This window comes from Fundulus heteroclitus, unplaced genomic scaffold, assembly GCF_011125445.2.
Source record: "Fundulus heteroclitus isolate FHET01 unplaced genomic scaffold, MU-UCD_Fhet_4.1 scaffold_204, whole genome shotgun sequence".
NCBI lineage: Eukaryota > Metazoa > Chordata > Actinopteri > Cyprinodontiformes > Fundulidae > Fundulus > Fundulus heteroclitus.
The window spans coordinates 95558-167275 of record NW_023396616.1 but is presented as its reverse complement, the minus strand read 5'-3'; the positions used below and the strand labels follow the sequence as shown (position 1 = coordinate 167275).

The 71718-nt window shown below is 39.2% G+C and overlaps 4 protein-coding genes across 4 annotated transcripts; all 4 read left to right on the top strand.

The window, feature by feature from the left end:
* Window positions 1–2408: 2408 nt before the first annotated feature.
* On the top strand, window positions 2409–5516 carry LOC118559021 (butyrophilin subfamily 1 member A1-like). Its single transcript, XM_036129695.1, has 3 exons — window positions 2409–2709; window positions 4995–5282; window positions 5359–5516. The coding sequence occupies exons 1-3, from the start codon at window positions 2409–2411 to the stop codon at window positions 5514–5516; spliced, it is 747 nt and encodes a 248-aa protein (XP_035985588.1).
* Window positions 5517–5669: 153 nt separating this feature from the next.
* LOC118559020 (butyrophilin subfamily 3 member A2-like) lies at window positions 5670–15037 on the top strand. Its single transcript, XM_036129694.1, has 6 exons — window positions 5670–6037; window positions 8934–9037; window positions 9210–9551; window positions 13525–13812; window positions 13892–14011; window positions 14517–15037. Exons 1-6 carry the CDS (start codon window positions 5670–5672, stop codon window positions 15035–15037), a joined length of 1743 nt encoding a protein of 580 aa, XP_035985587.1.
* A 19450-nt stretch (window positions 15038–34487) lies between these two features.
* Window positions 34488–42089, top strand: LOC118559023 (butyrophilin subfamily 3 member A2-like). Its single transcript, XM_036129697.1, has 6 exons — window positions 34488–34540; window positions 36936–37039; window positions 37189–37530; window positions 40299–40583; window positions 40690–40806; window positions 40953–42089. Exons 2-6 carry the CDS (start codon window positions 36937–36939, stop codon window positions 41453–41455), a joined length of 1350 nt encoding a protein of 449 aa, XP_035985590.1. The 5' UTR covers window positions 34488–34540; window position 36936; the 3' UTR covers window positions 41456–42089.
* Window positions 42090–57410: 15321 nt separating this feature from the next.
* Window positions 57411–61210, top strand: LOC118559019 (L-amino-acid oxidase-like). The gene is made up of 4 exons (XM_036129693.1): window positions 57411–57560; window positions 57736–57804; window positions 57965–58098; window positions 60339–61210. The coding sequence occupies exons 1-4, from the start codon at window positions 57411–57413 to the stop codon at window positions 61141–61143; spliced, it is 1158 nt and encodes a 385-aa protein (XP_035985586.1). The 3' UTR covers window positions 61144–61210.
* Window positions 61211–71718: the final 10508 nt, after the last annotated feature.

Below are 71718 nucleotides of genomic sequence, written 5' to 3'. Positions count from 1 at the left end.
CCACAACGTTGTCATTACCCATAAGTGTGTTTTATTTTTAAATGCTATAAAATGTAAGGAAGCTGTGATTGTAACTGAAAAATCAGGTTGACAAATGGAAGCTAAATCTGATTAATTTTTTGAGTAGACCTGTAAAGACAGCATTGCAGTAATTAATGCAACTAAAATAAACGCAGGGATGAGTAATTCTAGATTTTGTTCAGAGAAATGTTCTTCAGTTGATAGAATGCTGACTTTGTAACTGTCTTTATGTGTCCTTGAAGTTTCAGGTTCTTCTTTCGCAACATTTCTAAGTGTGTCATACAGTGCTTTTGCACCTCTGTCTTTAGGACTACAGTTGTAATCAACACATATCACAGATAGAGGTCAATAAAACCATTGAAAACATTTGTTTTGTCAACTAGGTTCAAGTGTGTATTCTGAGTGTTTCCAAGATTGGACACTATTTTGTGATCCATAGAATACTCTGAGATATAAGACACCAGGTCAAGGTCATAGATCATCACTTTTGTGATTTCTTGTTGCATAACTGTTTAATCCCATTACAACTACACTGCCTCATATCAAGGTTTGTGGCCCTGTGGCTGGCTTTTTCATACCCATCATTTGATTTTACATTAATTTCCAGTGGATGGATTTTCATGTTCATAACTGCTATTTTTTATAGAAGCTTGTTGTAGTCCTCTGTGGTGAAGGGAAGCATATTGTACTAATTAGCTGGCATCGGCTGGTCCTTCTCGATGTTCACTTCAGGGTGATGGACTATCATTTCTGTAACAGCTTTTTCTCAGACAAGTTTGGCTAAGTCCACTGTGGTGTAAAGAAACATCTTGTGCAGATTAGCTCATATTGGCTGGACATTCTCTCAGATGCAATTTGAAAAAAGTAAAGTAGCCCACACAGGGGAAAAATAAATAAAGATCCTTGAGAGTCACTGGATTAAAGTTTAGTCCAACTTTTTTGTATTTTTGACAAAAATTTTAAAAAGTTAAGAGCAAAAGAATGCAAGCAACAGGGAGCCCAGTAAAGACTGTCCTCTCATCAAATGCCGTTATTCTAGCAATAGAAACACAGTATTCAAAAATTACTAAATCAAAATAATCTCATACAGAATTGATTTTTATTCTTACTCTCAAATTCCTATCTCTTATAGGAAGGTTTTGAGTTTTTGGATAAAGGTAATGTGACAGCATACATTATATGTACTTTTGCATCAACAAAGAAGCAGATTTCTAATGTATTGACCTTCATAAAACTTTATTTTCTCAATAAAGATTGAGGCTTTTATTGTGGTGAAACAGTCATAAATACTCTCTGCAAATTCTCAGTTATCCGGGTCATAGCAACAACAAACAGGCTTAAATTGGAGGCAACCTTTTGCCTCACATTTAAGCCCGCAGTCGTAAATAATCATATCTGAATGGAATATGCAGAAACTTTTTGTGATTCCAACATGAGTGTCATCAGACCCTTACTGGCTGAATAAAATGGATCTATAATTTTTTTTTATTATTTGTGTTTTTTGTACAGATGGTTTATTGGACACAGAACATAAAATAGATAAAAACGAAGGGTTTTGTTATTCAAATTAGGCTACATCCATACAGAGCCAAAACTGTATGCACACAAAACATTTTGAGCATGAAGATGAAACTGCATTAGGCCGTAGACGCCATAATAGGCATTGTAAACGCTATGCCATGGTGGTGAGCAGTGAAGTGATGCTGCCATATATGTAAACGAGGAAGAAAGAGGAAGAAGAACAGGGACATCTTAAGGAGAAAGAAATGAGGCATTTTTGTGGACTGATGACAAGGCCGTTTTTACGAAAACAAAAAGTTTTAGTGTGAAATCGTCAATAAATTGAATAGTGTCTAAAACAAAACTGCAACTCCGAAGTCCACTAATATTGTGGTTTGTTAGCGTGTCTGTGTTAAGAAAGAGGCATAGTCTATGTTAGCGTGCATACTTAAACCTATGCAGATAGGGGAGTCAAGACACTGCTTCCACAGAGGACGGCCTCAAACTTATCCAGTCTGGGAGCAGGTTTTAAATGTAGTCAGTTTCACAGCCGCTTCATCTGGATGGGACTCCTGTCAGAACAAGATGTTTTTTGGATACAGCAGAAAATTGTCTCATCTGGAGGAGGGCCAGTCAATGCTGGGACTAAGTGCAACCTCTAGATGGTTGCAAAGTGCTTCCAAAAATGATCCTTGGTATGTGTGGAATGTATAATTTAGGATTAGTTGTAAAATCTAGGCCAGTCTTGTTTAATTACCCTTATAGGCCACAATGGTTTTATAGGAAACTATATAGGTAACAGAAATGGTAAACTATTCTTAATTGAACATCTTTTGTCATTTTCAGGTCAGTCAGAGGAAATGGATTCATTTCAATCGGTGACAGCAATGGTTGGTGAAGACGCTGTTCTGCCGTGTCATCTCAAACCTCCTAAGGATGCTTCTCGGATGACTGTGGAGTGGGGCAGACATGACCTGAAACCAAGATTTGTGTTTGTGAGTCTTGATGGCCATGAACATTCAGCTGACAAAAATGAAGCCTACAAAGGAAGATCATCAATGTCCCATGAAAGTCTGAGGAATGGAGACGTTTCTTTGAAACTCTCTGATGTGAGACATTCTGACAATGGAAGATACAGATGCTTCTTACCGAAAGAGAAGAAAGAACATTTTGTCGAGCTTGTTGTTGGTAAGTGAAGAATAAGGTACAACAGAATATTTGTTGTTCTTATTTCATACCATAGCATTTGCCAAGATGTTTTACCTAAAAACTACATTAGTTGTGTCAATCCGCTACACATAAAATATAGCAGACACCATTTTAAACAAAGACACACTTCTTCGGGCTGATGAGTAGACTAAGACCACTGATTTAAACTAGCAGATCACCCTGCCTGTTCAATGCTCACTGTCCTAATTGCAAGTGTGTTTTCACATATAGGTTATTATTGCAATTCATAAATACTGTGCATACTTCAAAGACATTTGGAGTGATGATTCTGAAGGAGGGAAAAAGCTTCCCCATAACCTTGGTTGACTGTTCCTATTTTTATCATTAGTGAATTAATTAATTACTTAGAAGTTTAAAATATTTTTAGCAAAATTAGAGCTCAGCTTTGACCGCAGATGCAAGGTTATCAGTGGCAGGTTTATTTAAATAAATATTAATGTTTTAATTCAATTCAATTAAATTTTATTTATACAGCACCAATTCATGAAACATGTCGTCTCGAGGCACTTTACAAAGTCAAAATCAGTCAGATTATACAGATTGGTCAAAAATTTCCTATATAAGGGAACCAGTTGATTGCATCAAAGTCCCGACAAGCAGCATTCACTCCTGAAGAAGAGTAGAGCTACAGGAAGAGTCGTCTGCATTGTACATGGCTTTGCAGCAATCCCTCATACTGAGCAAGCATGAAGCGACAGGGGAAAAAAAACCTCCCCATTAGTGGAAAGGAAAAACCTCCACCAGAACCGGGCTCAGTGTGAACGGTCATCTGCCTCGACCGACTGGGGTTACAGAAGACAGAGCAGAGACACAACAAGAGAGACAAAAAAGCACAGAAGCACACATTGATCTAGTAATCTGTTCTACATTAGATGGTAATAGTGGGTGATCTGTCTTCTCTGGATGATGTCACAGCTAACAGAACGCCAGACCAGGTGTACCTACTATGAAGAAAAAAGAGAGAGAGCAAAAAGTTAAAGCAGAATGACGACAGTCATTTCAATGTAATACAATGCAAAACTGGAGAACAGTAGAACTCAGCAGAATGAGAAACATAGGCCCTGATGTCCTCCAGCAGCCTAAGCCTATAGCAGCATAACTAGAGAGATAGCTCAGGGTAACATGAGCCACTCTAACTAGAAGCTTTGTCAAAAAAGAAAGTTTTAAGATTAGTCTTAAAAGTAGATAGGGTGTCTGCCTCACGGACCAATACTGGGAGTTGGTTCCACAGGAGAGGAGCCTGATAACTAAAGGATCTGCCTCCCATTCTACTTTTAGAGACTCTAGGAACCACCAGCAGACCTGCAGTCGGAGAGCGAAGTGCTCTGTTAGGAACATACGGGGTAATCAGAGCTCTGATATATGATGGAGCTTGATTATTAATGGCTTTATATGTTAGAAGAAGAATTTTAAATTCTATTCTTGATTTAACAGGAAGCCACTGAAGGGAAGCTAAAATTGGAGAAATATGATCCCTCTTGTTGATTTTCATCAGAACTCTTGCCGCAGCATTTTGAATCAGCTGAAGACTTCGAACTGCATTTTGTGGACTTCCTGATAGTAAAGAATTACAATAGTCCAGCCTTGAAGTAACAAATGCATGGACTAGTTTTTCAGCATCACTCCTGGACAAAATGTTTCTAATTTTGGCGATATTCCTGAGGTGAAAAAAGGAAACTCTGGAAACCTGTTTAATATGGGATTTAAATGACATGTCTTGGTCGAAAATAACACCAAGATTTTTAACTTTATTACCAGAGGCCAAGTTAATGCCATCCAGATTAAGTGATTGATTAAGAACTTTATTTTTTGAGGACTCTGGCCCAAAGATTACAACTTCTGTCTTGTCAGAATTTAAATGCAGGAAATTTAAAGTCATAGTCATAGTCAAGTTTAAGAAATATAAATAACAATCAAGTAAATAAATGAATCAGTATTTTGAAATAATAGGGCTAATTTAACTTTTTAAAGTATTGTTGCACAAAATAGAGTAAATTTAGTTTTAAAAATAACCTTCTGAAAACCACATTCTGACTGCTCACGACTAATCAATAGATTCTGTTTTAAAAATAGCAATACTTTCAACGTCTTAAATGCTGAGTTTAGTAGCACTGCTGTTCATCCATCTATCCATTTTCTAACCCGCTTAATTACTTCCAAAATCTAACAGGGAGCACCTAGCGCCAGATCGTAATATGACTCTTAGAGGACATTTCAGGTTTTCCCTCTCCTCTGATTGTCAGGGTCCGTCTCCTCGCCTGCTATCAGTTTAGCAGAACTTGATGCAAGCAACAGTGGAGTGATGCTGGACTGCAGCTCTGCAGGCTGGTATCCAGAACCTGAAATCTTCTGGCTGGACGGGGAGGGAAGCATCATGTCTGCTGGACCTTCAGAGACAAACAAAGGTCCTGATGGTCTCTACACTGTCAGCAGCAGAGTGACTGTGGAGAAGAGACACAACAACAACATTACCTGCAGAGTCCAGCAGAAGGACATCAACCAGACCAGAGAGACACACTTTTATGTCCAAGGTAGAACATTTAGCAGACTTTGATCCTCAGACAGTTGTGTTGTTTATTTACTTGGTTCTCTTCATGGATGTTTCAGATGGTTCCTTCGTTCCTCAGCCTGACTGCAGTGTTTCTGTCAGCTTTTCTGTGATTTTTGGCCTCATGGTTCTTCTCGGAGCTGCTGCTTTCTGCTGGAAATGGCAACAATCTAGAATCTGTGAGTTCATATATTTTTTATCATACAAGGAGGTTTGATTTTTGACACTATGTTAAAAATACTTTCAATTTTGTCCCACAATAAATGAAGTTTTCTAATGTACTATACATGGCCTTGTTAATCAGAAACTTACCAAATGCTAAACTTAATTAAACCTAATTAATCACATTTTATTTCCTGTTTCTGCAGTTATGAAGAAGCTGAAAGAAAAAGAGAACGAAGAGAACCAGGAGCCCAAGAAAGTAGAAAAGCAGAACTTGGCTGAGAAGAAGTCAAATCTTGAGGAGGAGTTAAAAAAGAGAAATGAGGATCAGAGAAGCATTGATCAGCAGATTGAAGCATTAATGAAGATGTCAGAGGAACTGAAAGAGCAGGAAAAACGTCTCACTGATCAAAGAGAAGAGGCAGAGAAAATGGCTGAAGAGATCGACAAGAAGCTTAAGGCAGTTGTTGGTGAAGTGGAAAACCAGAAGTTTACCAAGACAGAAAGGAAAGCACAAGGATACTTAAAACTGAAAGAAATCATGACAGAGAGCAATGACAGACTGGATAAGACAAAGCAAAGTCATCAACAGATGGAACTGATGACACAGAAAGTAATGAGTAGAACTTCTGATGAGGTCACCAAGCTGCAGGAGAGAAAACAGGAACTAGAGAAACATGTGGAGAAATTAATAAAACAGCTGAAAGAAATAGAGAAACAGACGTGATTTTACTGCTGAGATAGAAATAAATTTAGTTTGATTGTTTTCTGTAATAAATGAGATAATACATTCTTCAACTTGTCTCAACTCAGTAGATTTGATTATGTTTCATATAAGGGGCCTTTTTTTGTTTAAATACATAAAATCTTGACATTTACAAAACCTTAAGGCACAAAAGTAGAAAATTCACTTATACAGAAATGGGATTGATATGTTTTTCAAGAATTTATCTGTATCCTACACTTTTTTGGTTTTAGTTTGAAGGCACAGAGTAATATATGACCTCTTCACTTACACTATATCAGTAACACAGTTTAGTCTAGACAAAACAGCATCAATGATTAAAATAGGAAAATGGTGATTATTGATAGGAATTATTTTTTTTCCTGTTTTGTTTGATTTGTGATATTTGCCTTTCTATATTTTACTTTTTTTTATTAGCTGAGTCTTTGAAATTCTGTGCATCAGGAAGGTTACAGTTAATTAAACCAAACAAAAACAGAAAGAGAGGGAATGACTTCTGGTCTTCATACTAATTTGAATTGAAAACAAACTCCAACAGTAAATCCCCTTGTAAAAATGTAAGAACACAATAACTATCTCTTTTTTTAACTGTATTCTATCTTCTTTATATGCCTAACTTTAGTTGAAAGTAGCCATGATGAAAATCATATAACATTTAAACATTATGTTACAAGGAAAACCTGGAATTATAGAACATATGGAGAGAAAGTACAAAAATATATATATTTAAAATAATTTTTGGGTAAGTAAAAAAAGTAATTGGACATTTTATTTTTTCTTCAAAATGCAGTATGAACAAATTGAATAGCTAAAAAGATGACAACAATAATTACACAATGCATTAAAAAGAAACTTAGGTTTGAGACTTTCAAAAAGGAAGAAAGAAACGGATGTAAAAAGCATCATGTTAAATGTTTTTGTTCTTTGAAAACACAAAACTGCTTAAATATAACACAAAAATACTTAATTATAATTTGCTGTGTTATTTGAACAATTAAAATAATAGGGTAATTAAAATCAAATTCTTGAATTTAAAAATACTTTTTATATACAAACCCTACCTTCAGTGTTAGGCCAAAGATTATAAAATATAAAATAGAAATTTTGACTGATTAATTCTGATTTATGCCTTAAAGATCAATGTGGCAATAATTGACATTTTCATCATGTTCTGTATTGAAAACCTGTTTAATCGTGTGTGTCAAGTTTATTTCAGTGTGACAGATTCGACTTCATAACTTGTTGCATCTATTTTGCTCCAGCTCTTTGAGTATAATTACCAATACTGACTACAGATCCACAGACTTTGCTTCTCTGTCTAATTTGTTCTATAAGTAAGAGCCAAAATTAATTTGTGCTGTAAAACTGATGCAGAAGTTACACCCCATCTGGCTCCTCGATCCGTGATATTTTTTAACTGAAACTGACTTGTACTGTTGTCAAAATAAACAGACAAAAGGGCTGTTTGTTGAAACCTGTGGTTTTATTTTATGATTTTAAACTGAGAAGGTAAAAAATTACAACCCTCTGCCCTTCATAGACTTGTATCTGAAAACATTTTTGTACAATATTTAGGTTTTAGAATTAAATAATGTTACAATTATCCCAACTAACATTGCATGAATTGCTGAACACAAGTGCAGGATAATTTATTCATCTGGCATGGATTTTGTCAGTCTGCCAACGCTCTCTTCGTTTGGTACTGAAAGTATATTTCAGATATTAAATATAAAACATGACACCAACATAACACGACAGCAATATAAAGAACAACAAGCCAGTCTGAGTGGTTTATTAACAGCCGGCCAACTTTCTCCACCTCCAGATTTGCTGCACTTCTAGCTCCCTTCATCGGCCTTGGTGACATTCTGGATGGTCATGTTGCCGGTGCAGCACATCATGAGATAAAGAGACCAGTTCTGTAGAAATCTCTGATGTGATTCAGCTCAGTTTCCTCGTAGATTCAAGGTAGCATCACATCCGATCCTTCCAGCTCAGGTTAGAGTTTCCAGAATCACCAGAGCAGCTGAAAACACACTCACATGCTAGTTTGTCAACTTCCTGCACTGCTACTTACATTTCTTTGCTCATCATTAAAATATTTTTACTCATTATTCTGCACCTGTGGCTTACACTGAAATGTGGCAAACCTGTGGGGTAGGTGTGATTTCTTTCTTAGTCTCTTAGGAACAACTTTATTCTGGAGTTCTCTGACATTTCAAGAAGTTTAGTTCCTGGTTGGACGGGTAAAGTTGTACTGGACCACACCTCTAGCTTTACAGTCTTTATCTGAGACTTTGCCCCCTGCAGTCAATGTAGAAGAAAAGAGACATGATACGGCTGAGCAGGTACAATTTATCAATGCTATATATATATTTTTTTATTTCTTTATTAATAAATGTATTTTGCAATTTATGTTGATGAAATCCTGTAGTGAAGGTAAACATATTTGACGTCTGGAGAGCATAGAAAGTAAAAACTTAAACTAATCTGTTTGGTACATGTGGTGATCAGCAGTGCTAATGCTAAAAGTTCCTAATACCAAGTTTTATCAGAAAATATGTTTCTATGACCTGCATGCAAATTCAAGTTATTTGGTTATATAAAAACCTCTGTAAAGGCTTCGATCTGAATGCATGAAACTGTTTTATGATCAAGAAATGTTTATGGCACAAACCTCTAAAAGCATTTCCTCAGTGTTGTACGTTCTTTCATTTTTACCTTCAGGATGGTTCACATGCCAGGACGGTTGTCTTTAAACTCCGTGTTCAAAGAAGTTCTGTTTGGCAAAGTCATGTTTGGATTCCTTCTCCTCGTAAACACCTGCAAAGGTAATTTACTGGAAATAATGGTGAAAGTTCATTAGTTACTGTCAGCTGCCAAATGAATGAATTATTGTATTTATTGCAAGGAAACAAATGCTAGGTGGTTAAAATCTCTGCCTGAGACGACTTCCAAAGCGCTGTATTATTTTAGAGAAATTAATCAGATTTTCTTTTGCAGGTCAGTCCCTGGAGACAAACCAGCCTCAGCTGGTGACAGCAATGGTCGGTGAAGACGTTGTTTTACCGTGTCACCTGGGAGTTGCTGTGAACGTTGATGATTTGGTGCTGGAATGGGGGAGACTGGACCTCAACCCCAGATTGGTGTATGTGTGGTTTGAAGGAAGTGAATATACAGATGACCAAAACACGGCCTACAGGGGAAGAACGTCACTGTTCACAGACAGACTGAGAGATGGAGATGTTTCACTGAGACTCACGGGTGTAAGACACTCTGACAACGCAAGATTTAGGTGCTACGATCCAAAAGGGATGAAAGAATATTTTATTAACCTTCTAGTTGGTAAGTAAACACGGTACAAGGAGTGCAGGTAACTGGTGCTGATATTTGCATAGCGATGTACTGGGCTTCAAATGAGAAATAAAATTATATTTGGTATTTTTTAGCATCTGCTTTTCAGCAATAAACAAATAAATAGCAAGCTTTAAATAAATTGCCCTATCTTGCTGGAAGATGGTCCTTGGTTGAAAATCCCGGACTGGGCTCCTCCTGCACAGTGTTTGCATGTTCTCCCATCTGAAGTGTTCTCTGCAGGTTCTACATCTTCTTCCCACATCATAAAAACTGGACTGTTAAGTGTATTCGTTACCCCTCGTTAGTTAATCTGTATGATTGTCTGGGCTGTGTGGTGATTGTGGCCCTGTGATGGACTGGCAACCTGTCCAGTGTATTGGAGACAATTACTAGACGGCTAACTGACTGTCGAACTTACCCTTATTTTGGGTGTGGATTTAGCTAAATTCCATATTAATTCTGCTACCTAGTGGTCTAAATTGGTACCTGTTTTTTTTAATCAGGTGAAGATTTAAAAAGAAATAAAAAATTCAGCTCACATCAGTGAGGCATTTGTTAAACTGACTCACTGGGACTCATTCTAAATCAACCACAGATGAAGAGACAGGAACAGAGAATGTATGATGGAAGGCAAGTAAATTTTGGGTTTAGAAGCTATGTTCAAGCATGTTCCTCTGAGCTATCTATCCATTTGCTATTTCTGGTTAAACTTTGTAAAGATGGTGGTCACTATCTCCAACAGTGAATGGGTGAGAGGCACACAACAATGCTCCCAAACACTCAGAGTTGCTGATCCAGAAACCTGGAGCACCCTGAGATGACCCACAGTCTCACAGAACATCCAAACTTCATTTAGAAAGGATCTGAGCAGATCTAAAGCTCGGGATCTTCTTGCTGCAAGGCACCAAAGCATTTTCTCTTCAGAGACAGCGAAGCCCTATCTGATGTCAGCCACATCTCACTTTGTTGATAGTACTGAGAGTAGAAGTGTAATGATGTCAGCTGGTAAACCCGATATTCAGCTGGACACATAGATACATTAAAGTTTTAATGTGAAGATGAATAGTGATGTGTGAGGCAGCAGGAGACCAGAGCAGGCGGTGTAGTCCAGGGTACCACCAGAATGGGCAGAGCAAACGACCGGGACTCACGGAGAAACCGGCAGAACTGCAATGCGCAGACACAGGCAACTTAGCTGAAGAGTCATCTTACAGTACATCAAAGAGGGCGATCCATCATGAGAAGCGAAGAGAGGAGACGTTCTGGCAGGGATGAGTTGGCAGAGCCGGCTATATGTGGGATGGTGGATAGTTGACAAGAGTAGAGTCTAAGTACTGGCAGTAGGTGGAGTTTATGTGGGCTAATTGACCGTGGCAGAGCTGACAGGACAGTGACTGGGATTCCTGCTCGTGTAGGTATAGAAGAAAAAGAAGAAGTGGATAGAGTAGCTAAACAGGCCTTGATATTAGATGTTATTAACCTAAGTTTTCCTTTAAAGGAGAAGTCCGGTCAAAATCAGAATTCAAACTGCTGAAAGTACTTTAAATATAAAACTACTACATACTGTGCAAAAAATTATACGTTTTTTTAATTATGAATAATTTTCATTTAATCATGTTTATGTGGAGGAATCCATCTTGGTCAAGAATAGTACTGTCACCTCCCATTTTGTGACGTCACTCGGCGGACCCGCTGTTGAGCAAGTTTCAACGCTTTGTTTGTCACGGCGCACTATTTTCCAACATGGTGACGACTGGTGTTCTGTACGAAGCAGAGAGTGATGAAGTACTAAGTGACAGTGATGAGAGTTCCGTGGAGCTATCATCATCTGATAGCGATATGGATTTTTTTAGAAGAGTTTCTTGACAGAAACCGGACTTTTGACGGAATCCAGCCTACCTATTTCCAGTGCAAACTCAGTCGGGTCCTACAGTATATATGTATACACGCGTGTGTGTGTGTGTGTGTGTGTGTGTGTGTGTGTGTGTGTGTGTGTGTGTGTGTGTGTGTGTGTGTGTGTGTGTGTGTGCGCGGCTTTGCCGGCACTGCAGCGGAGCGCGCGCACACACACACAACGGAGGAGAGATCGCTGAAGTGACTTAAGTTATATATTTGCCCTCTAGTAAATAGGGCAGGTGGTCATTATTGTATAAATATTAAAATATAAGAGCGTTCCAGCACATGCTGGGGCGGAGGGATACCACATCACATGTGGTATCCCTCCGCCCCTCTGCTCGGTGACCATCCCCGCAAATTCTAAATAAAAAATTCTAAAATAAAAAATAACTTACCGAATATCCTCGCTCTCATGTCATGTTCAAAACATTCTTCTTCAAAATGGTTGCTGCATATGACGTGTTTTCTCTCTGGCTAGAAGTTAGATGGCAAATCCGTTCTGTTCAAGTTGGCAATCCAGCACCGAGCCCGGTGGCTCATGATTTGGGAAGTTGAAATAAGCAATGTTTTTTCCACTTTTACCAGTTGTGTTGGAACATCCGATGGCCATGCACGTGGGCATTGTTGCTTCAGCAAAAGCTCTTGGGAATGTCAGCGGTGAAGTCCTCTGTAAATCCGAAAAAATTATTGATGATCGCAGCTATGTAGAACTTTGCATGGAAAGCGGAGAGAAATGCTGTCGCCGCTTCCGCTTTTCCACGCCCCAGGATGTGATGTCAAACGCCCCTTACTGCCCAAATATGGGCAGTAATGTCAGCCCCCATACACAGTGATTCAGACGACAATTTATGTTTTTATTTTCTTATTGATTAAAGATAAGTTAATTAAATAACCACAAACGTATTAGTTTTAGTTATAGCTAATGATACCCTGATTTTTCCTTGTTGACCGGACTTCCCCTTTAAGCAAAGTTGAGGGTAAATCTATTATTCAAAATAAAATCAGTAATGTTTAGCAGGGACAATGGGATAGTGATGACACTGGTAGAGATTTATATAAAATTCAAAAGAATGTGGGGGGTATTAGTTTTATGAATGGAAGGCGGAAAGAAGAGGTAGTCATATCTCAGCTTAGAATTGGTCATACTGGACTTAATGGATCTCTTTTCAGAATAGGGAAACATGAAACAGGCACTTGTAATTACTGTAATCAGATGGAAACAGCGGAACATGTATTATTAGAATGTGATAAGTATTCAGAGGAACGTCAGTACTTAAAGTCGGTACTAAATAGAGAGAAAATACGATTTTCTATGATAAATGTTTTAGGAAATAAATCAAATTTTGTTAGAATTCAATTAATTCGATTTTTAAAAAACACTGGGTTATTTAATCGTATTTAGAGTATGTATGTATGTGTGTGTATGGATGTTACTACGCACATTCTAGCATACCATTGAGGTATGTATTATTTATTTCCCTCTGAGATCATTGAAGACCACACTCAAGTCTGGTAGGTGGCAGTAAATGTACCTTAAGTTAGTTGCCATTCGCCAATGAAAAAACAAAAGAAGAAGAAGAAGGGTAGTGGCTGGTGGCTAAGAGGTGAACGGCGGAAGAAAAGTCCAAAGGCAAAACAAACAAAACCCAAATATTGACAAAAAGTAGTGAAGCTAGAGAATATAACGACAGAACTGCCTGATATTTCCATATGCCACGAATCTCCTGGTTCTTTTTTTCATGAAGTTGGCCTCATCTAAATCTCTGCACTACAAGTGATAGGATTTATTATTCTTATAAAGGATAATACCTAAATTAACTTAAAAATGGACAAAACCCTACAGTGTATTTGCTTTTGGTCTCATTTTATTGTACAAAATATTTGCCTTTTACTTTTTCAGAGGTGATGGAAGTTTATTTTATGCTTGAGACCCTTAACAAGTTAATTCATGCATTGGGTATTTACAGAAATGGGAAAAAGTGTTTGCTGCCTTTGTGGTTTCTTTTTCAAATATTTTTTGACGGTATAAATATATTATCTGACATTGCTCTTCTCTGATTGTCAGGGTCTGTCTCCTCACCTACTATCAGTTTAGCAGGACGTGATGGAAGCATCTCTGGAGTGATGCTGGACTGCAGCTCTGCTGGCTGGTTTCCAGAACCTGAAATGTTCTGGCTGGACGGGGAGGGAAGCATCATGTCTGCTGGAGCTGCAGACAAAACCAGAAGTCCTGATGGTCTCTACACTGTCAGCAGCAGAGTGACTGTGGAGAAGAGACACAACAACAACATTACCTGCAGAGTCCAGCAGAAGGACATCAACCAGACCAGAGAGACACACTTTTATGTCCAAGGTAGAACATTTAGCAGACTTTGATCCTCAGACAGTTCTGTTATTGTTTTTTTACTTGGTTCTCTTCATGGATGTTTCAGATGGTTCCTTCGTTCCTCAGCCTGACTGCAGTGTTTCTGTCAGTTTTACTGTGATTCTGGCCTTCATGGTTCCTCTTGGAGCTGCTGCTTTCTGCTGGAAATGGAGACAAACTAAAACCTGTAAGTTTTAAGTACTACTCAAAAAAATAAATAAAGGGAACACTCAAACAACATAACGTGACTGGAAGTCAATCGCACTTCTGTGAAATCAAACTGTCCACTTAAGAAGCAACACTGATTGACAATCAGTTTCATTTTGACTCATTTTAAGGAGTCAAAGTTGGATCTGCCTGTAGTGTGTTTTTCCGCTTTAATTTTGAGTGTGGCTCCAAATCCAGACTGTCAAAGGGTTAAAAACGTTGATTTCCATTAACAATGTTTGTGTGATTTTATTGTCAGAACATTTTACAATGTAAAGAACAAAGTAATTAACAAGAATATCTCATTCATTCATTCAGATGCAGGACGTGTTATTTTAGTGTTCCCTTTATTTTTGAGCAGAATATACATCTTTGAAAACTGGTCCAAAATAAATCAAGTTCACTTCAGTTCTTGTTTCGACAATAAGAAACTAAACTGATTCAAAATCATTTTATTTTACTTATTTTATTTCCTGTTTCTGCAGTGATGAAGAAGCTAAAAGAAAAAGAGAACGGAGAGAATCAGCAGCTCTTGAAAGTAGAAATGCAGAATTTGGCTGAGAAAAAGTCAAACCTTGAAGAGGAGATAAAAAAGAGAGATGAGGATCAGAGAAGCATTGATCAGCAGATTGAAGCATTAATGATGATGTCAGTAGAACTGAAGAAGCAGGAAAAACGTCTCACTGATCAAAGAGAGGAGGCAGAGAAAATGGCTGAAGAGAACGACAGGAAGCTTAATAAAGTTGTTGATGAAGTAGAAAACCAGAAGGTGAACAGGACAGAAAAGAAAGCACAAGGATACTTAAAACTGAAAGAAATCATAACAGAGGGCAATGACAGACTGGATAAGACGAAGAACAGTCATCAAGAGATGGAACTGATGACACAGAAACTAATGAGTAGAATTTCTGATGAGGTCACCAAGCTGCAGGAGAGAAAACAGGAACTAGAGAAACATGTAGAGATATTATTAAAACAGCTGAAAGAAATGGAGACACAGATGTGATTTCACTGCTGAGATAGAAATAAATGAGCTTATATTGATTTCTATATTAGGCGAGAAAATAATGTCCCAACAAGTATCAACTTAGTTGATGCTTTTTCATATGTGAGCTTTTTCTGTTTAAAACATATAATACTTTGACATTTTCTGGGTAAAATAATACATGTTGGTGCAGAAACCTAAGGGACAGAACTAGAAAGTTCACTTTGTAAAAGAATGACATGGGATTGTCATGTTGTTCAAGAATTGCTCTGTATCTTCATGTGTTGACCTGTGATAACTGTTTGTACCTGTGAGACAACACCACATGAATCAATGTTTAAAATAGGAAATTACCATTTGATTCTTTACAAAATGATATTTTTTTTATTTCTTATATTTACTTTATGTGTTTTACATTTTTGTATTGTATTGAATGAATCTTTTAAATCATATCAGTGCATCGGAAAAGTGACAGTCTATCAAAGCAAAGGAGAACAGAGAAACTGACAAAAGGACTTTGTATCGTAAGACTTCTTCTCCTCATATTCATTTTAATTTAAAACAAACTCAAGCAATAAATTACAATGGAAAAAGCTAAGAAAGAACATAAGAAGGTTCTATTTAAACTCCAGTACCATGTGTTTGTCTTGTTTTAGTTGTGATTGTTCTAGGACCTAAAAAACAGAGAGACAAAGGCAGGGAGCCGTTATGGGTTAGTTTAATGAAAATCCAAAACTTACAAAACACTGGAGGACGCAGGAGGCAGACCACAAAACAAAACAAACAAAACATAGACCTGGGGTTCCAATGAGAAAGTGATCAGGCAAGGTGACATGAATTACCAGCAGGAACCAGCTGTAAATGAGACGATGAGAGGAGGGTAAATAATGGAAGATGGCTGGAGGGAGACTGAGCTGATTGGACGACGACGTTGCTGAGAGATGACAGGCTGATGGGAAAAGTTCAAAGGCAAAACAAACAAAAACCCAAATCATGACAGTTTTTAGATTATCTGATCTACTTGATATGCATAATTTTAGTTGAAAGTATTCACGATGGAAATCATATAACAATAAATTGAAATTTTTTTTACAACTTGTAATCTGTTGGAAGAAAAGCCCAGAATTATAGAAAATATGAAGAGAAAGTAAAAAAAAACCCCAATGTGTGATATTTTTGAGGAAATACAAAAGATGAACTGGACGTTTTATTTTGGTTTTAAAATGCAGCATGAACATTTTCAAAAACTGGAAAGATGACAACAATAATTATACAACACATTAAAAAGAAACTTAAGTTTAAGACTTTAAAAAAGAAGAACGAAAAAGATGTAAAAAGCATCAGGTCAAACGTTTTTGTTTTTTGAAAACAGAAAACTGAAATGTAAAATACTTAAATATAATTTACTGCATTATTTGATATTTTAAAATAATGGGCATTAAAACTGAATAGTTAAAAACTTAATTCTCAATTTTAAAAAAGATTTTATATGCAAAGCATACTGCATCAGTGTTAGGTCCAAGTAATATAATGTGAAAATAAAAACAAAAATGGTCAGCTGACTAAGATTTATTAACATAAATCATGTTTTTATTGAGCAAATATGAGTAAACACAAAATATACCTTATTTTCCTTTTCTTATTTCATAGCTAGAAAATTATTGAGAAAAAATATTTCTTAGGTTAAATATTCTTCATAAAGGAAATGGAAGTGGTGAACATTCAAAAAACATGTATAGATTACATTCTTGGGCAATAATTGAATTTTTGATCAGGTTTGGATCGGAGAAGACCTGTTTGATCATGTGAGTCAAGTTTATTTCAATGAGACAGAGTCGTCTTCATAACTTCATTGATCAGACTGTCTTCTCCTCTGACAAACATGGGTCATTGTCTGTGGACGCCTCTAAGTCTGATGAGAGAAAACGGAGTCACCAGTTCAAAGTATTCATGCTTTAAATTAAAAAATAACCTAAATTAATTTGTGGGGTAAAACTCATGCAGAAGATTCATACCCCGCTCCCGCTGCTGGCACTCAATAGTACTCAAAACTGACTTGCACTGTTAAACACACAGAAGGGACGTTTCTTAAAGCCTGCGGTTTTATTTTGTGGTTTTAACCTGAGAAAGTAAAAATTACACCCTCAGTGCTTCACGGACTTGTATCTGAAAACCATTTAGTACAATATTTAGGTTTTATAATTAAATAGTGTTACCAAATTGTCCCAAATGTCATTAGAATGAATAAATTATGATTAAAACCTTTTAATAGGGTTTAAAACTTTTGATTTAAAATTAAGTTCATGGTTTGAATATATGGAGTTTAGTATAAAATATGTAAACCAAAATCTGATCAAAGACTCAATGATTTTCACAAAAGTAATCATAATCTGTATGATGTGTTTGGAAAAAAATGTCTGTTTCGCAAAACTGTCCCATGACAACCGACATATTACACTGCATGATCCTTACTGTACATTTAAAGTTTCAGATTTCATTCCTGCTGCCATCAGATTATACACTGCTGCACTATAACTGTAACCATAACTGTAATTATAACTAACTGTAATAACCAACATGCAATAACTAATGTACAATTCTATTTAATACACTATGCAATAATCCTGAAAGAAGTGACTTCTGCTGCTACCACACCCGAATATGTGTCAATACACACGCGTATAAGCCACAGTGAATGTACAGAAGACATCATCTGCCTTATTTCTTTTTGCATTTTTTTCTTTTTGCTTTCTCCTTTTCTTACCTACTCCTTTTGATCCATCGTATAAGGAGGACACACTGTATATATTTGATGCACCTCGTCCTACTTGACTCCTCTTCTCACCCTGTGTAAGCTGCAGCCATGACCTTCTCACCCTGCCCTCATTGGACACCTCTTCAGCTTTTTTGCCCTGGTCCCAATATTGGACTGTTCTCTGGTTTTGGTTCTTGTCTCTCTCTTTGTACTGTTTATGTTGGACCACCCATAATTCTCTGCCTCCAGCCTGTCAGCCTTTTTTCAAGCACAGCTTAGAGTCATTCTCTCTGCGCTGTGCAGATGTGCCTAATGTTACATCATGACTCAACTGAGAGCCACAAGAATAATGTGTTCAATGTTCCTAACAACACCCTAGGCTTGCTAGCGCCAGACCCGTTGGAACAAGAAGTCACAGAATATATCATGAAGTAGGGTAAAGGATCCTGTGAACATTGTTATATCTAAATGTAAAGGAGTTTCAGAAATGACGAGAAACATCTGTCAGCCTGAAAACTGTTTAAAAACAATTTCTAAGGCTGATTCATGCAAGCCAATCAGCAATAAAAGGAGAGTGATTGGCCAAAATATCATCCATGTCTCACATTTGCCAAAGCCATCATACTGATTTCCAAAAAGACTTGCTTCTTTCTGCCTTATCCTTTTCATAGCAAACTGTGTGTTTCCAAGGCAAGATCAAGGTTGAAGGAAGGTGCTGTTGAGCTGCAGGGGTCTGAATAATTTGTTGGTATTATTTTGTGGAGTTTCCTTATTCCTCTTGGGGCGTTAAAACCACCTATCAGCTCACATTGTACAGTCACAGACTCATACTCAAAGAACTGAAGTCTCTTCCTGCGTTTGAACAGAAAGTGATGAGAAAAGCATTTAAATTCAAATTAAATTTGAATTCAAAGATACTAAATTAGTTTTAGGTTTATTTAGTTCTTTCGGCAGCTTATAGGACAATTGAAAATATCACTTTATTTATCTTCTTTTAATCAAAGGTGAAGAATAAAAGTCTTTGAATTCAGCTTTAATGAATAAAACGGTATTGTTACATAAATGATTAAATAGATAAGGAGCGGTTTGATGCTTACCTGCTTTCTGAGCAGCATAGCTGGGCTCAGTTGGTGAAATCAAAACAGCCACACAAACATGATCGTCACTGCAGAGACATTAGAATGAGATGAACGTCGGATATCAAGAAGGCCTGGAAAAAGCCAAACATGCCTCTATAAGTTGGTAGTTACATCAAGGTTATTGTTCTATTTTGTTTCTACATTTTATTCCTGCTTGCTTTTATTCTGTTTTATTTTCCAATATTTTAATCATGTAAAGCACTTTGCATTGCCTCTGTACTGAATTGTGCTGTACAAATAAATTTGCCTTTGCCTTTAAAAGGTTTCACACCGACATCAAAGTGATGTGTTGACCAGAACTTTCTCTTCCTGTCTGGATTATTTCTGGGGTCAATAAAGATGCAGGTTGAATGTGTATTTCGAGAAATAACTGCAAGCGTTCTGCTGTGACAAAATTAACACTCCACTAAAAACATATGAGGGTGTACTGCTTATGTTTTTTTTGTAGCTGTCTCTGATGTGAGTTATTTGAAATAATGTGGATATTGAGTTTCAGTTTGATACCAGCGCTTTTTACGGCACAGACATGCACACAACATGCCGTCAGGCTGTTTAAAACAGCAATAAGTAATAATGACACCCAGTATTTCAAATTAGAACAACACACTAACCTTTCAGAGTATTGCGCAGGTTGCCAAGTCAAGAGAGATGAGGACGATAAGCAGCCAAATTCAAGATTAGAAGTGTAACAATTCAGTGTTTTAAGTTGGAAAATTAAGTCCTGGTAGTCCTACTTTTTTTTTTTGGGGGGGGGGGATGCCAGAGTAAAATTATAGTTATAGTAAACATAATAACAAAATGTTTAAAATAAAGTTGTTTAAAGCATGATTTTATATATAAGCAATACAAAAATATTTGCTCAAGAAAAAGATAGAAATCTCTTTAGTCTCTCCTTTGGCACCCCTCCGTGAGCCCAAAATGTGATTAAGATTAACAAGGAACCTGAGCTTCAGGCGATACATTCACAAAGCCACGGTTAAAGATTGGCAACAGGAATTTCAATCTGAAAAACTCACACAGAAAGAAAAGGCAATTAGAAGAATTTTATTGATACAATATTTTAAGAGTTTGGCGCTCAGACCTCGGCAGGAAAAATTCACGCTGAATTATACTTGAATATGCATTAGCAGGCGTATGAGAATAGGGATATTTCCCCCCGGGTCTGAAACTGGTGGTGGAGTGGAGATAAATAAAGTTTGTTCAGTCCATATGATGATCTGTTTGAGCTAGATGTCCAACTAGATAAACACAGGTTTGCATGACTGTCCATGATGAGCAAGCATGAAGCGACTGTGGAGAGAAAAACTCCCCCTTGGGAAGAAACCTCTGGCAGAACCAGGCTCAGCATGGCGGTCTTCTGCCGGACCGTTTTACGGAGTGACTGGGAATTCCATGAGAGTCCAGGAGGAATTACACTCTGATGGGGACGAGGTTGAAGGAGGACCGTAGGAAAGCCAGGCGGAGCTTGGCTACGATGGCGGAGAAGGGGATGGAGGTGGGTTGAAACCGGTCAACAGAGTCCAAACCGGACACGCGCAGCCACTGCTTGCTCGCTGAGGAGAAGGCCGAGACAAGGATGTGGAGTTCTTTTAAGATGAACCCAGGATGCTGATTGGCTTTGAGGAGGAGCAGTTCAAAGCTGATTGGCTTGCGTCGGAGGCGGATGAGTCTCTGATTGATGGAGGTGGGCAATAGAGTTTCTTCAGTCTGAATTTTCGCTAAAGCTGCATGTTGAAAAAAAATGTTAAAACAACTTTTTTTACAAAAAAGTAGCAAAGCATCATTTGACATGCAGTTTTCCACTAAAGCGACAGTAAACTTTGAACAAATAACATAATGCAAAAGTAACAAAGACAAATGTCTTTTAATTTAAAATAATTTAAAAATAATTTTGGTTTTAATGGGTTCCTCCTAATGAATCTTTTTAAGGAAATGAAAACTTGTCGTGATGACATTGTTCAGGACAAAAAATGTGTCTTTTTCTAAAAGCACTTTGTAGTGTGAGTCCTGCTTCTGTTATACACTGCCCATTGTTACATTTTATGGGTTGTACTTTAATTTTTTCCTCATTTTAATCCCACATAAATCTATTACATTTGATGATTTTCCTCCTTGATTGGTAAAACCGAGTTATCTTGTGTGGAAGTCACTGTTGTTGATGCAAAATCAGTTTATTGTTTTTTTTCATGGTTTTAATTTCTTCTCTTACATAATGCAACTGAATAATACTGCATTTTTCTCTAGCAGCGCCACAGGGCCTCCAATGGGCCCAGTATACCTACTACAGCCTTCTCAGTTCTGCTGCTTCCCCTCGCGTTAGAACCTTGTAGATATTTCAGAAGGTGTGTTTTTCCAAACCTCTGAATATGCTAACCATAATTTTGGGCATTCTCTGACTTTTACACCAGGATGAGACTCAGTAGAGAGGATCTGCTCATTGGCAGATTGTCTTTTGTTTATTCGGCACATTGAATACAACTCAGTCAAGAAGCTAATAACTCAAAATAAAACAAAAACAATAAAAGCAAAAATGCAATAACAACAAGTAAAATAGAGAGCAGATACATAAAAAGTAGCAATAAAACCACAAAAGTCAACATCTGAAATGTCAAACTGGGCATCAAACAAAAACAAATGTGTCAAGAGACGATTTAGAAACAGAGAGCAAAAATAATTATATCTATAGTTTTGGTGTGATTACACAAAAAGCGATGTCATCTCTTCATAATCTCTTTGTCTTTCAAACTACTGTGAAAATTTATATTCTGATCAGAGAGAGTTAGAGGAAGCGTGCACATGAAGCACATCTGACACCGAGAACAAATGCTTTTCTGCTCCAAGCGACTGTCACTAAACAAGAAATACCATCAGCAGATAATTAAATAACACAAATGGTCAAAGTTTTTTTTTGTCTTTTTCTCCTTGTCATTTATGTTTTGACCATAAATTGTGTCTGTTAACACACAGGAAAGCCTCAGAGTTTACTTTGATCCAGTTTCACAGAGTCAACTTCAGAATCTCAATGATCAGACCGCCTCCTCCTCTGACAAACATGGACCGCCGCTGTCCTTCGCCTCTGTTGGGAGACAAATAGTTACAACTGTATTCAGTTTTGTTTCTCTTATTGAATCTAAATATGGGGCTGCACAGTGGAGCAGTGGGTAGCACTGTTGCCTTGCAGCAAGAAGGTTCTGGGTTCAAATCCAACCCTGGGTCTTTCTGCATGGAGTTTGCATGTTCTCCCTGTGCATGTGTGGGTTCTCTCTGGGTACTCTGGTTTCCTCCCACAGTCTAAAAACATGACTGTTAGGTTAATTGGCTTCTCTAAATTGTCCTTAGGTGTGAGTGTGTGCGTTAATGGTTGTTTGTCTATGTGTTGCCCTGTGACAGACTGGTGAATAAATAAATAAACTCTGTAAACAAGTTAGCTGAAGCCTGTGGTTTTATTGTATCAGAAGGTGAGATGACTGAACTCTGAGCTTCACAGACGCAGATCTGAAAATAAAACTGAGCATAACTGAGCTTAATGCTCCCCTGATGTCACAGAGCAGAGGAAAAATGATCAGTTTATGGTGTTTAAGATCTCTGACTGTGTTTTGTCCAGAATTTTTTTAGTTCAGATCAGCTGTTGTTCTCAAAGATATCAGAATAACTTGTTTGGTAATGCAATCATTTTTCTATAATCTAACAAAAACCTTACACTGGATAAAACACTCGATTCTCACAGCAATAATTTACCTCGAGCTGAGATGGATTTTTAAATAATAATTTTATACAATGCTTACTGCCAATTTAAGAATTTTTATACAGTAATACTTTACCCACCTGCTTTAGTTTCTTTAGGATCTTGTGTTTGTTTTCCAGAAAATAAGCAGTTTGTTCCTGAAGGTTCACAAGGAACAAGAAAAAGTCATAAAAAAAGTCTCTTTGTTACAGTGTTCCTAAAAGATAAATGTCTATCAAACTGATTTTTTTTAGTATTGGCTTTTTTTTAACTAAGCATAAAACATAAAAACAGTTTTACTATATAAAACAAACAGCAGTAAATACAAAAAGCAATTTTAAAATGAGTATTTTATTGAACTAGCTAACAAAGAAAACCATGCTCTATCCTCAGGTGTTATGGGGATTGAAAAATAAAACTTTTTATAGAGCCGACCTTAAAGCAGTGGTGTCCTGCCTTTAACTCTCCGTAACATTGTATATAATGACTTTTCAAGATTTAAATAAATCCTACTGTTCGTATATAAATAATTAATCACGTATGAATCGTCTTACCTGTACTTTTGTGTGTCTTGTAGTACATCAGTCCAATCACCACAGAGAACAAGACCATGAAACCAAGTTTTACTGTAGTTTCAAGAATGAAGGCTTTAGTCCGTTTATTCTTGATAGAATGACTCTCCTCAGCTGGTTCTGAAAATTACATTCAGATTATTAGTGGATGAATGGATTGATGGAAATAATGTAAAAATAAACAGTGAGGTCAGCTAACCTGTGAGTGGTTTTACAGCCAGCCAGCTCTCAGGGGATTCTCCTGCTCCAGAAATGCTGCACTTGTAGAATCCTTCGTCGGCCTTGGAGACGTTTTGGATGTTCATGCTGCCGATGTAGCGGGTCATGAGATGGAGACCGTTTCTGTAGAAATCTCTGATGTGGTTCAACTCAGTTTTCAGATTGTCTTTCAGCTCAGTTTCCTTGTGGATACAAGGAAGCGTGACATTGGATCCTTCTACCACAGGTTGTGTTGGGATATCCAGAATCACAAACCAGCTGAAAAAATAAAATATTGTTAATATATCTATTTTCTCTCTCAGAATGAATTGAGCATACTGTACTGTATTTTTCTACAGCTAATAAGTAAAATTCTCAAACATAATAAAATTAGCCCCACGGTATAACAGTTACATTCTGGCCATAAAACTTACTATTCTTATCTACTAATATCGCCTTGAAATCACTGTTAGTGCAGTCTGCAATATTTTGCTATCATAGAATTATAGTGATATTAATTCAGATTATATTAACGTGCGTGCCATACGTATCGGCCTAGCATGCAAAAGTGCGTGTGACGAAATCATGTTAGGGAAAGCCCATCCAGTGCCCATAGAAATGAGTTATTGCATCCAAAATTTTAAACATTCATGATAACACAGTTTACTACAGTTGTGCCTCACAGCCATGAGATAAAATGGAAACTGGATGGAATCTGAAATATGAAATGTGGAGCCTTGTGTTTTCAGGCCGTAAATCGGCCCCTTTTCATGACATCCAGGAAACTGAAACTAAAGGGAGAGCTGCCACTATTCGAACAATGAGGTAACACCTCTCTTCTTTCACTTTTTAACAAAAGCTAAACATTTCCACTTCCATGACTAGAAGTGGAGATGGATTCGATCTTTCTGCTGAATTCTGCTCCTGATGCAGAGGAGTTTTTGTCAGAGGCTAACTAGATTGACTCGATAACTGATTACTGTCAGCATTTCTGTCAATGTGTGCCGCTAAACAATAAAATCAGGAATTACATTGTTTTTAAAAAAAGTTGCTAAATGCCTAAGCTCCCTGATAACCTGGGTAGGCATCTTTGTCCAGACTGTGGTCGGTAACATGTAGCCATGCAGTTTAACCAGCCAGTAAGCAGAAGTGTTCCCCTTTAGACCCAGTCCGTCCTCATTATGCATAATGAGGTACAAATGCATACAGAAATGTAAAGAGGACAGGCAGAAGAAAATGCAAAAGCATTAATGAAATAAATATGGTAAAAAGATACAAAGGAAGAATAAAAGAGACAAAAAATATTAAAACATTCACAGAAACTAATAAATAAAAAAAATTAAAACAGATAAATATAAGGTAATTATTAAAAGGTGAATAAATAAACTAATATATACATTTATGTATCATTGTATAATCTAACTACTGTTTATATTATCTATTTGCAGTGTTTACTGTGCACTTAGTTGTATGCTTATTTATTTACTGAAATTGAATTCTTTCTGTATTTATTTTTAAATATGTCAGTGTTGATGCACCATACATCACTAGTGTCCATATAAACAGTAATAGTAATATTAATGCTGATTAATGGTGTTTTAAATAATGTTTCCCTCCACCTGCTGAGTTCTTGACTCAGGTTAGAATCATCTAAAGGTATTAATTTCATTTCTAATCTGGCAAATCATTCTTAAAATAATGTTTATCTCCATTATTGATTTACATTTTAAATGGGCTTGAACAAATACTAAATTCTGAATTAGTTAACAGCTAATTTGACCATTTTTCAAATTCTTTAAGACAGACTTTGGTTTTCAAACATAAAGTTCCTCATTGAGTTTTATTTTGCGTAATAGTTTTCAGCCATTTTGTTTGTCCTTTCGTTCTTTAGTGTTTACATATTTCATTAGTGTTCTTTAATAATAATTTTGCTCGGCAGATTTAAGTGAATGTAACTGGATCAGTCAGTTATTGATTGAAATTTGGCAATAAGTTGAATTATTTATTATTTATTCAACAAATTATCATATTTTGGGGAGAGGTTTTCACAAATGCATTTTATATGTGTTTACAGGACAATACTTGTCAGACAAGGCTATTTAATAAAATTTAAAATAGCATACATGCATTTAATTTCACAAGACTACTACATACATTTGGATTTTGTCTTGAGACTTCCTTTTTGTAGAGGAAATCTGACCTGGCACATTTAGGCAACCAGCTTCCCTTTATGGTATGCCTGAAATGCCAAAAAACATACAGGACAAAAAAATTAATCAAGCTAGATTATCTTGAATCAAGCTAATTATGCTTGAAAAGACAAAAACCTTGATTTGTCTCCAATACAATGAATAAAAATATCCTGTTTCATTTCCTTTATATATTTTTTTTCATATCAGAAAACATTACACAGTAAAGTAAAAAGTTAAAAAAGGATTAAGGCTGAGTATTTGGAAGAAAACGTTTTTGATTAATTCTACTCAATTTATCACTTTCCAATTATATATGCTTAATATGATTAGATTTCATGTTTCTATCTAATCCAAACTTTCTCCTGGGTTATAGACATACCCGTAATAGAAATGTTGACTGAACCGCTCCTTTCCCCTTCATCGTTTTGGCACCAGTACTCTCCACTGTGTTTTTCTAACGCAGGCTTAATGGTGCAGGAAGGTGCTGGTGAGCTGCAGGAGTCTGAAACATTTGTTGGTCGGGCTTTGTGGAACTCCCTCATTACTCTCCACGTATTATCGCCAGACATCAGCTCACATCGCACAGTTACAGACTCATACTCGAAAAACTGAAATCTGTCGGGAAAAATGTAAGGTAAAGCCCCATCTGAAGGGAATAGAATGAGAAAAGTGTTAGTGAAAAACTCTGGATACTAAGGACACCATCAAAATAATCAGATTGTATTGCAAGCTCTCAATTTTCTAGAAGTAAGCTAATCATTAAATATCACTTTTAGTATGAATACATAAGTGTTTCCACACAACTCACCAGCTCTCTGAGCATAAACGCTGTGTTCACGTTGTGCAATCACCAAAAACACATTTAGGACTACAAACGAAGACATAAGACAGAAATGAACGTCATACAAAAACAAAAAAGCTGCTTTTAAAAACTTTTACTTACAAATGCAGGAAGACTTGGCCTCCATGACAGATGTTCACACTGACTCTCAAGTGTTTCACACTGACATGCAATGTCATCTGTAGGTTATGAACTTCCTCTTCCTGTCTCGATTATTTCTGAGGTGTTTAAAAATGCAGGTTGAAATTGTCATGCTAGAAATAACTGTGAGAATACTGCTGTGACACAGATACTGCCACGGACCTTTTGCAGCACTTGCAGACAGAATGCTACATAGTAAAATATGGTAACAATCAGCTCAGTCTCTCAACAGAAGTCTGCTTAAAATGACCAACTCTTTTCCTCTCCAAAGCCACAGTTTTTGTGATTCTGTGCTGTGCTTGGTGAGCAGCCAATCTTTAATGATCACACAAAAAGACGTTTTCTTTTTTCCGCAAGGAAAGCCACTTCATATTAATCAAAGACTATATAACCCTCTGGATTTGGCCGTCTAAAATTCAGCATAAAATACATTCAAAAAAAATGTTGTCTTTGTCAAAAGTGGCCCTTAATCGCAGTCCTCGGGGACTGATGCAGGTTTTAGATGTGCCTCTGGTCCAACACGTCTGAATCTAATGGCTGAATTACCTCCTAAGTGTGATGTTTCTTATCTAAATGAAGAAACTTGGGTTCGTAACTGAACTTATTTATTAGTATAACGAGTCAGGAGGATACAGGTACACCGTCATATGTTCTTCTTCTGCTGATGACTTGCAACACACAGACACACATCCTGAGGGTAGATCACATCTGTAGCCATCTGGTGGCAGGAGGTAAAACTGCAACTCTTTAACCTATCACTACATCCCCCTATTTCTAGAGATGAAAACATTGCACAGAAACTATTTTGCCGTCAATCATATAACTATCAATTTTATCTAGCAATCTTTATACTTATTATGAGCAGTTTGTATCGGTGTATTATTATTTTCTTTTAGCACTCATATATGACTATGAACTCATTTTTTCTCTTCTTTTCAACTTAACTTTACCTCCTAAACAACATAAACATCAACTCAAATTTCAATGAAAAGGATACAGCGCATAGTCCTTATAGATTCAGCCTGTCAGGTGCTTTGACAGTTCGCGATGACCTTCTCAACACTGGCAAGTCAGTCTCTACAGCTCTCTGGTGATCATCCAGTGGTGGATCATCTGATGCGGTGGAGCCTGGATCTCGCAGCGGCTCTTCATCAGCCTGTTCTTGCCAGGTGTCTTGAGTCTTGAGTAGACTCCGTCGATTTCTCCTGAGGACTTGACCATCTTCTGTTTCGACGTTGTAAGATCTTGGACTCACTTCCCCAAGAACGGTTGCTTTCTTGCTCCAGGTGTTGGAATCATGTACTCTTACTGTGTCATGCCTAGCCAGTGGTACTAAGCTCTTTGTTGACTTGTCATAATTTGCTTTTTGTCTCTTTTGTAGAAGTTTTTGTTTTTGTTTCACTTCCTTCTGTTTCTGTTCAGAGGTGTATGGAAGTGTGGTGCGTAGTTTGCGTCCCATAAGAATTTCTGCAGGGGACAGGCCATGCTCAAGAGGGAAAGCTCGATAACTCAGCAGAGCTAAGTATGGATCTGAATGACTTTCTTGTGCTTTCTTGAGCAGCTGCTTGACTATGATTTCATGTGCTTAATCACACAGGCCGCTGACATGTTGGGGAGCAGTGCAATCTCTGGATAGTTGGATAGGTAGTCGATTACAAGCAGGTAATTCATTCCATCCAAGTAGAACAAATTAGTCCCAACTTTTTGCCAGGGCTCGTCTGGTATTTCTGTGATTACCATGGGCTCTTTTGGCTGCTTTGCTTGATGTTTTAGACATGTGGCACATCTTGACACTATTTTGTCTATATCCGCATTTATGCTTGGCCAATAGATTGCAGTTCTAGCCCTTCTCTTGCACTTTTCCATGCCTAGATGTCCTTCATGTAATCTTTTCAGCATGTCTGGTCTCAGAGACTGAGGAATGACTACTCTGTTCTTTTGCAGCAGCAGTCCATTAACAAAGCTCAGCTCTCCTCTAATGTTGTAGTATTGTTGACACTCACCTCGTGGCCAATTTTCCTTTATCAGCTGGATGACTCTCTGCAGGACGACATCCTTCTTGGTTTCCTCAGCGATGAGCTTGGATTTCATGTCGGACATGGGCAGTGTCTCAGTGATCAGGTTCACATGAAGATTCACTTCGTTTTCCGTGGAACACTCGGCCTGCTCCTCCCTCTGTGTGGTTGCCCTAGACAGAGCATCAGCTACCACTATGTGCTTTCCAGGTGTATAAATCAGGTCGAAATCATAGCGTTGTAGCTTCATCATGAGCCTTTGAATGCGTGGTGACATTTCACTGAGGTTTTTCTTGATGATGGCTATTAGCGGTTTGTGGTCTGTCTCTGCTACAAACTTTGGCAGGCCATACACATAGCCATGGAACTTCTGGAACCCGTACACCAGCCCCAAACACTCTTTTTCAATTTGAGCGTAGCGGCACTCTGCACTTGTCATCGTTCTCGACGCATAGGCGACAGGCTTCCAGTCTTCTCCACATGCCTGTAGTAGAACAGCTCCAATGCCATCCTTTGATGAGTCAGTGGATATCTTTATCCTTTTTGATGGATCAAAAAACGTCAACACTGGCTCTGTTGTGAGAGTTGTTTTCAGACGGGACCATTCTGCCTCATGTTCAGCTGTCCACTCGAACTCACACCTGTCACGCAGTAGCTCTCTTAAGTGCACAGTCTTGGAGGATAAATTTGGAATGAATTTTCCAATGAAATTTATCATGCCTAATGCACGCAGCACACCTTTTTTGTCTTCAGGTCTTGGCATTTCCAGTATTGCTTTAATTTTGCTTTTGTCTGGTTCAACACCGGCTGGTGACAGCTTGTCACCCAGAAAGGTGATTTCCTTCACTCCAAACTGACACTTGGATCTGTTCAGCTTCAGCTGGTACTATTGGACTCTCTGAAGTACTTTGATGAGCCTTTCATTGTGTTGCTCAAGTGTGGATCCCCATAAAATCAGATCATCAACATATACACGTACACCTTCAATGCCCTCTATGATGTGCTCCATCGTTCTGTGGAATACTTCTGGAGCGGAGCATATGCCAAAAGGCATTCTCTGGAAGCAGTAGCGCCCATACAGAGTATTGAAAGTGCAGTACTTTGTGCTGTCCTCGTGCAGTTTTAACTGCCAGAAGCCTTGAGAGGCGTCCAATTTACTGAAGTATTTGGCACCGGCCATCTCGCTTGTTATCTCATCTCTGGTAGGTATTTGATAATGTTCTCTTTTTATGTTGTTATTCAGATCTTTTGGGTCCATGCACACACGTAATTCTCCATTCGATTTTCTGACACACACTATCGAATTGACCCATTCTGTGGGCTCTTCCACTTTCTTTATCACACCCAGTGACATCATTCTATCCAGTTCTTGTTTCAGCTTTTCTCGTAGCGGAGCTGGAACGCGCCTGGGAGCATGGACGACTGGCTGTGCATCATCCTTCAACTGTATCTTATAGGTGAATGGTAAAACTCCAAACCCCTTGAAGATGTCTGGGTACTGGTTCACTATTGACTCAACGCTGGTCTGGCTATTAACATTGTTAATACAGTAAACCCTCTTCACTAAGCCTAAATTTTCACATGCAGTGTCACCTAATAATGAGTCATGTCCATCCGGAACAACTACAAACATCAGGTGGTGCTCTTTTCCTTTAACTTGCACTTTCAGTTTGCATGCGCCTTTTATGTCAATGTTATGTCCATTGTAGGCTTTAAGCTTCACTGAGCTGGGGTGGATGCGTGGTTTCACCTTCATTGCTCTGATGTCACACTCACTGATTAAGTTTGCCTTTGCCCCTGTGTCTAACTTCAGCGGAATGACTGCACCGTTTATCTCCAGTGGCACAATCCACTTGTCCTTTTTAGCACAGGCTGCATTTGTGCACTGTTCAATGTCTTTTGGCTGTGCTGCTATGCTATCTTCAGCTTGCGCTACCATCCTGACAAAGAACGAATCAGCAAGCTCTGTTTCCTCCACTGTGTGGACTTGATCACTGCCACTCTGTTTCCCTTTGGAAAAGCATTGCTTAGCAAAGTGATTCTTCCCTTTACATTTGCTACACGTTTTTCCAAATGCTGGGCATTGTTTTGGTGCATGCTGATTGCCACATCTTTTACATAAAAATGTCCCCGTGACATTTTGTTGTCTGCATTTGCTTTACTGCTGCTACGGGCACCGTTGCACTTTCCTGTTCCTTCAGTGCACTAAATGTTTTTGCATGCAGCTTAGCCAGCTCACTGGCGTTGCCAATTTTAATAGCCTCAGCCAACTTTAATTCAGGCTCTCTCAGTAACCACTCTCTCACTTTTTTATCGTGCACTCCAAACACTATTTGGTCACGAATCATTGAGTCTTTCAGTTCTCCGAAGTTACATGTTCTTGCTTTCAATTTTAAGTCCGTCACAAAAGCATCAAAACTTTCAGTTTGCGATTGCATGCAGGATCGAAACACATACCATTCGAAGGTCTCGTTCCTCTTTGGTGAACAGTGGTCATCAAACTTTTCCACGACTTTGTCAAACTGATCCTTGTGATCCCTTTCAGCAAACACAAAGGTATTAAATACCTCCACAGCCTGAGGTCCCGCGACTGTGAGAAGCAGTGCTATTTTCTGCGCGTCTGGCTTTGTGTCCAGTCCCAGTGCTTGCAAGTTGAAACGTTGCTTGAACGTTCGCCATTCACAGTCCACATTTCCCGTCCAATTCAGAGGTTCAGGCGGTTTCACACTTTCCATGACTTCTGTTGGACCACTCCTGGTACCATGTGATGTTTCTTATCTAAATGAAGAAACTTGGGTTCGTAACTGAACTTATTTATTAGTATAGTGTAGTTCACGCGTGACGTCAGCGCTACATCCGGGCACTGTGGTTGGCAAAAAACAGAGCTGCTCTCGTCTACTACATGACAAAACGGGTGATTTAGAGCGTACTTTTACTTCGTTTATTTTTGGAATCTAAACAGTGCCTACGACTTGTTGTGCTCCCGGTTGCACAGAGAGGCATTCCAAATCGTTGGATGTACGCTTCTTTCGTTTACCGAAGGAGGAAGGACGAAGAAAAAAATTGATATTTTCAATGAAAAGAGCGCAGGCAGACACTCCCAATGGACTGGGGGAGCCATCATAGTACGACAGAATTTGCAGTCTACACTTCATCTCCGGTAAATACAACTTAATTCTGCTCTAGTCATTGTTCTACTTAAATAGCGGCGGAGGGGAGGTGGCGATCGCTACACTGGCCGGAGAAGCGGCCGGTGTAGCGATCGCTACAGCAGCCGCCGCAGCAGCTTCAGACAGCGGCGGCGGCTGCTGCTGCTCCATTACGCCCCGGTTCACGGGCGCTAGTACTTCTGTGTTTACGCTGCAATGTCGCCGACACCCCCACCCATTTTAACAAGACAAAAACACCAAAATAATCCGTAGTAAACAATGTTTTTTTATCCTACCGGGCGGGTCTTCCTCTGCTGAGACGCGGCCTGTGTCCGACGCCGCTTTCTGGTGTTACAAACATGTGAACAACATCCATCCATCCATCCATTTTCTGACCGCTTAATCCCTCATGGCGTCGCGGGCGTTGCTGGAGCCTTTTTCCTGATATAAAATAATTGTAGCCGTCCAGTGGTTTCAGGGGCTTTCATGCTCTCTCGTGTGTACTGGCCTGCGTGTTTATAAGGCAGCTGTATGTCGCGGTACGGAACACTTGGCCAGCATTTCACAGACTCGCTCCGTCCCTTCAGGCTTTTGCTGTGTGGATCTGGCAATCTGATACCATCAACCATCAACTTACTCTTAAAACGATCTTGTGATACGTTATCTAAAGAAGAAAAATACGTGGAGAACTCGTCAGTTTTGCTGTTTGCGTCCGCCATTGTGTTCGTCTTTTGCCAACCAGTCCGGCGCGCATGCGCGAAAAACCCGCATCAAAACAATAACAATGAACTGGTCTATAACGAGTCAGGAGGATACAGGTACACCGTCATATGTTCTTCTTCTGCTGATGACTTGCAACACACAGACACACATCCTGAGGGTACATCACATCTGTAGCCATCTGGTGGCAGGAGGTAAAACTGCAACTCTTTAACTTATCACTATACTAAGTATGCAGTCAAGTTCTCAAGATTTCTGCTAACAACCTGATTATTTGACTCAGGCATGTTAAAGCAGAGTGGCAAATAAAAGTCTCAAAACACCGGCCCTTGAGGACTGGAATTAAGGTCTACTGGTCTCGGGATTCACTGATCCCCCTCCAGTGAAAAATTATAAAAAGGAGCATGAGATATTTAACCAAACAACTTCTCTAAAATTAGATTTTTAATTAACATGTTTCATTGTAGTTATCCTCACGGCCCTAGACTTCATTTGGTCCTCTTTTTTCCTTAGCACATCTCTCCCTTTTCCCCCGTTTCCTCAGGTGGGTTGCGTACTCACTCCAGCCAAAGAGTACAGTCACAACATCCGTCTATCACACCGTTGTCTATACCCGTTTATTCATGCAGGGTCGTGTGAGGCTGCCTGTCTCTAGCAGTCATCAGATGAGATGCTGGGTACACCCTGGAGACCTTCAGAGAATAGACTTTAAATTATTTCTGTTCGATTATAAAGCAATGAACGGCTTAGCACCAAAATACTTTAAAGAGCTGTTGTGTCAACCCTCCAGACCACTCACATCTTCTGGTACACAGGGAGACGGTCCATTGGGCAGATGTTTCCAGAAGGGCTAGGCGATAGGGAAAGACGGATCCAGGCACGAGATTCATAACAGGAGGAACACGCACCGTCCAGACGTATCCATGTGCAGGTCTGAGGTGCAAGGTCCAGGGTTGGGTTGTACACAGAAGGCAGGAGAATCCAGAAAGGGGCAGAGGCAGACAGGCTTGGTCAGTATGCAAGGCAGGAGGTCAGTGTCCAGAGATCAGAAGCCAACAGGAGGATCAGACAGGAGCAAGGGAGCCAGGAGTAAAAGAGGAACAAGACAGGTTAGTAACAGGAGGTCAGAAATAGGAAAGCTGGATGGTTTACTTACACAGAGGTTTTCAAGAATCTGGAAGTTACACACTGGGAGGGCCAGTATTATAAGTAATTAGTACTACCTTGTCCAGTTTTGTTGTCTGACATCTGTTGCTCTGATCAAATCTTGCAGCTAAGCTTGGTTGTCCATTTAGATTCCAATAATAACAAATATGATTTTATTGATGATATGTCTCTGAAATTTGACTTTTTACAACAATAACTATAGGCAACTAGTTATCAGATCTTCTGCTCCATGAAACCCATATGTTCATGATTGTTGGTCCTTTAATATTGTTGCATTGTACTGAATGGTTATTTTTCAGTGGACATATATGTGGGTGAAACAGCCTATTTCAATGTATTCCAACATTAACATCATAACAAACTATTAGTGATAACTGCCTTTAGAAATATGTCTTTTTTAATGCATTTTAGCCCCTGTGATGTGGGACGTCTATGTTTTTGTCCTTAACAGCATTTTTTTTGCTTAAATTACTTTTACTTTTATACTTTAAGAACTTTTGAATCTGGCACTATAACACTTTTACTTGAATGAAAAGTTTGAGTTGATACTCTTAGTTCTGCAGAAGTATTTTTAAACCATAGTATTTATACTTCTACATGAGTAATAAATGGGAATATTTTTGACATGTCTGACAATATGTAAATTTAAACTACATAAAATCAACAGAAAGTATGATATGGACAGAGGGAAATGCTTAGTTTAACCAAACCTGGGGGATGGGGGATCTTTTCTTCTCAGTCTCTTAGGGAACAACTTTATTCTGGAGTTCACTGACATTTCAGCAGGTTCACTTCCTGGTTGGACTAGTGAGGTGGTAGGTGGCCTTGCCTCTAACTTTACAGGCTTTTTATCTGAGACTTTGCACCCTGCAGTTAAAGGAGAAGAGAGGAAACACAATACAGCCGAGCAGGTAAACCTATTTTTCTCAAATTCGATTTCCTCTTCTTTGTATGAGCATGAACTTTATTTAAAAAGGGCAGTGAACAGTTTAAACATAAATGGCACCGTTTGATGCAGTGTACCATGTTGCAGCATAAGCTAATTCACATCTCCAGTTTATTGACAGGCTGCAAAAATGAGGCTACACACACACACACACACACACACACACACACACACACACACACACACACACACACAAACACACACACACACAGTCAATGATTACAAATCTGAGCAGTTTTTTAAATTATTTTTTAGATTTCATAATAAAACTCAGAGCTACAGCTCCTAACATCATCAGGCAAAGTGCTCCATTGCTTAGTAGACCTAATAATAAAAGCAGATGGACCAGAAACAACACGGCACAATCTCTCACAGATGAGTCTCATGGTCATATTGACTCTAGGAGGCGATATACACAAACTTAGACAACCATTTACATTTTTATGAAGAAGACAGATTAAAAAACACTTTTAAATTTTCAAAACTCTATAGTATTTGCCATTCTTACATGTTGTTCTATTTGTTTTTAATTAAATGTGGTTCTAAATGTATGATGAGCAAAAACTGCTAAAACAAGTGACGTTCGCAGTGCATGTAAAGTCACAAACTTAAACTAATCCTCTTGATCAGTAGTAGTGATGTTTAGATGAGGCGTCATGAAGCGTTTCGACTCGATGCCAAACTGTATTGATACTGTGTGACTGAATACTGACACCTGCTGGACCTTAAAAATCCCTACAGGCAGCCCAGTTGACAGAGTTAACTGACACTGATTTGATGACCTAATATACACAATAATACAATTTAGGTCATTGTATGTTGCATCGTATTATTTCATATTTTTATTAAAATTTAAAATATCTTTGATTTTTTTTAGATAGTCAAATAATATGCCTGTGACATAACATAAAAACTCTAACTAAACATGTTGTGAATGAGGACACTTGTGTAATGAAACTTTTTTAGTTTTTTTTCTAAAAAATAAGTTGTTCCGATGTTTTGATTTTGAGTCTGTTACGCTTTTTTAATATCACTTCTCCAGCTGTAGAAAACAGCCGCTCACACGGCACAGATGATGCTGGAGTGCAAAGAAAATGTAATGAAAGGCGTCAGAAGTTTGGACAGACTGTCTTTTGGTTTTTCCAGTATATCATTAGCATCCTGGGACCCTCTGCTAAGTATCTGTGCACCTCCTAGTTGGCATCAGCTGTAGACTTTTGGTCTGCCTGCCCACTTCAATGTCAAGATGTTGCCTAAGGGTATCTAAAAAGACAAATTACCATTTTAGAACATTATTTACAAATATGTAATGCTCAATAACATGCTTGAAGTGGGTCACACAGCTGTTGTGAAGATGTTCCTGGCTGGAGCTCATTTGTGCTTCTTATTACAGATGCACATTCTGTCCTCAGTCTGCTGATGGGGTCATTGCACCTGGAGGAACTGAGGAACCCGAGTGATTTAAATTAAGGAGGTGCTTTTGTTTAAATTAAGTTCTGTTTAACAAGTGCATTGTTTAACCTGCAGAAAATAATAGGAACAGTAAACTAAGAGTCACTTTGAAATGAATTTTAGTTCAGATAGATCAAGTGGAAACTCTGAGTAACAGGATGAAACAACAAGGAAATTAAAACAAACACCTTATTTTCCAATATGAGATCAAAATGGTCCCACACGGCAGAAACCTTTCTTTTGGCTTAAGGAAGCTCCATATTTTTTGATGAACCGCTAAAGATCAGAATCAGAAATACTTTAATAATCCCAGAGGGAAATTACAGTTCCAGTACAACCGTCCATCACATTGATCACACACATTTCGGGGGAACGATTGACTGAGGCCTTGCTGCCGAGGACCCCGCCTGACGCGGTTACCATAGGGCGCTGCCTTTAACTCTCTGGAAAGATAGGAGCCACATTTGGGGAGGGAGAGGGAAAAAAATACATATTTGACACTTTATCCTAATCCAGGATCAAAGATTATTTTGGCAGATGCATCCTGTTGACAGATACCCTTCCTTATAAACACAGTTTGCCGCGTCAGAGTCAGTTCGAAACAGCTCCTGTATCGGTCACGTGACTTTCCCATAGCAATACGCGCACCGACCCATTACTAATCAGTAGGGCTAATGCTCACAGTGCTTAATGCCATAAATCCTTGGAAAATATATTTTTAGGACCTCATGCAGCATAGAAAATCTGGTTATTTGGCTTCATAAAAAATATTGTAACACCTTAGGTCACCATAATTCAAAATGTTTTATGGTCAAGAAATGTTTGGGACTGTAATCTACTAAAGCATTTTCTAAATGTGGAACTTCTCAGCATATTTTCCTGTTCTTCTGTCACTTTGTTGTCTTCAGGATGCTTCCCCTACCACAAATGTTATCTTTAAGGCCTTTGCTGAAAGAAGTTCTGATTGCTGAACTCATGTTGGGCTTCCTTCTCCTGGCAAACTTCTGCAAATGTAAGTTCCTAAGAGAGAAATGGTGAAAGTTTATTAACCACTGACAGCTGCAAAAGGTTGTTTTTTCAGGAACTTAACTGATGTATTTATTTACAAAGAGATGGTTCAAGGATTGATTTTAGAGAAATTAATCAGGTGTTCTTTTCCAGGTCAGTCCCTGGAGACAAACCAGCCTCAGCTGGTGATAGCAATGGTCGGTGAAGACGTTGTTTTACCGTGTCACCTGGGAGTTGCTGTGAACGTTAATGAATTGGTGCTGGAATGGGGGAGACTGGACCTAAGTCCCAAATTTGTGAATGTGTGGTTTGAAGGGAGTGAATACACAGATGACCTAAACACAGCCTACAGGGGAAGAACGTCACTGTTCACAGACAGACTGAGAGACGGAGATGTTTCACTGAGACTGACGGGTGTAAGACACTCTGACAACGCAAGATTTAGGTGCTACTATCCAAAAGGGAATAAAGAATATTTTATCAACCTTCTTGTTGGTAAGTAAACATGGTACGAGGAGTGCAGGTAATTGCTGTTTATTTTTGCATGGGGATGTGGAAAACACTGTAAAGGGCTTCAAATAAGAGACAACATTTCTGTCTTTAGCAGCAAAAACTAAAATTTGTTTGCAACCGTAAATAAATTGTGCTGCACAGTGGTGCTGTTTGCACTGTTGCCCCGAATCAAGATGGTCCTGGGTTAAAATCCCAGAATTGACCTATTCTGGACTGTGCTTGCATGTTCTCCTTATTCCTCTGAGGGCTTCTCTCCATCATCTATCCACAGCCTAAAAGCTGGATTGTTACGTTTTGTTACTGTTCCGGTCTCTTTACTCGAGAGGAAACAGTTCTCTGAATAATGCACAAGGAGTTAGAAGGTTAAGATTAACAATATTTCTTCCATAATAGGCCAAATAACAGTGACAAAGTAGTAACACAATCTGAATAATACAAAGAATCAGTTTTACACCCCGGTGCTGGACCACCAGTCAGACTTCTTCAGAAGAACTGAGTGGCAAAAAACAACAGTTTCCATTTTGTCTTTTACTCTAAGGTTGATCTCTTCAGTATGTTTCCCTTTGTGTGTGTGTCTCAGCCCTATCTATTAGTAACCAGACACACATCTGGCCTTCACAAAGAATGTAGTGCTGCTGCAGCTGTGTGCTCTAAAAGCAAAAAGCGGAAGCTTATTCCAAATAAGGCAAACACCCTACAGCCCAAAGACAATACAGAGCGCACAGTCATGGTAGAGGTAGAGAGCATTAACAGTATCCACCTGTAACAGTTTATTGGCTACTCTTTTTTTTAAGTCTGCGCGATTTTCTGGGCTGTGTGGCTCTTGTTGCCCTGTGATGGACTGGCAACCCATCCAGGGTGTTAGAGACAGATACCAGAAGACTAAATGACTCTGGACCTTTGGCTATGATTTACTTTTAGGTGTGTATTTAGTTAAATTCCTCATCTATTCTTCTTTCTTCTGGTCTAAATACATACTTGCTGTATTTATACTTTTCTAAAGATTTTTTTAATCCTCAGCTCACACAAGGGAGGTATTTGCTGAAATGACTCAGAGGGACTCCTTCTAACTGGACCGTAGATGAAGAGACAGGAATCCAGAATGTATGAGAAGTTATTTACTCTGGGTTGCTGCACTTTGATTTAGAAACTACTTTTTCGATTAGACTGGTTTTCAAACATGTTCCTGAACTATCCATCCACTTTGCATATCTGCTTAATCTCTGCAAAGATGTTGGTCCTTCTCTCAAGTAGTCAATAGAGAGAGGCAGGGTGCATCCTGGAAATCATTCCCCCCCAAAAAGAAAGAAAAACAAAACAAAACACCACCAGAAACACATGGGGAACACAACCATGCACACAGACATTTAGAAGTAACACCACGTTTCAGGAAAAGAACATCACACCAACAGTAGAACATGGTGGTGTTAGTGTGATGGTCTGGGGCTGTTTTGCTGCTGCTGGACCTGAGACCTATTCCACAAAAGCTGAATTTGGAAATCCGGGAGACAAAGCCAGGCTTTACATAACATGATCAGCACAACCATGGCTTTATCTGTAAAACCCAATCCAAACTCGGTAGGTGCAACTATCTCAAGCCAGGTGTAAGTAATCCAGCTAAATGTGCGTCCTTGGCTGTCTACAGACCATGAGGTCGATCCCAGATTCACTGATGCTACAGTAGATAAGTGTTTTGAGCCAGTCTTCAAACCAGACCAGCAGCATCTTTTGATGGAGGCTGATGAGGAACTGAAGATAAGAAAAGAAACACTGCTGCTATTAAAAGGAAAGCAAATTTGATTGGAGCTACTTATATTGCAAGAAAAGAGTAGAGGGATGAAACTTTGTCAGCAGACAGCCTTTGCAAAGCAATGTTCACCTCATATTAGATTTTAAAAGAGACATTAATTGTTAATACCAATATTGTTTGTCTTAAAAAAACTAAGCATGAACTCTAAAACAAATTGACAGAAGTTAATGTAAGATATCCGATATGCCATGAAATAACCTATTTATGATAAAATATATCAAATAACATAATATTATTTTCATTAACATTTGTTAGGTCACTGAGCCTAGTGGGGTTTTTTTTGTTTTACTTTTGGGGCTGTGAGATTACGTATTTTGTGCATTTGAGGGGAAGTGTGCTTTTTTGGAGGAGTCAGAAAAACACGGTTTTGTAATTTATGTGTTACTGCTTTCAAGAAACTGAGTTTAGGTTTAATTCAGCCAGGATAGCTGGAACATCCTGGCTTAATCCTGTATCTTGGTTTTGTGAAATAGGAACCATGAATTCTGCCATCTACCAAAAAAGTCCTGAAGGAGAATATCCGGCCATGTGTTTGAGGCCTCAAGCTGAAAACCAACTTGTTTTCTGCAGCAGGACAATGACCCAAAGCACACAAGCAAGTCCACGTCTAGGAGGAGAAACAGAATGAAGATTTTGGAGTGGCCTAGTCAAAGTCCTAACCTGAATCCTATTGAGATGCAGTGGCACGACCCTAAAAAAGGCATATATGTATATATGTTTACTTGTGCTGTCGTTGACTAATATTTAAATCTGTCAAATACTCAAGTGTGACAAACATGCAAAGAAGTAAGAAATCAGGGAGGGGCAAACACTTTTTCACACCACTGTGAAAAATTTGATAGGTGAATTTCCTTGTAGCTGGAAATGTTTTCTCAACTGACTCCTAGCATTTTGGATGGCATAAAGACACAATCTTGCTTCTCTCTTCTCTGATTGTCAGTGTCCGTCTCCTCACCTGCTGTCAGTTTAGCAGGATTTGATCCAAGCAGCAGTGGAGTGATGCTGGACTGCAGCTCCGCTGGCTGGTTTCCAGAACCTGAAATCTTCTGGCTGGACAGGGAGGGAAGCATCATGTCTGCTGGAGCTGCAGAGACAATCAAAGGTCCTGAAGGTCTCTACACTGTCAGCAGCAGAGTTACTGTGGAGAAGAGACACAACAACATCACCTGCAGAGTCCAGCAGAAGGACATCAACCAGACCAGAGAGACACACTTTTATGTCCAAGGTAGAAAAAGAGCATCACTTTTATGTTCCAGGTAGAAGAATGTAAACACTTTTAGGTTCAAACACTTTAGTTATTGTACTAACTGTTCTGTTCTGCTGGGTTTCAGATGATTTCTTCTTGTGTCAGTCTGGCTGCTTAATTCACGTCACCTTTAATGTAATTTTTGTCATTATGCTTATTTTTGGAGTCTTCCTTCTTATCTGGATAAAGAAACAAAACAAAAGTGAGTACAATGTTTTTATTCATCTCAGATGTTTTAGGATGAAGCTTATCATACAGAAAAATTTAGCTAGTGTTCAGTATTTGTTTCACTGATCTGAACTGCACTGAAGCATAACTTTTATTTCACGTTACTTCTACTTTCTGCAGAGATGAAGAAGCTAGAGGGAAGAGGGAATGAAGAGCAGCAGCAGCTCATGAATTTGATTGGGAAAAAGTCAAACCTTGAGGAGGAGATAAGAAAGAGAAATGAGGACCAGAGAAGCATTGATCAGCAGATTGAAGCATTAATGAAGATGTCAGAGGAACTGATAAAGCAGAAACAAAGTCTCACTGATCAAATAGAGGCGGCAGACAAAATAGTTGAAGAGAATGAGAGGAAGCTTAAGGCAGTTGATGATGAAGTAAAGAACCAGAAGGAGAACAAGAAAGAAAATAAAGGACAACACTTAAAACAGAAGCAAATCATGACGGAGAGCAACGAGAGACTGCTTGAGAGAAAGAAAATTCATCAAGAGATGGAACTGATGACAGAGAAACTAATGAAGATTCCTTCTGATGAAGTCACCAAGCTGAAGGAGAGAAAACAGGAACTAGAGAAACATGTGGAGGAATTAAAACAACAACTGAAAGAAATGGAGACACAGACGTGATTTCACTGCTGAGACAGAAATAAATCAAGTTTGCATTTACTCTGCATCATCATGATGTGAGAAAAGTTTATACACAAATGATTTACAACAGACTTTGGGACGTTTTTCTATTTCAACGTACTAGCACAGGTTCAGAAGTAGTGTTAAATTTGATTAATTTGATGACTGATTAAAATTATTTAAAGCATTAGACATGTTTTAAACACATTTTACAGGACAAATTTGAAAATTGCCTTAAATATGAGTAAAATATATATTTTAACACTTCTATTTTAAAGCTCTTTTAGCTAAATAAATGTTGATTTAAAGGCACAATAAATATATTTGAATATAAATAAATGGCTAATAGCGACCATACTGAACCTTTTCAGTCTTCTCCATTGTCTTGATCTTATTGTAGTTTTATCTTTAATTAGTAATTTGACTTATGCTGTTTAAGCTCATGTTTTAAATTCAAGTGGCTACATTTTTAGATAATGTATTTTTATCACAGCAGTCTTGCAGATTCTTGATTGAATAAATTAAGCCCAGTGACAGATTTTTATTAAGGATAGTTCAATATTTGCTTGTGTTTTTTACTTAATATTAAATGTATTTTCCATTTGTAATAGAAAATAAATCTGGTTTAATGTTTTGCTGTTAGTTGTGTTTCTATCACTGATGAAGCAGCTGATTACGTGACTTGTAAAACAATAAGCCTCTGATACTCATCAATAAAATGTGATTGATGCTGGCATTTTAAAAACAAAACATAAAAATGGGAATTTAATGTTAGAAAGAGTTATCATTTCCCTCTAATCGACATCACAACATTGCATCCTAACATACAATGTTTTCTAACATAGAAAACGTCATGAAACCTCACCCCCAGTTTTAAGACCTATGTCCCACTGATCAAAGAGAGGAGGCAGAGAAAATGTTAGAAGATAATGACAGGAAGCTTAAGGCAGTTGATGATGAAGTAAAAAAACAGTTGGGGAACAAGAAAGAAAAGTCAACAACACTCAAAACTAAAAAAAAATCATGGCAGAGAGCAATCACCACCTGCTTGACAGAAAGCACAGTCATCAAGAGATGGAACTGATGACATATAAACTAATGAGTAGAATTTTTTATGAGGTCTGCAAGCTGAAGGAGAGAAAACAGGAACTAGAGAAACATGTAGAGGAATTAAAACAACAACTGAAAGAAATAGAGACACAGACTTGATTTTAGAGCTGAAACAGAAATAAAGCTTCAGTTTTACGTAATTTAAGAAAATAAATATTATTTGCATAACTTTAGTTTGCATTAGTTGGAAAGAAAAAAAAAACATATATTAAAACCTAAAACACTTTAATGATCTCAATTAATGTTCTGGAAAAACTGGAAATAAATAACAAACAGAAAATTGCCTCTTTTATAAAACAATACAAGCCACAAAAACAAAGCTGTGATAATCAAATAAAAACAAAGATAAACAAAGCTAACATATAAATTATCCACATGTATTTTCAAAAAAGGATTTTATTTAATGAAGAATTGAATTGACTTAATTCAACTTTATTCTTTTTACATTTGAAAATAGAACTCATTCGATCAAAGGTTCTTACACATCCTAAAATGCTAATAATTCAAATAAAGTGCAAAAGATAAAAAAAAACACAATAAAGCAAGCAAAATCGAGAGCAGATACATACATAATAAAAGCACAAACTCATAAAAAGTGACCTGCTGACCTCAGCGAGCGAGAAAAAGCGTGCAGATAAAGCAGAGCTACAGATACTGGTGGTCACTGACAACAAATGTTGCTGTCAGTAAAGAAAAGACATCATTAGCACATTATTGAGTAGCATGAATAGTTAAACAGTTCCCAAACTCAAGGTATGATACAAGAACATCTTATTTTAAAAAAAAATTCAATTTTTTCCCATGTTATGAGGGAAGGAACCAAATATTTCAGACAATATTTGATATTTTCTAAAAATGTTTGTTTGTTTTTCTCTCGCTTTTAAAAAGGAAAGAAATATGTTCTCTTACATCAGTGACAGCATGTTTGATAGAGGAATATGTAAAGTACTTAAATAACATATTAGCTAAAGCTGATTATTTTACACAAAATACAATGATCATATATTAGCTACTAGAAATATATTTCATTACTCCAGTAATGTGTCTTGTTTTACAACAGAACCCACAATTTACCAGAATAATAAGCTACAATCATCTTCTCAGGAAATCATAGTGATCTTTTTTCCTTTTTATATCAGTCTTAAATAAATATATTAATAAACATGATTTGTGGGAAAACCGTGTTTTGTGGCTGACTGATTTCCGTCAGGTTAAAGTGAACATGGCAAGTTGAAAAGGATTCTCTCTCATGCCGTTCACCAGGTGGGCCACAATTGGGCGAACTGCTCCACCATGAAAATCTGTTTCTATTCCATGATTTAAAAATACATAGTAAGTTAACCTTTTTTTGAAAAACAATTACTAAGATTGTTTGACTGAGAATGCATCTGACTGAGAATGTTCCTTGGAGGATGGGCCTCCATGTCCTTAAAGACAGCAGTGCACCAACTACAGGTTGACAAAGGCTCCTGGATAGGTGTCCAAACGTCTTCAGAAACAACTGAGCGCAAGTCCAGTTACCTCTGATTTAAGCCTGTTTGCTGTTGCAACGATCCTGATAACTGAGAATTTGCGCAGGCAGATCTCAGCCAAATCTCTCTAAGGAAAATCCTTCAGCTTTGCCTCACTGGCACCAAGAAAGAGGGTGGAGTCACCAGATCAGGCGTAGTAGCAGAGATGACACCAGTGGTGTTTTTTGGGAAGCTATAGCTCTGATAACTCCAGGTCTTTTCACCAAATGTGAGAATGAGATTGGTGGTGCTGTTATACTGCAGCAGCCTGGTATACTGGTCAACATATTTTTTATGGAAAGTGGTGGCTCGCAGTCCATGAAAGGAGCTGCTTTGGTTGTGGTTATGACCAGGATAGCATATGCCTCCAAAGGAGGTCCAAGCAGAAAGAGTTGATCATCTTTCTGGTACCATGCAGTGATACCACCATCTGATTGGATGATACGCCGAACCTTAGACTTCAGATGAATGAATGATTGAGACTTGTCATATTCTGGGTTTTGTTTTGGTTTGTTTTGTTTAATCAGTTAGGCCTCTCTCCTGCCTCAGTTTTTGGTTTCTGTCTTGTTTGGATTCTTTTATAGCTTGTGTACGGTTGTAATTTTTCCTGTCATGAATTTTTCTGTTAGTTGGGTCTATTCTTTGTCATGGTTCTTATCCTAGTATTAGTTCTAGTTTGCATTATATGCTTGTGTTCTGTTCGTTCCTTCTTAGCTTCACTTCCCTTCCTTTGATTAGTTCCACCTGTTTTCTCTAATTGGTTTCTACTCTGTTGACCTGCTCAGTTCCCTATTTATTCCTGCTTCACTCCTTTGTTCGGTGCCAGGTTGTCTTGTTGAGTATGGGTGAGTCTCCTCCTGCAAGTTTCTGTTTATTGGTTTGCTTTTGGATTTTTGACCCCTTGTCTCCAGAGATCTGAGCCACCCTGTTTCTGTCTGTTCCTGCCCTTCCTGCCCAACTGGACTGTTTGTTTCTCTGCCGTTTTTGTTGCAACAGGCTTTTTGGATTTTGTATCCGTTTTTGATTTTTGTTATTAAAGATTCTTCTTTTTAAAGAAACCTCTGCTGGTCTGGCTGAATTCTGGGTCCGTGTCCTCTGATCATTACATTGAGGTGATCCATCCCATTAGGGTTAGGGTTAGTAACTTTTTATCAAAACGATAAAATGGTGTTAATAGATGCATTCACACCATATAAAAGCCACTTTCGGTAATATTAATTCTTGACATAGATTGACACACATCATCACATATATTTCCACACAGAGCTTCAGTTTATTCATGATTCTACTGTTGATTTAATGGTGGTGATTTAACCATTACCAAAACCCGTTAGCCCTTCAGATCACCTCAAAGAAATTTTCCCTTAAACATAGTAAACTGAAGGTATTTATTATGAAATACAATCATTAATAATTTTGTAAGGAAATATCTTCAACACTTAAACCACGTGAAGTTTGACAGTCTTGACGTCATGATCTTAAGTGGTTGTCAGGCTTCGTTTGATGGTGTCATGGATGTCGGATTAACTAACGAACTTCCTGTGCTGATGCATTTTACACATGTTTATGTGAGAAGACACGCATTTGAAGTAAGGTCAACCTTATTTTGATGATGCACAGCTGGAGCAAATTGCATGCCATTGTGCAATACCAAAGCTGTATGCATAAAGATAATGTCTTGAAAAAGGTGTTATTTTGGGTTTAAAAGACAAAAAAGGGAAAACTGTGACCTGTTTTACAGCTGCCTTTAAAAAAATCATGTCTCTGATGCCACAGGAGGTGGAATCTATTTTGTCTGCTTTAAGGGACATCTGTCACTCTTGACTGTTGCACTGAAGGTGACATAACCGTGTTAGCAGATTGGAGGGTTTTGTGGGAAGGTGGATTATCTTACAGCAAGAGAAATAGAGTTGAAATCAACAGGATGTAATCACACGTTTCTTTTTTATTCAGACATATAAACAATACTATATACATAGCGTGGGTCGCAACAGCAGTAGTTAGTAGCACAAATCTTTCTGCATGGCATTTGCATGTTCTACTTTTGCAAGTGTGAGTTCTCTCTTGGTCCTGTACCTTCCTCCCCCAGTCCAAGAACATCCCTGTTAGGTTATTTGGTTACTGTAAATTGCCCTGTGGCATGTGTGTGTGCTTTGATGTCTGTCCTGTGTGTCTCTGTGTTGCCTTGGTGACCTGTCCTCTGACCCAACAACCACTGGAGATAAGCACCAGCCACCGTACCCCACCACCTTAAATGGATAAGCGGGTAGAGAAAACTGATGAATGGATGATATTATAAGTTATCATGGGTATAGAATTGTATTATTGACAATGTATAATATTTTACACTCTGAAACATTTTTTTCATCAATTGTTGCTTTTTGTTTCAAATAAAGCATTCAAAGCAGTGCATTTTAATTATTATCAACAGCATCACTTTTTGAAGGCACCCCTAACATTATTCCTCTAGGTCAGATATTCTTAGAGTTGAAAACTGTGTTCTTATGTAAGGTCCCAGAGCTTTCTGCTAGGTAAATGTAATTAATCCTAGGAGCCGGAACCGATAGTTCACACAACACCGGGAGTACGTTTTAATACGTTTATTGAAAAGGAAAGAAAAGCCGCACTTCGGGTTCAGGAAGCGGGACTGACAGCACTGCGGGGGAGAGAGGCAGGTAAGTGGCTGAAGGCTGGCATGGGGAGAATGTGACAGCTTCAGAGTAGCCACTAATCCTAATTGGATCCAAAAGTGGCGTTGAATCCAATGAGAAAACATCTCTTCCGAACGGGGCAGGCGATGAGGGAGAATACAGAGACAGTCTGAGATCAAACACAGATGAGCGAGGAAAGGCAGAGGCACATAAAGAGAAATCCAGCAGGCCGGTTCCAAGGTCCAAATCCAACTCCAAATTCCACATGTTTGACAAGCAGAGATACAGACGGGCTGGGCTGAGAAGCACAAAACTATAATCAAACACAGGCAGGCAGGCTAGGAATGCTGGAAGGTCTACTTCACACAAGGGTTTTTGAGAATCTGGCCCTGGCACTCTGAAGGAGGCAGGCTTAAATAGTGCCAAACACAGGTGCCAGTAATCATAGGATAGAGCAGGCACCATCCTGACTGCTGAGAAAGACTACAGCAGACAGCCATGGGAACCAATCACTGCAGGAACAGTGAGCATGACAGTAAAATGATTAATAAAGAAAGAAAATCCATCTTCTTATTCATTATAAAGGTGTGACTGAAGGCAAGGTAAGGCAAGGCAAGGCAAATTTATTTATATAGCACAATTCAGTACAGAGACAATGCAAAGTGCTTTACATGATTAAAATATAGGAATAAAAGCAAGTAGGGATAGAATGTAGAAACAAAAAAGAACATTAAAAACAGTAAAATAGTTTAAGTAGAACAGTCAAAGGCAATTTTAAACAAATGTGTTTTTAATCTTGATTTAAACGCTGAAGAGGGCGTTCCTGTAGCAAAACTAGACAAAGAAAGGTGTAAAATCTTCTAATTTGCAAGATGTTCTGGGCAGGATTCTCCATCATGTATTTACTGCCAACTGCTTTGTGAAACCTGTTTAGAAAGGATTAGTGAGAGTAAAATTCTCCAGAAAATGGCAGCAATGGCACTCCCTCGTGAAATCCCTGTTCACTGGTTAACGACAATAAACCCTGACAGCTTCACGTCTTCATCCAAGTGAAATATGTTGGAATTGCAAGAATTTTCTAAATTAGTTTCAGACACGTTCATTCAGAACTTCGTGGTTTGGAGTAACTGATGCCGTTTACAGGTTACAAGGTATGAAAAGTATGTCTTTGTTTATGAATTATTCCTGACATTACGTCATAACCGTTCAGGCAAAGAGAATGACTCACCTTTCTAACCTCAGCTTATTCAATGTGCTGTAGGCTTTTGCCTTAAATCACATAAACTTACCTAACAGAATACTTGTCTTATGTCGGCACTGCGCTGTCACAGTCACATACATTTATCATTAATCCAATAACTCATTCAAAAAGATCTAATAATGTCAGAAACATCTTAAAAATTTTCTTAATTTTTTTCTTAACTCTTTATAATTTTAAACATTATGGTGCTGTGCGCTAGTAAGTTTTTGCATGTCCTATCTCTTGTAAAAGGGAGCCACCTTTATTAATAAAGGATTTAGCTCCTCTTTTATGCAAGAAGTTGCTAATCATGTTTCATGTAATCCTACAGAATAAAGGTGTCGTGCTAATTTGCAACAGCTTTTCTTCATCAGTTTCCTTGGAATTTCTTTGATGTTTTCTTGTGAAAGGCAGATAGGCTGACGACGGTTAACTCTGTGAATTTCTCTGGAACATTTCCCTTTTTTTTTTTGGTCTACTCCAAGGATTGTTTGACAAATATATGCATAAATAATTAAATGAAGTAACTTCACATATTTTTTTTACTATATTCACACCATGTAAAAAAAATTAAAGTTTTGTGACTTGGAAACATGCAAACATAAAATAATCTCCACAGAACAAAGGTGTGTCTACAGAACTGCTGTCATAAACCGTGTTGATTGATAAACAGCCACACAAAGACAGCGGTTAATGTCTCAAGACTCAAGAAGATGTGTAGAAGGCTTAAAGTGGATCTATCTTTTACTCGAATAGACAACTTTACTGAATCTATCTACTGTGGAAAGCAATTCTGTCATTTTTATTTGATGTTGTTATAATCACTAATGTGACACTTATTAATACCTTTAATAATTTCTACAAAATAAACAGATCTGTTTCTTTTACTTTTGTAGATTGTCATAATTTTTAAATAGTAGCTATTATCCTCCTTCTACCTAGGGACATAAAAATATATCATTCAGAGGTGAAGTGCTCTTAAAAAAGCAGATGACCAAAAGAAGACTCCGTCTAAAATATCATCTACAGTGGATGCAAATTCAATGTTTTAAACAACTGGATCTGTGAGAAGTAATGCTGGAGAGGGACCTGAATTCATCTTGTCACCTCACTCAGTGAAAAGCATTATAAAAGCATGTCAAATGGTTGAGAAAAGTGTTAGGTCCTACTGGAGGGATTAAAAAAGTCCAAACATTGCACCTTTTGTACAACATGCAAGACATTGAATAAGGGTTAAAACTAACACTGCACATCACCCAAACACATTGTGAATATGGTGACCCATGCTGGTAACAGAGTCATGCTGTGAGGATGCTTTTCTGGGAAGGTTGCCAGACTTTCTGGTAAAATGAACGGATGGAAAAAAGGACAATTCCTGCAGGAAATCAGCTAGAAGTTGCAAAAGACTTGAAACTGGGGAAAGGTTCACCTTATTGTTTTGTTTTGTTTTGCTTCAACATACCTAAATCTAGTATTTTGATAATTAGCAAGGTTCAGTGGCTCTTCAATGCACAATGAGGACGTAATTCACTCATGTGTTCTGGGTGCATTGAACCAGAGACATATGTAAACTTTATATGACATTGGCTAGGAGGACTGGAGTTTGAAACCACTGGTTGAGATCAAGGCATAGTCACATATAAAATGGGTTATTCAAAGTCTAGACCTGAATCCAACTGAGAATCTGTAGCAAACATTTCCATTCACAGATGTTTTGCACCCAATCTGACTGAGCTTGAGATAATTTGAAGGAAACATTACTGCTCTCCCAGCATCTTAGGCACCCATAAAAATCATTCTCTGTATCAAGCAAATAAGGTTGAACCCCTTCTCAGATGATCTTTATAGTCCATCCATTCATCCATTATCTATGCACGCTTATGCCTCATGGGGTCATGAGGGGTGCTGGTGCCTATCTCCAGCATTCAATGGGCGAGAGATGGGGTACACCCTGGACAGGTCGCCAGTCTGTCGCAGGATCTTTATTGTATTATTCTCTATATGTCAGTCCTAATGACCCCCTTTTAAGTCAGTGATATAAATATTCACCATGCGGATTTTTTTCACATGAAAATATGCGATTTTTAAAAATCATACTATGATTTTTATGATTGTAGCGATGTTGACCATCCGGGGGGAAGAAATAGGAGAAATAAAAACAATACCAAAAGAAGACTGACTAGTCATCCAGCCCACCCGAACAATTCAGACCTCTCCGGATGGAACCATCACCGAGAGCTGGGAGGAAAGGGGGGGGGGGGCATTACCATATGATATTAATGTCCATACATTCCCCGCGCTCAGGTATCATTCCAACGCCCCCTTGGTGTTAACAAACCAGATTGAGGATTCCACTGGATCGCCCTGGTTCCTCCAGCTTTCATCGGACCACCTACCACCCCGCCGCTGCTCGGGCCCCTCATGGATTCCACCTGCAGCCCAACGGCCGCTCTGCCACCTACTGCCATCTACTGCCATCTACTGCCATCTCGGGACCTCAATCACTGGGTCCGTCTCTCCACTCTTACCACTCTCCACTGCGACCTAGCAGTGGAGAGTGGTAAGCCTAGGTCCATTATTCACATTTCCCTGCTCTCTGCGTAAAACCGAACTCTCTCCCTCTCACCCACAGATCGCTCGAGCCGGTCCTCGCGTCCTTTCCCCAGCGCTGCTTACTGTGGGTTATCCGTGCAGTCAACCTCTGTTAAACCGTATATTGAATAAACATCTTAAACTGCTCTGTGCCTCTCGAGTGTATTCTACATGTGGGTTAGACAACTCAAAACCATGACAAGGGGGAAGGTGAAATTTTACAGCTCAGCCACTTTGACAAGTATATCTGGACCCAGAACCTCTGAACAGGTGTACATAACGATAGTGCATGAATAAAATTGTCAGGGTTATTGCCTGTGCAATATGGACAGAGTCTTCTGTAGAGTCTTTATGCTGATAAGGGGGTTGGGGGCTATCTTTCCAAAGAAATTTAGAGATGGAGAAGTTCAGATATTTAAACCAGTTAAATGATGGTTTATTGTGATCATTGAGAATAAGTAATTCATCCATCCCTCCATTTTCTTATTCGCTTTAACCCTCATGGGGTTGCGAGGGTTGCTGGTGTCTATCTCCAGCATTTCAATGGGCGAGAGGCAGGGTACATCCTGGACAGGTCGCCAGTCTGTCGCAGGAATAAGTAAGTAATTCTAGTTAAAATTATTTTAATTGAAACAATCCTTCACGTTAGTGAGATTGGTAAAGATTTCCATCTGCCAGATCATCTTCTTTCTTCTTTAAAAGCGGGATTTGGTTAAGTTTTGTTAAATCTACCAAATTAAACAACAATGTAATACCCAAATTTTTGTAACTCCCTGACTGTAGTTGTAAATCTGGGCAATTCTGTAAAGTGCAGTTAATTGGCAGTATTGTAGATTTTGACCAATTTATAGAGTAATCTCACACTTTTGAGAAAGATTCTAGTTATCAAATAACTTGAGAGAAAGTGTTGGAGTACTGAAGATAGAGTAATACATCATCTGCATAAAGACTACTTCTATGGTAGATTTCCAATCATTTTATATGTTAAATAACATTTGTTTGTCTATAACAATAACAATTGTTGTGAGGGGGAAGTGACCATCCTTGCCTAGTGCCCCTCTGGAGACAAAAGCTGGAAAATGTTTGGTTATTTGTCCTGATACAGGCTGTTGAGAAACTGTATAAAATATTTAACACATTTATGAAAAAGTCCCCAAACCAAATTTAATCAGCAAATACTGCTCATTAAGAAGTAGTCCAAATGAACGTAGAAATCATGGACATTTGAAAAGAAAGTATCTTCCTTATTATTAGGATGAAGAGATTGAGATGCATCTCAACAACCATAATCACTCCTGTATTGTTTGACTGTATTTAATGATTGCCAGCTGTGGTGAGTCCTTGCTATATTCAACATATCTATTCCTCATTTAGACAAAAGTTGAGGTCGCCCCCAATAAATGGAGAGCAATCCAGGTGTTTTGAAAGTGTATGGAAATGTTTGTGAAATAAGGAGGGGTCATCAACGTTTTGGCCATATACACTGATAGCTTAGGTATGAACATAGTTTTCTATTATTATAAATCTACCCTATGATCTATAATTTTGTCTAATATTGTAAAACTAACGTTTTTGTGGATCAAAATTGCTACTCCTCTTTGTCTAGAGTTATAGCAGGCCGCAAACACATTAGGGAACTCAGGTAAGTTAAGATAATTTACAGTTGTAGCTGATTTATGAATGTTTTTGCAACAAGACATCTGTCTTTAATCTTTTAATCTGGTTAAAAATCTTCAACTTTTTTATTTGGTGCCAGCTCCATGCACATTCCATGTCACAAACCTTAGATTCACCATAGGTGTGAATGGAAAGCTGAAGTTGGAAAGTGCATGTCCCTATGGAAATAGATATACATAGACCTAGATGACATCAGATAAAGTGTGTGTGGTTGTCTGATCAACAGGAAAGCAGCAGATGAATAAGAAAAGCAAGACAGATAAATAAGAAGATGCAGATTGTAAGAACAAATTTCAGCGTCAATGACTAGTTGCCTTTGGAAACATTGATGCTGAAATTTGTTCCTTGCAGCTCTCCTCCATGACTTATGACCTGCTCTTTTTGTTTGTGATCAGCTGAGGCCTGGTTTTATTGGGTGTCTTATCTCTCAGCCGATGAATGTGGTAGAAATTGATGTGTTTTACCTCATCAATCGGGATTCTCAGCAGCTGCCGTAAGAACTCACAGACTATTTCCTATGCATCTTCCTCTTGCTGCTCCGGGATACTGGCAAAGACCAGGTTATCTCTCATACTTCGGGTGTGAATGTCCAGAATGGATTCCTTCATCTTGCTATTTTCACTGGACACTATTTATCCCATCGGTGAGCTTCCTGACTTTATCCCTCAGCCATTAATTCTGGAATGAATGGCTAGTTAGCTTCTTATCTATGGATTCCAGAACGTCGCTGCATCTGGAGATGTAGTGGAAACAGCACTGGTTGAACTGGAACAGGACTGTTTGGTTGATGGTGTGTTTGTCGTTGTGGTACTTTTCAGCTTCCCAATTACAATGCTTTCAAAACACTCATCCACGTAACTCGCAAGGTTAGTCAAGGTCTCCTCATCCTGTGTGTTTTATTATGAAATGCGTGATCTGCAGCACCTTTTGAAAAGCGGAGCCATACTTTTGACCGATTTCTATCAGCCATGCTTCATGCATGCTTTCTTTACTGGACCAGCAGCTACTAATGTCATTACACTCTTTTGCGTATAATGATGTGTTCATTTACACTCACTCTTCCAGTGCCACAGTGACGCATTTAGGTACCGAAACATGGTGCCGTTTGATCGTACGTCAATCGGTACTCGGTAGTATCAACGGGATTCAGTTGGTGCCTATAAAAGTACCAAATTCAGTGTCCATCCCTAATGCTGAAGTACATTTTTATGTCCTAATGTAAATTTTACAGTGTTGAATGTGAGCTGAAAGAAATTGTCCCTTTCTATGTACAAATTTTGTAAACATTTGCATGCACTGAAGACTTCATGGTCTAATTGTAATGGTTATTTGCTTTATTCATCTAAACCTTCTGTTAGACAGTCTGAAATATGTGCTGTTATGTGTAAGTGTGGGAATGTACAGAAAGTTTATGATACCTGCAAGTTTAATCATGCTGGTCCTCAAGCCACACCTATAGTTTCATGGAAAGGCAGGACGGTCCGTTGCATCTCAGATCAGTTGTGAAACATTATTGCTCAATTTACAGAGAAACATAATTTCAACATAATTTTGCAGGTGCAGATAACATATCTGCTAGCAGAAGTTTGGGTACATTTTCAAAATATGTATTTGTGTAGCATAACCGCTGGAATAATTTTGACTTCTGAAAAAAAAAGATTTGTATTCTATTTTGTTTAATGCATACTTTAGAGAAACAGCACGACATCAGAATATGACAGCTCTGGCTTTACAGTTCTTTTAAGTGTTTCATTCACTTGATAATGGACTGACAGTTGGTGCTGGAGCAGTGTTGCAAAAAAAAAAAAGCATGGCAAGAATTTTGCTTTATGGCAATCACCTCTCTCCAACATGGAGCACAATATATGCTACCCATGGCTAGTTTCACCAAAAGAAAGTACCTTTATAGTCCCTCAGATGAAGAATTTACCTCTGTTTTTAACCCATCCCTTTGTGTGTAATGTGTTACTACACTGAGTGGTGAATGGGGAGCAATCTGTGTTCAAGAGGTTTGTTTAGAGAACCATGGTGGCAGCTTGTGGGGGTCAAACCAGGTTCTTGCATCCTTTTAAGAACAGAAACATGCTGCTTTAACCACTGAGCTATCATTCCCCCAGGAGAGGATCTGTTCTTGGCTAACCAAGTGCAGAAGGTCTGTTACTACCACCACTGATGAAAACACCTGGAGCAGACATCCACTTAAAGCCAGAGAAAGTCCATGCGCTACACCACAGTGGAGTGCAGAGTCCAAATGGTCTCAGGTCGCCCCTGACCTCACACTTTATCTATTGTGTGGGGCTGTAAAAGTAATGCTGCTAATAACTCTGCTAATAAGTCCAGTAACCTGTCACAACTCATATGAAGAAAAATATTATCAAGTTGCAGCAATGTCGGGGGTGAGATCTCTGTTTCTGAAGGCAGCACGAAGCTGACTAAAATGGACGCACTTGTGTGGAGTTATCCAGCTAGACTTGTGTTATGTTAGAGCATGATGGCAAGCCATCTCGGTGAAGTGAAGTAAATTTTTAATTCTTCATGCTGAAAGTATTTAAATTATAATTTTTATGAATAAAATCAGAGACACCAGTTTATGTGTGTATGTGTGTTTTTAAGTCATTCAGATGACAGCAGATTAAAAAAGACAATGAGGATATGATGGAATGGAATGGAATAAAAACAGAGAACAGAGACAGGAAAATCAGTTTCATGTTGGTGTGGACGAGAAATTTAATGAGCAAACAATTCAAAAAATTTAAATACACAGTTGGGACACAAATGAAAAAGCTTAACTCAGAGAGCTAAACCTAAACTAACCCTAAACCTAAACCTAACCCATATCAGTATATACATAACGCCTAATCTTCCCCTAAATCTAATTGACACCCTAGTCGTAAACCTAATGCCTAGCCCAAGAAAAATATCCTTAGTTTAGTAGTAAAACATGCAAAAAATGTTCTTGCTCAAGTACACACACAACACAACACCATCCTTTTCCAATGAATATTGAGCAACTTTACAAAACCTGATTGATCACTATCTTGCTTTTCCGCCCTCTTTCAGGTATATAAGAGGATGGGTTCATTGCACAGAAATTAATTCTGGGTCCTTGCTTCTGAAAAACCACAGACCGGTAAGAAATATTTATTCTGTCACAATTGTCAGTCTTTGTAATTAGAGAGAAACATACGTCCCATAAAATAAGAGGTTATAGTAGTTGTTTAAAAGCTTTCATAATTTTAAACTATGAAATTCTAAATTTTATTCAGCAAAAAGATGTTTTAGTTTCTACACATTTTTGTCACAGAACAATTTGAGTTATGCAAAATGTTAACATATAAACATATTTACTAATCTTATTCAGATGTTTAAGAACATTTTAGATACATGTTGCAAGTTAAATGGAATAGCTATATACCAGGTAAACATATTTCCCAAACAGACAAACATAAAAACATTAAATTCAAAAAAGCTTTATTTAACTCTGCACTGTAGGCTTATCTGTCTAATATTTGTATCAATGTGTTTATCCATCAGAAAGGACCTGCATCCCGACAAAACAATGAACCAAATTAAAATAAAACAGCATTTCTGTGAGTATTTTATTCATCAAATATTTTTTTAAAACATGTTTAATTTAGCAGCAGTGTTTCAGCAACAGAACTGTTTTGATTTTATTTTGAAAAGTAGGGGTGAGTACAGACCACAGTAGTCTTAGGCCCGCTCTAAAGTCCAGATAAATAAGGAGTGTGGTGTGTTGCTGAAAAAAAGTGTTCATGTGAAAAATCTGAGAAAAGTAACATGCAGAACAATTGTTTATATACAGTATATCACTGTAAATTCAAAAGGAATTAGTATCAGAAGGTGAAAATTAGAAGCTAACCAGAGAGACAGGTTAGGCTGACCAGTGTGGGGACAAGGTTCAAGAAGCACTCAGAAAGGTGCTGAGGAAGAATGTTAGGGTGTGAAGGAGACGGGGTCACCTGTAGGCAAGTACAAGCCAATTACCCCCTGAAATGGTAAATGGCTTCCATTTAAACCTCCAAAGCGAGTCACACTACGGTTTTAGTCATTCACCCATTCACACATACCTTCACACCCTGGTGAGCTATGTAAGTAGCTAAAGCTGCCCTGGGGCAGACTAACAGATGCGAGGCTGCCACACAACGGCGCCACCGGGCCCTCTGACTACCCCCAGCAGGCAATGAGGGTGAAGTGTCTCGCCTAAGGACACAACGATGGAGACAGAGGAGGGGATCGAATCTCAACCAGCGACCAGCCAATTACAGGATGAACTCCCTAACCTCTGCGCCATTGTCGCTGCTGAAGGAAGCAGTCAGAATATACAACAGACTGTACAACTGAAATTATTTTACTGTATTAGATGGATAGCTAGATCATCACTTCCCTCGCTGCAGGTGAAAAATACACTGATATGCTAACAAATGCTTGTGACTTATTTTGCTCTTTGTACCTCCAGTTGCCTTTGGCTTGTTGCTGCTGCTGCTGACTCTGCAACAAAGTCACTCTTCTTCTTCTTCTTCTGCCAACCAAACATTGGAGCAATGTTTAAGTGATACAGACTATGAGGAAATGATGAACATACTAGAAAAGGGGCTCCCAAAGACACAAACGCCGTCTCGTTTCGTTATCGTTGGGGCTGGCATGGCCGGACTCACTGCGGCCAAACTGCTGCAAGATGCTGGACATAAGGTACGAGTGACACAAGAACTCATTTTATTTTGTGGTTTTTGGGACAAAATCTGGAATTTGTTGTCACAGCGACATAATAACTTAGGAATTTTCCCATGATCTTTCAGAAGCAGCATTTAATGATCTGTTTTGTTATTTCTAAATAAGGTCACCATATTGGAGGCGACTGAGCGAGTTGGAGGACGGGTGTTGACCCACAGGAACGAAGAAGAGGGCTGGTATGTCGACTTGGGGGCCATGAGGATTCCATCTTCTCATCAGTGAGTTAAAATGGTTTTAGATATATTACGTTTCCAATTGACTGCATCAAAACCTGTTGATATATTGGTTTAATGCACTACTTGGAAATAAAATTTCAGATAGAGGTTAAAGTCACCATGATAAAATCTCTTAACAGAATTCTCCACAAGTTAATCCAGCAACTGAATACTACCGCAACGCCTATTTACTTGAATGCCTTCAACATGACTGAAGGAAACACCTTTTACCTGGTGAATGGGAAGAAGCACAGGACTTCTGAAGTAATTAAAAACCCCGACATCCTGGGTTATAATCTACTCCCTGGTGAGAGTAATAAATCAGCCAGTGATCTGCTGGATGAGGCTTTGGAGGAGGTAAATGAGAGGGCACCCCACACCCAGCGCTTTTTGATAAACAATTCTCATTTTTTTTACAAGATCACAAAACAACTCTGAATATTAACATGTTTTGTGGGTCTTATTTCACATGTTAGTCGGGCACGGGTTAAATCTGGTAAATTTATCCTAAACCATTTTCTGCATCCTGTAGGTGAGGCGTGTGGTGGAAAGCAAAGGGTGCATTGAAGCGCTGAATCAGTTTGATCCCTTCTCTGTAAAGGCAAGTTTTATTTTGTTCAATCCAGGGTTAGGTAGTAGCAAAAAACTGATTTATATATGTATTTATTCATTTGTGTTGTGTTTTGTGGTGTTCTTTCCGTTAATTATCCTAAAAGCTTTTCGTATGGACAGTAAATACTAAAAGAGATTTTTCTCAACAGCAATATCTGGACGAAAAAAACAATTTGAGTTCAGAGGCAATCAGGATGATCGGCGACATACTGAATGAAAACAGCATCATGGACAAGGCTCTGACTGAGATGATCATTTTTCAGCATAAAGGCAACAATGTGACGTAAGATTAAAAAAAAACATGTTTTATGTAAGAAAGTACATATTGATGTCATATTTCCCTAGGTACCCATGTACCAGAGGTCTTAAGAAATTATTTTTTTAAGGGATGAGAGTGTGCAGAGTACTGCTTTTATAAGGTACCAACAAAGACCAGTTATCCATCAGTGGTGAGAAGAATTCCCTGTATTCTAGCTGCCTTCCTCAGAGATCCAATTATACTATGCTGCCATAGATTTTTGTCAGATTTTTTTTGCCAGGTCAAAAAACATCTGTGGTATCAGAGTCACAACTTATACTGAACATCATTAAAATTGCTTTTATTTTTTCACCAGATCTGTGCAAAATGTTGCAGCAATGACCCCATGATAACTAAAATTATTACTACACTGATAAAGAGTCGTCCACCTTGGATTGATGAAAGGGTTAAATTGCTAGGATGGTGTGAAGTAGTTTTTTCCCCCCGATTAACTCTGCCATCATAACCATTTGATTGCTAGTGATCGCTTATGGTCAACACAAAAGGAAAATGGCTGTCCCTGTGCAGCAGAATATGTCAAACTTTGCACTTTCCATCCCTATACACAGAGAAAACATACAAACCGAGGTTGTGTTTAAAACAAATCTGGTCTCAAATAAAATGTGGTTTAAGATACTTAGGGTAAGAGTTTTTATAAGAAAACAGGTGGGTAGGTTATGTTGGACTAAATGCTTCTCTTTGATTGGTAGCAGGGATTTAAAACTTAGCTCTAAATGTCTGCGAACAAAATCAACAAGCAAAATATTCACTAATATCCTTACTAAATGGTGTAAAAATATTTACTCTAGAGATTATCACCCTTTGCCTGCAACATAGCATGTTTTCCGATAAATCACTGCTGCAGTTTAGTTACATTCTTATCACGCCCCTCATCCCAGCCTTTAAACTTTTATATTAAACTTTTATATTAAACTAAATGTCTTCCTCTGTTATTCCTCTTTTAATTGTCATTGTTAAAAAAGGCCAAAGGTATTGCGGAGTCACGTTTGTAAAACGATTAACGAAGGAATTGTTTTTAAATTTACCTTCAGGCAAGTTTGTTTGTAGCACATTTTTATAACAAGACAGTTAATGAACAGAACATAAGGAAACACTACAGAGGAAAGCAGATTGCAGTGGAGTAGTAGCAGCAGGTTGAGAAATTAGACAAGTTAGACTACAAACTTCCACATTAACATTTAAAGGCAACTCTAGACAAAAAGGTTTTTAATCTTGATTTGAAGAAACGTTTACAGTCATCCAGGAGTTTGTTTCAGATCAGTGGAGCATAGGAACTAAATGCTGCTTCTCCTTGTTTAGTTCTGGTTCTGGTTCTGCAGAGCAGGCTGGAGCCAGAAGACCTTAATGGTCTGGATGGTTAATACACTGATAACAAGTCTGTGATGTATTTAGGTACTAGGCCATTCAGAGATTTATAGACTAACAGAAGGATTTTAAAGTCTATTCTCTGAGATACAGAGAGCCAGTGGAAGGACTTTAGAACCGGGTACATGTTCTCTACTGTCTTAGTCTTAGTGGAGTAGTGTTCTGGATCAACTGCTTAGTGACATTCTAAGCATGAAGGACAAATATGTCTTGGTTGTAGTAATAACCTGAGTGATTCAGGTCTAGGTAAGTCATATGTAGGTAGATAATGTTTGTGATCACACACATCTAGTAGATGCCCTTTGTTCTCTGAACTTAACTAACTAATCTTCTGGAAGGGTTACCCATAAATCCAATTTTTATACAAACTCAATGATAATGTAAGATTAGGGACAATAATATTTGTTAAGAGTTGTAATGTGTCAAGGTTAATCAAATATTTGTTGGCTTGAATGCATCCAAATCTACTAAATTCTTTTCTGAATGATTGTTAAACACATTTTTAGACTTAGACTTTTTGACTTAGACTTAGACAAACTTTATTGTCATTTTGTATGCACAGAGTGCGTACAGAACGAAATTTCTTTTGCATACATCTTGAGAATTTCAGTGAATTGCAGTGGATTTCAGAATAAAGTAACTTTGCAGGATAGTTTCAGGATAAAGTGCAGCAGTGGTTTCACAGTACAGCAATTGAAATGTAAACCATGCAGGACACATATGGTACAGAGTCCAGTTATAGCTTCAGCAGTTCAACATTTACAGGGCAAAATCACACAAAGAAAGTAAAAGAAACCCACTGAACACATTTAGTAACAACATTTTTCTTTAATCTCCAGATTAAGTGAAGTGACTGGTGGGATGGATCTGATCCCCAAAGCTTTGTTCCAAGCTCTTAAAAGTACCACCACCATTTTCAACGCTAAAGTCAAGAAGATCAGCCACTCAAACAAAACAGTAACAGTGTGGTATCAGCCTGAAAACGCACAAAGCAGCCTCAAGAGCATCGAAGCTGATGCTGTTCTGGTCACATCCTCTGCTAAAGCAACTCTCTTTATTGATTTTGAACCACCTCTTACAAAGCCTAAAATGGCGGCTTTGAAGTATATCCACTATGGAAGCTCCACCAAAGTAATCCTCACCTTCAGTGAGAGATTCTGGGAGAGAGATGGCATCTATGGAGGAAAGAGCGTCACAGACCGGCCATCTCGATTTATCTACTACCCGAGTCACGGATTCCCAGGAAACAAAACGATCGGCGTCCTCCTGGCTTCCTACACCTGGGCTGAAGACTCCCGCAACTTTGTGAGTTTGACGGATGAAGACCTGAAAGAGGTTATTTTGAAAGACCTGGCATTGATCCACGGCGAGAAGGTTTGGTCTCTCTGCACGGGCGTGCTGGTGAAGAAGTGGATTCTGGACCCTCACAGCATGGGCGCCTTTGCTCTCTTTGCACCCTATCAGCACGTGGAGTACGCCAAGCTGCTCTTCAAGAGCGAGGGCCGGATTCATTTTGCTGGTGAGCACACAGCGTTCCCTCACGCTTGGATTGAGACGGCTATGAAATCTGCAATCAGGGCTGCTAATAACATGACGAAGGCACCAAGTCCTGCGGATACAGACACGGCCAGAGATGAGCTGTGAGCTCTTTAACCTTGTATCAGTTGCTGTTTTTGGGAACTTTTTTTTATTTTTTATTAATGATTTCTAACTGAAACCTTATCACCATCATTACCTCTGTATGTTTTAAAGTAGTTTAAATGTTGGTGGTTTTCACAACCCGACTGGCTCCAGATTTTTGGTCCAAGTCACTGATGCCATAAACTAACATTAAGCAGATAAGAGTTCGAATTAAAACATCTGTAAAAAAGTAAAAATTGCTTTATTATTTTAGTCACATTAAATAAATAAGAACTATAATGGTCAAAAACTTTCTGTTGTATATGTCCTTAAATTAGTTTTTCCTTTCTCATCTTTAGTTTTTATAGTTTTGACTTTGATACTTTCTTTTTTCAAGATTCAAAGTTCCCATTAGCAAAAGAATCCTTGCATGGTACATGTTGAGAACCTGCAGATTGACAGTTGTTGGTTAGAACAACAGTTAGTTGTATGTTAGTTGTTCTAATAATCTGGTTTTCTGAAAAACTACAAACCCTTCGGCATTTATTGGCTTTGTACTTGGTACTTACAATCTCACAAAAAGGTTTCGTGGACTAAGCTACTTTGGTTTTATTAACTTTTTGATACATGCTTACCACAATGTGAAGTGGGAGGCTTGTCACCCAGAATAAACCATAAACATGGTGCAACATTGGTGGCAGAATTGGCGTGGGGTGAGGGTGCTTTCCTTGCCCTGAATCAGATCCTGGCCTGTTTGTTAATCCTTCTTAACGTCATGATTTGTAGTATTTTGGACTGTTTTTTTCACTCCATGTTTCACTCCTCCCTGCCACCCGTCAGCAATCTTGTGTCGCCTCTGTGCGGTCAGCCAGAGATCTTGCCATGCCGGGGTCCTCCTCTAGGCCGTCCGTCTAAGTTTTTGGTTCCCTCTTTCTGGGTTGTTTTTGTTTTTTGACTTTGGCTTGGTCAAGTCTGTTCCTGCCTGACAGCCTGTCTCTGTCTGCCATCCACCATCACTAATTGTCATTGTCGTCTCCGTCCCGCCATCACTCCATTCCTCTGAATAAACCTTTGTAACGTACTCCATGTTCGGCTTGAATACCAGTCTCCCAGATCCATTTATTACACGTACAATTACCATTAAACTCTTTAAAATGTTTTTCAGTAATATTTAGTTTACTTTTTCTTTTTTCATGCTGTATTTAATCTCAATGTATCTCTTCACAACAGACAAAGATCAACGAATATTTTCTCGTAATCTTTCTACTTGCCTGATGCAACATCAGAAGCTTCATAAATGTTTTTTTACGAGAATTGTTGTCAAAATATTGCCTTGTCGGGGCCTCGGGTGTTCCGGTTCCGGGGGGTGTGCCGCTTGGGGTGTGGGCCGGCGCTCACCCGGGTGTCCGCCCCTGCGCGGGGCCTGTGGTGCGCTGGGGGGCCTTGGGGCCTGTTGAGCTGGTAGGGGGGCATGGACATTGACATCTCAGGGCAGATGCTCTTCCCCTTCATTGGATCGGCATTCTGCTAGTGGGGGGAGGGGAAGGAGGGGGAGTAGGGACCTACCCAGCCTGGATGTCTACTGTCGAATGTATGGTGAGTTGTTTGAATGTTAGTGTTGGGGAGGGATTAAATCAACGGTTGGAGGGGGGATTGGGGGATGGACGTTCTGGTGGGCTTGTGTCCGGTCCCCTGTCCCGGTCCTGGTCCGTGTCGTCTCCCGGTGTGGGTTTCGCTTGGGGGTGGGGTTTGGGGTGGCTCGTGCAGGCTGGCTGGCCAGGGTCCCCCCTGTTATTTATTTATTTATTTATTTATTTATTTGGAGGTGGTAAAACCAGTAGGCTTGGTGGTGACGTCCTTCTCCCCAATTTTTATCATGCATTTTAGACACTTTCACTCCAAACATTTTCACAACACACATTCATGTAGGCCATGATATGGGGGGGGGGGGTGGGGGTGGGGGGGGATAATGTCTGGGGGGGCTTATGTTGTGTGAGCCTCGCCTCGGACGGCTCCCTTCACCTCCTCTCGCATTTAGACATTGAGGGTTCTGGGCAGTTGCTTGGAGGGAGTGCGCTGGCAGCAGCTTCCTTCCGGAGGGGGGGTGGGCTGTGCCGTGCACCCCCTTCGACGCTCCCAGTTTTAAACACACTTGAGAACAACATGCAACAACACAACATCTGAGTGGGCGTAGGGAGGATCGGGGTCTTTTGTACACCCCCGTTCTCCGATGGCGGCAAGGAGTCTGGAGCCTGGAGGAGGTGCGGGCCACTGTGCCCGGGGTCTTGGCGCTGATGCCTCTGCTCCCCCCAGAAGGGGTGGGGGGAAGGGGTGGATAGGGTAAGGTGGGGGAGGGAGGGGGTTTATTAGGAATTTAGGGGGTGAGGGGGGCTCTGGCTGGGTGGCCCGTACGGGTCGTGTTGGCCCCTCCTCTTTGTGGGGCCTGGTCTGGGGGGCATGCGGTCCGGGGGCTGGGCCTGGGGGTTGGGTTCACAGGCAGTCGTATAGTTGAAGTGTGGTGACCCCCACCCCTCTTGTGAGTGTTGGATGTGAGTGTTATGTGGGAATGTGTGTACAGCGTCCTTTTTTTTTTTTTTTTTTTTGTAAATCTGTGTGTGGTGAGTGGGGCACTAGGGAGGGATGGTGTGAAAGAGTTTTTTTTTTGTTTTTTTTTTCCCCAGGTATGGGTCCGGTCCGCTCCCTCTCCCAAGAACATCTCAAATCTCCGCTAGGTGCGGGGCCCATCCCCCCATGTCCCGCCCTCCTCCGCTGCGCTGGCGGGCGCCTTGGTCCTCTGGCGCATTGGTGGGCCTCGGGTTTTGGGCAGGTTCTCGGGTGTGTGCCAGCCCATTCCAAGTGGCTGCTTCGCGGGGCCTGGCCCTCTGGGGGGCGGCCGGGGCGACTGTGGCTTGATGGGTTGAATAGTCGTCTAGCAATCAGAAGGTTGTGGGTTTAATTCCAGCTTCCCCTTGCCACATGGGCAAGGCGCTTAACCCCAAATTGCCTACCGAGCTGCGTCTCGGTGTATGGGGAGTGTTGGCCTAGTGGTTAGAGCAGCGCGCTTGCACTCAGAGAAGGATGCAAGTACCCAGTTCGGTCCCCAGCGCCTGCACTCTGGGTCCCTGAGCAAGACCCTTAACCCCAGATTGCGCCGCACATGGCAGCCCATTGCTCCCCAAGGGTGATGGGTTATAGCAGAGAACAAATTTCATTGTAATGTATGTTTTAATGACAATAAAAATGATATAATGTATTTTGTGCTAAATAAATGTATTTTAATAATGTATGACTTCGCTTTGTGTGTGTTCTTTGTTCTATTCCCAGTTTGTCTTTGTAAAAAAAAAAACAATGCGGCTACTGTAATGACGAGGTCTTCTCTAGTTTATGATGTGTACACCAGAGGGCGCTAAAATCTCAATCGATAATTTTAATCTTCTAATAAAATAAATGTTTAGAACAAGATTATTCGTATAACGAAATTCACCGTTTATTTAAGGATGACATTTTTTTTCCAGTCCTGTTTGAACAAGCAATAAAACTAACAGAGTGCATTCAGAATATACAGATAAACATTATGCAATGATATCTTCCCGGACTTCTGAGCATATCCTATGATGACGTCAAGCAATACAATGGAGAGAATGTAAAACGTAACAATTTCTTTCAGAAAAATTTTTTTGGTGACCCGGAAGTTATTCTGTTCGCACTTGCGCAAATGAGCTGATGGTACGGATCGTGCTACCGGTACGGATCGGGTAGTGACAGGCCTACATTTGCCACGTCATTGCTTCATTTTGCATATCATTTTTCAAAATAAAAGTGTGATGAACCCTGTTGCTTTGTGGGTGAGGTCATCTGCCGACGACGAAACCGTCGAAAATCTGAAACAGTGAAAAAAAGTCCTGTTCCTAAAAAAAAAAAAAAAAAAAAAAAAAAAAAAAAAAAAAAAAAAAAAAAAAAAAAAACAACAACAATTAAACCTAAAATCCAGAAATGTCTAAATCTTCTTTTGTTTGATCAGGAGATACATCAGAATCACACATCAAAAGCAAACTAAAAGCCATTGGAAGAGGCAAACTCTATGTGTGACTTAATATTAAGAACCAGAACTCCCAGGAAGAGATGATTTTAGACAAATTCTGTTTTTCAGGAAGCAAGTTTCAAGCTTAAAGAAGCTGCCCCAACAATCACTCAATTCCCAATACACTAAAGTAACACATATCTTCATTGTCTAATTAGTCCATGACATAAAAGAAAACCCAATCCAACCACTGATGGTAAAGGATTAGATTGGCTACAAATAATTTTATTATTTAAAACATGACAATTAAATATGATTTATTTTTGTAACAATATTGCATTTACTCATTTTTGGAAGTATGATCCAACTAAGTGACAAGGCTGTTACAGTTTCACCAGCAGATGTCACTAGTGAGTGATGAATGAAGCATCGAGTAAAGAACCTTTTTCCAAAGCAAAGTGTTGGAAAGCTTCATGAGGCTTCATTTGCCCATCACTAACAGGAAGAATCCAGCAGCAGGCAAAGACTTAACTTGAGAAACAGAGGTGGCAGGATTCCAACAGCAAGCAGAGGCAAATCAGGTAGACAGGCGAGGACAGAGTGGAGTCTGAAGACGGACCAGTAGGGAAGTGAAGACTGAGGGAGGCTTATGTAGGGAGGCTGGCAGGTGGAGTGAGTCTGACGAATTAATGACCAACAGGTGTGACTGACTGTAGAGGAAGTGAAGGGTAAGCTGAGTGAGAGGAGGAGGAGGAACTGAAAACTAACAGTAAAAAGGTCCGATCAAAACTAAACCCTGACAGTATTAACAATTTTAGGTCAGTGGCCTTGTTTTCATTCCTCAATCGTCTTTTCCTCCAGGAAATGGTTCTCCATATAGATTAAAAAGTGTAAAGTTTCTATGCTAGTCAACCGTAGATACTAAACACTGCATAAATGTGCTTATATTGGTAGTTGGAATTTCTTCAATGTCATGTTGGGCTTTGTGGTTTAAATTGTGTAAACTATGCAACGGCATGATTTTGACCCTGTGGGAAAGTTGAACTTGACAAACTGAACATAAAAGATCATTTTTTTAGGGGAAAACACTTTATTACAATGCTGCCTTTCATTATAGGTTTATCTAAGAGTAAATGAAAAATAATGTACCATTCAATATTCAGTGGACTCACAGCTGCATTCGGCATGTTACAGGATCTTAACAATAGTTTGGCTTCCACCACAGGTTAGAGTCATTGATCTCTATGGAATGGTTATCAATGCTGAATGGTGTTTTTTACACTTCTTTTAAGGTATAACAAGCAAATAAGGAAAGAAAAAAAATGTAACTTCCTGTAGGAAAGCCCAAAGGTACCACAGTATGTCCAAGAGTGAGTTTGTGTATTTATTTTAAAATAGGAATACAGAACAAGTAGTGTATGATTTTAAAATGTCTTAGCTTAACCACATACAATCCATGCACATCACTGTAGAATAGAACTGAATAACTTTCCCTTCAGCCCATTATATGACTCCTGGGCTTGCTACAAAGGTTTCCAAGATTCTGCATGTTGTCCAAACCTGCCATTATTCTGATGTAGAGGGCTTTCACTATCACACATACTACATGTAATATCGATGTTTATTTTGTTCAGTTAGCAAATTTACGTCAGTACAAAGTTTACCAAAGCGCTTTACATAAGGATCACTAGAGATAAGCGCAACCCAAACAACAAATGGAAGCAGAAAATCACTGTAGACTCCAACGTTAACAACACAATTAGGATAAAAGCTAGATTATAAAACATCTCAGCCTAACCTAAAAAGGTCATGTGCATCCTCTTCTAAATGATGGCGGTGACTGTAAATGACTTAAGTATTCAGTAACCATATTAGTTTGGATATGAGCCACTGTAGTGGAGCATATCTCACAGAGCTCTGAGTTTGGAGCTCATCTCTCCCTTGGTTAGAATCAGAACGCTTGCGTGCCTCTTTGTTAATATTCACAGCTGCCCGAATTGCAGATTTCATAGATGTCTCGATCCAACCATGAGGGAAGTCCGTGTGCTCCCTGGCAAAGTGAATGCGGCCTTCCCTCCTGAAGAGCTCTGCAGCGTAGTCCACGTGTTGATAGGGTGTGAACAACGCAAAAGCACCGTGGCTGTAAGGATCCTGACTCCACTTCTTCATCAGTATTCCTGTACAGAGGTTCCGAACACGGTCACCATGAATTGCAGCCAAGTCTTGCAGAACAACCTCCTTCAGCTCTTCATCACTGGCACCGAGACAGGAGCGAGTCGTCGGACCAGGTGTAGGAGACCAGGATGACGCCGATTGTGTGGTTGTTTTGGAAGCTGTAGCTCTGGTAGTAGATGAAACGAGAGGATCGGTCTGTAATGGGGTAGTTAACGTTCGCACTTCCAGGTTTTATCCAATCTCACCTCTGTGTACCACAACCGCAGTCAGCTTATCAAGCCGTCCGTTTTGTTCATTTAACACCTTAGTTATCACGTCGACTGCTGCTGGCAGTCTAATCAAGGCCATATTGACCGCCAGCAGCTTCTGAAGTTGTTGATACATTAAATATCCTCCAAGACCAAAAAAGAGGAATCCAAGTATCGTAAATCCGAATAAGTAGACATTTTCTACGTCCTCAACAGAAAGAATTGAGAGGCACACTGTGGACCATTTCTCCCACGGGTCCAAGATGTATCCCGCAAATAAAGTTCTGTCGGGACAGGCACGCTCCCCGGTCCTTTGCTTTCCAGTTGAAAATTTTTTTTTACAACATAAATAACAGAAAATCCCTTCAATTATCTAGTGTCATTTAGATATTCTCTCAATTTTCCATTTTCCATTTCCATTTTGAATGTAATTTGTCTCCTGTCCTCTCTAGTTCATCTTGTTTTGGATTTACTTACCTGTGTTGGTTCTGTGCTTTGAAGACCTGCTTCCTGAGTCCCTGCCTGCTCAGATTTTTCTCTGGCGTCTCCCTTCTTACTCCCTTGGTGTTACCAAGCCAGGCGAAAGATTTCCCTTCTTGGATTCTTCTGGTTCGTCTGGACTACTCTGGTTCTTCCAGCTGCTGCTCCTGCCTGCCGTTGCAGTGGTGCTGTTCGGGCTCCCCGCCTGTGTTACATCTGCCAACCCTCCGGTTATTCAGCCATCTCCTTTCATCAGAGAGTTACGGTTACTTAACTCCTCTTCTACTGATCCCTCCCAACCAAGCGGTAAGCCGAGCAGCTTCTGGAGAATTTTCACCTGGTTCGATCCATGTTAATTTATCCCCTTTCTTCCCGCAGTCATTCCTGCTCTGACGTTCTGACCTTGCTTGTTGCACATATTGTGTGCTTCTCCTTGTGAGCCTAAAATAAACATCTTTAGAACTGTTTCTGTGTTTCCGTCAGTATCTGCATGTGGGCCAAACACCTTAAAACCATGACACATTATGTGAATGCTTTTTTTAGCATGGATGCAGGAAAACTCCTATAAGCATGCCCAGAGCTCTCAACTCTCACACATTGACACAAGCATTTCACTGATTTCACACACGCAACACATGGCATTTCTCACGCATAAAAATAACAAAGCGCATCTGGGATGCGAATGATCTGTTCACAGCTCTGTCCATCCAGAGTTCAACCCACCTTCTGTGGAGATGTTTCAGCTTCTTTCACAGCTTGTGGCCATCAGTAATTATTACTGCTGCAGCTCATGTTAACAGGGGAGCAGGAAGAGCGATCAGAGTAATACATTTTTTGTTCTTAACCAGTGTGAAAGTAAGCTGGTACGGTCCGGTACTGCATAGCAGGAGGCAAAGGGGGAGAGCAGCTACCAGATAAACCCTTCATTCAGAACAAGTTATAGCTGCACATTGGATCAGAAAACAGTTCTGCTAACCAGATGCAGTCTAAAAAGACATTTAGTCTGTTGATACGTTTCGTTTTTATTAATTCTGCATTTTTTAACTTCAGGCATCGTGTTTTTGTGCCTCAACGCTCTTACTGCTCCTCTCCCCTCCCTTCCCTCGGAACAGGTGCTTTTATCAGCGATCACCTTTCAAAATGTGAATCACTACATTTAATGTCCCCACACCCGTAGGAAAATGTCCCATTTTAACTCAATAGTTGAGTCAGTAGCTGTGTTTCATGCTCTTTTGTTTTTAACGACACAGAACCAGTGCTGCTTCGGTGGGCATGGTGCCTTGAGCTTTAAGTCAAGTTTGAATAATTATGTTACATGTAATTTAGGTGCGCACTTTTAAGGGTAATTTCAAAGAACTTGTTCCATCAGGGGCTTCAGCTCAGACCCATAAATCCTCATGTTCTCTCTTAATGAGCCCTTTACAGTTTGTATTTATCCATTTTTCCCACTGTTTATTCCTTGCGTGCAACGCACCAATGGGGGTAAAATCTGCCCACCTCAAAGCCTCAAACCAGTATCATTATGTATAGATTATGCTGATACCAGACGTTACCAAAAACCTGTTTTTTTCTGCTGTCACTGAGGAGCCAGAGAGATGCAGGGCTTGAAAGGCTGTGCCTGTGCTCATCAATTGTGGGGTTGCAATACATAAAAAGTGTTATATTTCCTACAGGACTCCGCTTTTAGGACTATTAGTGGGCTAAAAGCGAAGCAGAAAGTCATTATTCTGTCCGCTCTGACCACAAACAAAACATGCTCAGAGAATTACTTCAAACTCAGCCTTCATCTTGCGTAATTACGGACCAGAGTGCCCTGAGAAGAGCAATAGAGGAGATTTGTCTGGTCAGCGCTGAGACTGAGATGAGAAACTTGACGCTGTAAAAGGTTATGATGATGGTTATAAACTGTAACAGTATAGAAGTGCATGGAGCTGAAAACATCAGCAGCTGGATCATGCGTAAAGACGCAGTGACAACCCCTGTGTGCTTCAAGTTTTGCAGCTGAGTGGGGAATGTCGGACCATAGGCTTGATGAAACTGATTCACCAATGAGGTTATAGATCTAGATTCTGTTCTGTCTCTCTCTGAGGTCGGTCGTTTTTTCTTCAGCTCTCTAGAGCTCCTTATGTGCTTTTACTCTGTCCCCTTTCTACTGCTATTTGCTTCGTTTTGTGTGTTTTCTGCCATTTCTTTATAGCAACCAAAAACTCTAAGGAAATTATGGATCTTATCAGCTGGTCTCTCAACGCTATTGATCAAATTTTTCAACTGGAAAGCAAAGGACCGGGGAGCGTGCCTGTCCCGACGGAACTTTTTTTGCAGGATACATCTTGGACCCGTGGGAGAAATGGTCCACAGTGTGCCTCTCAATTTTTTCTGTTGAGGACGTCGAAGACGTCTACTTATTCTGATTTAAGATACTTGGATTCCTTTTTTTTTTTTATCTCGGAGGATATTTAATGTATCAACACCTTCAGAAGCTGCTGGTGGTCAACATGGCCCTGATCAGGCTGCCGGCGGCAGTCGACGTGATCACTAAGGCGTTGAATTAACAAAACAGGAGGCTTGATAAGCTGACCGCGGTTGTGGTACAAAGAGGTGAGATGGGATAAAACCTGGAAGTGTGAACGTCAACTAGTCCATCGATTGGAATATTGGAATATTGGATCCTGGAGCCAGAGACGAAAAGACTCTAAAGCTGAAGGAAAAGTTGGGTTCAGCTGTTCTCACCAGGGATGGGCAGTATTTCTAATACAAATATTTGAAATACGTATTTCAAATACAAAATACTATTTTGTAATATGTATTTTATTGAGATGATGAAAATTCCTTTGTATTTTGTATCAAAATACTTCAGTGTTGTGTATTTTTGTATTTTCAAAATACAGTAAAATACTTTCTGTGATGACATCTAACTACTATCTATAAAGCATGAAATAGTGTCTGTGGCACCTTTACAGTCAAGTCCCTGTGATACCAATCTCGGCCACTAGGGGAATTTTGGCACTGTTTCACACTTGCCATGGGCACATTGCTCGATCAACACAAAAGGCATGGTGCTGCATATTAGATTGAGTCAGGTATCTTCTACTTGGTGCTTTGTCAGGACCAGTCAGGGAAGTTGTTTCAAAGCAAGGTGAGCAACCAAATTTACCAAGTTTATTTCAGTAACTCATTTATTCTCAACCATGAATCCATCTTTTTATTGCATGTTCCTGTTCAGTGTAACGTTCAGTGTTCGTAAGGCTTGGCTATTTAACTTTTGGATGTTAGCTGCTAACTAACTCTGTGTTAGTTTCACTGTCGTTGATTTCACCAGTGAACATTCAAAGAATCACGTTTTTAAAGTTATTATTATGTTACACGGTTTCCCTTTGTTTCATGTAATTAGCCTATAGCCTACATAGGACTGTTGTATCTCATTGTCAATATGTGTGCTGCTGCAGCACCACAGGTGACCTTCTCCGCCACTTGTAGTAGGCTAGTTTTGGCTTATACTGTTGGCCGTTTTAATTTACTTTTTCTTAGAAATGTACCTAAATAATGTTCTACTGTTGACTGTATGTAGTCTACACCAGTGGTTTTCAATAGGTGAGGCACGCCTCCCTTGGGGGGCGCCAAAGAGCCACAGGGGAGGCGCGAGAAGACAGAGAAGTAGACAGAAGAAGACGGCGC

Excerpts from the sequence above, each read along its gene's own strand:
- LOC118559023 (XM_036129697.1), top strand. The coding sequence starts at position 36,937 with ATGCTTCCCCTACCACAAATGTTATCTTTAAGGCCTTTGCTGAAAGAA. Across the intron at positions 37,531-40,298 it reads TTTTATCAACCTTCTTGTTG|TGTCCGTCTCCTCACCTGCT; the intron begins GTAAGTAAACAT and ends TCTGATTGTCAG. Across the intron at positions 40,807-40,952 it reads GATAAAGAAACAAAACAAAA|AGATGAAGAAGCTAGAGGGA; the intron begins GTGAGTACAATG and ends TACTTTCTGCAG.
- LOC118559021 (XM_036129695.1), top strand. The coding sequence starts at position 2,409 with ATGGTTGGTGAAGACGCTGTTCTGCCGTGTCATCTCAAACCTCCTAAG. Across the intron at positions 2,710-4,994 it reads TTTTGTCGAGCTTGTTGTTG|GGTCCGTCTCCTCGCCTGCT; the intron begins GTAAGTGAAGAA and ends TCTGATTGTCAG. Across the intron at positions 5,283-5,358 it reads GACACACTTTTATGTCCAAG|ATGGTTCCTTCGTTCCTCAG; the intron begins GTAGAACATTTA and ends TGGATGTTTCAG.
- LOC118559019 (XM_036129693.1), top strand. The coding sequence starts at position 57,411 with ATGACTGAAGGAAACACCTTTTACCTGGTGAATGGGAAGAAGCACAGG. Across the intron at positions 57,561-57,735 it reads TGGATGAGGCTTTGGAGGAG|GTGAGGCGTGTGGTGGAAAG; the intron begins GTAAATGAGAGG and ends TGCATCCTGTAG. Across the intron at positions 57,805-57,964 it reads TTGATCCCTTCTCTGTAAAG|CAATATCTGGACGAAAAAAA; the intron begins GCAAGTTTTATT and ends TTTTCTCAACAG.
- LOC118559020 (XM_036129694.1), top strand. The coding sequence starts at position 5,670 with ATGAAGAAGCTGAAAGAAAAAGAGAACGAAGAGAACCAGGAGCCCAAG. Across the intron at positions 6,038-8,933 it reads GACAGACTGGATAAGACAAA|GATGGTTCACATGCCAGGAC; the intron begins GCAAAGTCATCA and ends TTTTACCTTCAG. Across the intron at positions 14,012-14,516 it reads ATGGAGACAAACTAAAACCT|TGATGAAGAAGCTAAAAGAA; the intron begins GTAAGTTTTAAG and ends CTGTTTCTGCAG.